At 46.4% G+C, this 72,089-nt stretch overlaps 1 protein-coding gene and 2 long non-coding RNA genes across 5 annotated transcripts; 2 read left to right on the top strand and 1 right to left on the bottom strand.

Moving 5' to 3' along the window:
• The first annotated feature begins 21,389 nt into the window (after positions 1 to 21,389).
• Positions 21,390 to 25,621, top strand: LOC136626072 (uncharacterized). Of its 3 annotated transcripts, none has more exons than XR_010792622.1 (3): positions 21,390 to 21,839; positions 22,977 to 23,084; positions 24,969 to 25,621. It is a non-coding gene; the product is annotated as an uncharacterized lncRNA (long non-coding RNA). The 3 variants fall into 3 exon arrangements; XR_010792623.1 differs by lacking the exon at positions 21,390 to 21,839 and adding an exon at positions 22,754 to 22,915; XR_010792621.1 differs by lacking the exon at positions 21,390 to 21,839 and having other exon boundaries at positions 22,751 to 23,084.
• A 175-nt stretch (positions 25,622 to 25,796) lies between these two features.
• LOC136626073 (uncharacterized) lies at positions 25,797 to 30,095 on the bottom strand. The gene is made up of 3 exons (XR_010792624.1): positions 29,606 to 30,095; positions 28,645 to 28,752; positions 25,797 to 26,200 (listed from the first exon to the last, which is right to left on the bottom strand). It is a non-coding gene; the product is annotated as an uncharacterized lncRNA (long non-coding RNA).
• Positions 30,096 to 30,224: 129 nt separating this feature from the next.
• On the top strand, positions 30,225 to 70,018 carry CCDC6 (coiled-coil domain containing 6). The gene is made up of 9 exons (XM_066600794.1): positions 30,225 to 30,585; positions 53,961 to 54,110; positions 55,424 to 55,552; positions 58,115 to 58,218; positions 59,051 to 59,211; positions 62,732 to 62,888; positions 63,961 to 64,061; positions 65,674 to 65,798; positions 68,408 to 70,018. The coding sequence occupies exons 1-9, from the start codon at positions 30,328 to 30,330 to the stop codon at positions 68,594 to 68,596; spliced, it is 1,374 nt and encodes a 457-aa protein (XP_066456891.1). The 5' UTR covers positions 30,225 to 30,327; the 3' UTR covers positions 68,597 to 70,018.
• Positions 70,019 to 72,089: the final 2,071 nt, after the last annotated feature.

Genomic DNA, 72,089 nt, shown 5'->3' with positions numbered 1-72,089 from the left:
TCTACGTCGCTGCATGAGGGCTTGTTTTTTGCGGGACGAGTTGTAGTTTTTAATGGTGCTATTTAATGTACCATAAAATGTACTGAAAAACTAAGTGGAGTAAAATGAAAAAAACAAAACGACATTTCGCCATCTTTTAGTGCGTCTTGTTTCTGCGGCGCACAAACGGCAACAAAAGCGACATAATAACTTTATTCTATGGGTCGGTACGATTACGATACCAAACTTGTATAGGTTTTTTCTTACTATACTCCTTTTTTTTTTTCAAAGACATTTAATTTTTTTCAATTATTTTCTGCCGTCATTTTCTGCGCGCAATAACTTTTTTATTTTTCCGTCGACATAGTTTAGCAAGGGCTCATTTTTTGCGGAATGTCCTGTAGTTTCCGGTAGTATCAATTTAGAATGCATACGACTTTTTGATCGCTTTTTATTGCGTTTTTTCTGGGAGACAGGGTAACTAAAAAAGTGCGTTTCTGGCGTTCTTAATTTTTTTTTCCGGACGACGTTCACCGTGCAGGAAAAATAATGCACTACTTTGATAGATTGGACTTTTACGGACGCAGGGATACCAAATACATATTTTTATTTTGTGATTTAGATTTTTAAATAATAGATATGGCAAAAGGGGGGTGATTTAAATGTTTATAACTTTTTTTTTTTTTTACAATTAAAAAAACTTTATTGACATTTTTTTAACTTTACTTTGAAGTCCCCCTGTCATGGAGCGGGAAGAAGTTAAGCCACACAATTGGTGAACGAGCCAACGATGTTTTTTATGCCTGTATAAATTGTCCAAAAAGCGAATGATTTATGGTTCGCCGTTTGATTGTGGGCTGCGTTTACACTGAACGTTTAGCGTTTATTTTCGCTCATTTGAACGATTATCATTCCGTGTAAAACGAGTTTAAGAGCTACTGGCCAAAGGGCCTTATAAGCAGCTACTGTGCAGGACTGTGCTACTACCTTCAGGCCGGATTTACACAAGCGTACGTGTATTTGCGCGTGCAGCTGCGCTTTGTACTGTACTTATTGCGTGTGCAAAAAAAAGTGTGCAACCACGGTCCTGTACATTGAAATGGCTAATAAGCCTAACTAGTTTCATATGTGCTATTTTTCCTGCGCAACAGTTTTTTTTGCTTTGTTTTATATGCTTATACTGGGAAAGGTTTTTTTATTTTTGTTTTAATCCTTATAAAATAGTGTTAATGTTAATTAAACTTATTTTTATTTTCTTCAGTCCCCATTGGGAACTTGAATTTGAAATCTTCTGATTGCCAGTACAATATACTGCAATAATTCTGTACTGCGGTACATTGTACTTTTACCAGCAGTCTATTGGGCAGGAATACATGGCAAGAATGTGGTCCTTCAAAAGGCTCCGTAGATGCAGCTCATCCTTGCTGGTTGCTAACAAACAGTTCATGCTGACACTACACCTACTTTAAGTAGGCCCTGGCTGCCACATGCTACCCCACTTCCCACAAGGTGGCGCTGCCTCAGATGAGTGGTCCAACTTTTCTCAAGCCAGATACCACCTGGATGGAAAAGGGGAGCGTTTTGCTCTAGTCTGCCTCAGACAGCAGAGAAGCTATGTTCATCTCTGCATAGATCTCAATGAGTCTGTGAATTTCGTGGCATACCTATAGCAAAATCTGTTACAATTCAACATGTAACGCATGCAGATCTTGTCATGGGTCCATTGCAGAAATTCTACCCTGTGTGACTGTAGCTTTAGGGTCAATTAACTCAAGTGATTTTTTTTACTTCTTCTGGATCAACAAGGGTAAACCTTTCCCCCACCAACCCCTGCTTAAACGTGATGGCCATGTGTCTTTTTACAACCATGCTAACTATGTAACCTAGGTTTTAAACAGTTTTAGTAGGTTCTCCAAGTTCATTTTTCCTTTATTGTGTCCTGTAGTAATCTCTTAAGTGGTAGAAGCCGTGAAATACCTGTTTTATTTCTTCGCTCTGCTTGTTGCTGGCCTACTAGTCTACAATTATATTGTCAAACTTTTGTCTCATAGTATAATTATGGTTAAAAACCAATAAATCTGAGCAAAACAAAATGAAGACCTGACCCCGTTATTGTTCTAGCAGTATTTTTCATGTGCGTTGACTATGACTATGGCGCATATATAAGTTTGCTGGGTGTCATTTAACGCTCAAGTGATAAATCCAAAGATTACAAAGAACACCCACTGTAAGTGGATAATAAAATGTATAATTTGCCTCTATAAAGCTGTAGATTAGGGCAATGCTTAATACCCATGTATTATGGTGATCATTACAATTAGGCAAACGGATGGTGCTGTCCACAAGGCTGAGCTGTTCTTGTACCGGAGTGTACTATTACAGAGCAGCTGGTGGTCAGGGTCTATTGGATCACCCATTACTGTAAAGAATAGGCTGAAAATGTTCTATTTACAGCCCTGTTTTAATAGAAAATATAGTACAAAGTGCATTTTTGCAATGGATCCAAAATGGCTAGAAAACTAATAGCGAAAACTTGAAAGGGGGAGTTGTTGTTTTGTGTCTTCTATATTCACCCTTTACAATGAGTAAAAAGTATTATGACTGAATGGATACATATTCATACACTTTGACATAAGTCTAAAGGGAATAATCTAAAATAACATAACACTCCTAGGTCCATATATGGTGATTTAGCTTGTTATGGCGCCCCCTAGTGTTCTTTTAATGACCTTTTAGGAATGTCCACCTTACGTGCAGAGGCGTAACTTGAAGATTCAGGGCCCAATTGCAAAATCTGTAACAGGGCCCCCCAACTATAATGCTTTATTCATACTACTAGGCTCCCTTTATGGAGAAGATGGGTCTTATGGGCCCCCTAAGGGTCCTGGGCCCAGGTGCAACCGCATCCCCTGCACCCCCTATAGTTACGCCCCTGCTTACGTGACTGGTACGTATGTGAAAAAGCTGCTTCTAGTGCACTGATTCTCTTTGGCTGGTCAGCATATTAACAGAAATCACTCCACCGCCTGCGTACAAGAGCATCTGAGCGATGGCACTGATGCACTGATTGTTTGTGACCACTAGATACATCAGTTAGATGCTCTTAAAAAGAATCAAAAATTACACTAGAGGGCGCTTTAATAAGGATGCAATAGCAATACCTAGACATATTTTAAAGGGGGTTTCCAGGGAAATACTGCTGATGACCTATATTCAGGACAGGTCATCAAGAGTTGATCGGCTGGGGTTCGTTGTTCTGGACTCCAGTCGAACAACTGAGCAGGCATCCGCTGTCAGCGCCGCAACACACAGGGGTATGGAGTGGAAGCTGATGCTCTGAACCCATGTAGTGGCTGGCGCTTGTATTTTCAGGCGCAGATCTCATTAAAGGGGTTTTACCAGAGTAAAAAGTTATCCCCTATCCATAGGATAGAGAATAACCTGATGATCGGTAGGGGTCTCTCCACTTATGTAGAGGCCCAGAGTTAGTTGGGCCCCTCCATAATGTTATATGTCTGTCTCGTGCCATTGTCTTATCAGTGTCTTATGAGTAGTGTGCATTTGGTATGCGTATTGCACCTCTGCTGCACTGAATGAGCTAATGTCATAATGGATTATGTCTGGAAAATGTATCATGTTGTGTGTCATGTGACTATGTTTTATACATGTGGTTGCAAGGATGCTAAGCGAGAGTAGTCAAAGAGAGGTAGTCTAAGGGTGCAAGTGCAAAAAGTTCTGCTTTCAAGTCAGTGGGGACCCCCCACAGACATTTATTGGTCTGTGTGTGGAGAATGAAGGAAGCTGAGTGATTCCCTTCTGCTTGGCCTGGACCTACTCTACGCAGGATGTGCTGGTACTACCACTGAGCACTGAAAAAGAGAGAAAGAAGAACCACTGCTTGAGAGAGAAAAGGCACCAGAAGTGTACGTGTTGACGGGTAGAGTGTTGGAGAGAGAGAGAGAGTTGCCGAGAGCGGGATCACACAGATAACTAGGACTGTTGATTGCCTGGATTACCCCGAGAAGTCCGCCCTGTCACACCAACGTTTATGTGTGCAATTGTGCCAAACTACTGTTGTTAATTGGGATTGAAGTTACAGTAAACGGATACTACTGACTGTTCCCGGTTTGTCCAGAAAGTTTCCCTGTGTGTGCACTAAGTTATTTGCTTCACTGAGATTCACCGCAGAGGATGGAACGGTAGAGTCACGAGTGACAAGGAACTATAAGGTAACTCCTGGTTACTTTTCCCTGTGACCTCCCCCAGCAGTAACTTGGTCGGGTCCCAAGCTGCCCTCAGGGGATGAGATGGTAGAGCCACTGTGACATAAATATCCATATCTACCTTGTGATCTCATCGGCTGTGGGCCCGCTCCTCGGATGCTGCACTTAGACTTCCGCCAATTTTGAGAATGGGACTACCGTGACCCGTTCTTATGTCACAGTGGGGGTTGCTTCTTTCCCTGCTCTGAATGAAGCGCTCCATTCATTTCAATGGGAGTGACAAAAATAGCTGAGCAATTCTGTCAATGTTTTTCTTTAGTTTTTTACGACATTCACCTTGCAGGAACAGTAACATATTTTATTAGTCCGGATGGTTATGGATACAGCAATACTAATTATCTTTTTACTTTTTAGATAGTTTATGCAATAGATAGGAAAATGTTTTTGTTTCTCATACTTTTTCTCATATTTGTCAACATTTTATTCCATTTTCTTTAAACATGTCTGTTAGGCCCATTAGGGAATAACAAACTAGGGATTGCTGCATAACACACTGCAGTATACTATGCTGTCAATATTATTCTAATAAGCTTCTGGCAGGACCTAATAAGAGTATGAAGATGGAAGGCCAGCGGACCTACACTACATTGCTAATGACTTTCCTGAACCTAGACCTGGAATGGACTCAGCAAACTATATTTACATCGTGTTTTAGGTTAGCAAATCCTAGCAATATAGGGGGCATCTATAGCGGGCGCATCATCACAGGGCCATTGCTAGCTATTGACACAAAACATGAGGCATTAGCGGATGGCAAGGGGTCTTAGAGCAACGCCCCACAATATAGGAATGGTAATAGCCAATTGTTAGTTTTTTCATACATTTCTAGGTGGAGGTAAAAATCACATGCTGAGTTAAGTCATTCTTCAAACCACACCCCCTTTTTAGCTTGACCAGAATTTTGGGTGAAAAAGTGGCAATCCTAATTAGACCCCCAGCTGCCATGACCATGCATCAGCCTATAAGATCATGTTGCAGAGGGACTGATCGAATAACAGGTGAAGCCCCCACCGAGTGTCTAACCACTTAGATGCCATGGTTGTTATTGTAATAAAGAGGTGAAACACTCTGCGAATGGAGTGGGCACAGCTCCTGAGTCTGCTCCATACAGTCCCTGTGCCATACGCTGCATACATATGGATGGCACCAAGGCATTAAAAATTTATTGCAATGTTTAAAAATTGTCAGTTTTACATAGTAACATAGTATGGAAGGCTAAAAAAGGACATAAGTCCATCCAGTTCAGCCTATTCTCCCAGGGCGCCAATGTTTATCCAGAAGAAGGTAAAAAAACCCTAATGAGGTAGAAGCCAATTTTCAGTTCTAGTTGAGAAATTGAATATTTAATTGCAAATTAACCATTCAAAGGGAACCTATCACTGGCTATGAGCACCATAAACTAGGTAATAGTGTTCACAGGGCAGATTCCCAGGAGTGCACTACCATAAAGATCAATGGATGAGCGCACATACAGCCTTCAGCTTTCAGGCTGAAGACATGGTCCATGCTCTGAAAGCACGATCCGTGAGCAGTCCTTCGGGGGTTACAGCATGGGCTGTATAAAAAATATCTCCCTGCCCTATGAGCACCATAACTTAGTTTATGGTGCTCATAAGTGACAGGTTCTTTTTGAATCTCTCTGAAATTAATGGGATTATCAGTAGTTCAGTTCATTTTTATTATGAACCATAATGGGCGAAATCTATAAATAATGATGCAGCATACAAGTGGTGCAACGGCCTTCTTCCCCATGTCCGATGCGACAGATTCATCAATAGGCACATGTCAGGTTGATGAATCTCTCAGTGTATCAAAAACACATTGATTGGACCTTTATAGATGAGTCGTGCTGAAAAAATGGTGTAGGGACTTGCAAAATAGGGCTTTTGGTCAGAAAACTGGAGGAATTACACAAATACATCTACCCAAATAATTGGCAAAGAATCAAGTAAAAGAATGCTGTGGCGCTAAATCACAGGCATGTCGGCCTTTGCTATGTAATTAATCACAGATTTCACAACAGCAATTAATGGAATGACAACATTGTATTATGCTGGTAATAACCAACTTCCACTGCCAAGACACAAAACATTTGTACCTACCTCACCCTCGAATAAAAGTCATTTATAGGGCACTTCATCATCACAGTTTACTTCCTCAACTCAAAAGAGGCTGTCAAGCTGGGAGCGCAGTATGAAAGCGGATATTGCTATGGAAATGCTGTCTAGCAATTGATTGCTACAGAAACATCCATTCTATATTGATGAAGATCATTTATTTTACAACCCTCGTCAAACACATTACAGAGATCATCAGGAGCAGTCCACAAATATATCTCCATGGTGCAGATCAGGGGCGTAACTAAAGGCTCAGGGGCCCTGATGCAAAACGTGAGCTGGGGCCCCCCTCTATCTGTATCTGTACCCGTACCCATACCTAAACCATGCTGCACAGAGGCATAACTTGAAGCTCCTGGGCCCCAATGCAAAACCTGTAACGGTGCCCCCAACTATAATGCTTTATTCATAGTACTGGGCTCCCTATATGGAGAAGAGAGGGCTTATGGGCCCCCTAAGGCTCCTGGGCCCGGGTGCAACCGCATCCCCTGCACCCTCTATAGTTACGCCCCTGGTGCGGATCCTTCAGTGTGGAAGGATAAGGAGACTGAGGACGTATACCGATTGAGGAAGCAGAACCTAAGAAAGAACTACACTGCACCTCAACTACCGCATGCACTTTTCCCGCACCTTAAAAGGGGTTGTCTCATGAAATCAAGTGGGGTTATATACTTCTGTATGGCCATATTAATGCACTTTGTAATGTACATCGTGCATTAATTATGAGCCATACAGAAGTTATTCACTTACCTGCTCCGTTGCTAGCGTCCCCGTCGCCATGGATCCGTCTAAATTCGCCGTCTTCTGGCGATTTGAGACGCGCTTGTGCTGTGCGGTCTTCTCCGCGGTGAATGGGGCCGCTCGTGCCGGAGAGCTGGTCCTCGTAGCTCCGCCCCGTCACGTGTGCCGATTCCAGCCAATCAGGAGGCTGGAATCGGCAATGGACCGCACAGAGCCCACGATGCACCATGGGAGAAGACCCGCGGTGCATCGTGGGTGAAGATCCCGGCGGCCATCTTGGTAAGGTAAGTAAGAAGTCACCGCAGAGCGGGGATTCGGGTAAGTACTAAACGTTTTTTTTTTTAACCCATCCCTTGTGTTTGTCTCGCGCCGAACGGGGGGCCTATTGAAAAAAAACAAAAAAAAAACGTTTCGGCGTGAGACAACCCCTTTAATTTAGGGTCTTGGTAGTCTTTTGGCCCCAGAATGTTAGTGCATGTCGGTTGTCCGGTAGTTAATTCATTGGATAATGAAGTTAAGAGGAATCAGGTTAAGTGGTTGCTAGTAGCAAAGAGACGTCTTGTAGTTGACTTGTTTGGTCAAAAACAAAGAGACAACTACATGGCCAAATCAATAATTCAAAAAGGTCGTCACAAGACTAGCTGAGTTCAGGTTTGTTCTTTGTGTAGCAACCTGTAGCTGGTAGCATTTTTTGGGTACATATGACTTTGTACAATACACCGCAATGCTTTAGTATTGCAGTATACAAGGTTATTACAAATGAATGATCTTCCTGATTGGAAACAACCATGACTCGTACATAAATTTGATATAAATGAAAACAGAAATTAAAAAAACGTTTGTTGCACAATATCAAAAATGTTTTTCACATCAGTGATGTTCATTGTGAGCCCCCTTTGTCAATCCACACACATCAAGCCTGTAGTCAACTTCCTGCCATATATGTTGTAGCGTATCACTACTGACTGATACAATAGCTTCTGTAATGCATCCTCATAGATCATGCTTGGTGGGTGGTAGGGGGGGGATGTGGACTCTAACACTCACCCAGAGAAATAAATCACTAGGCGTAAGGTACGGGGAATGTGGAGGTCAAGGAAGAAGTTCACTATTGTCACTGATCTGCACAGCCAATCCATCTGTCTGGTAGACACCTATTGAGCTCACTTCTGACTCCACTGTGATAATGGGGGGCCCCTATCCTGTCGGAAGTTGAAACCTGGGATTTCCTGTTCCAGCTGTGGCAGAAGCCATATCTGTAGCCTCCAGGTATGGATTGTTTCCTCAAGCAATAAGAAGGGGCCGTAAACTTTCCTACAGGTTATAGCGCAAAACATATTCACCTTGTGGGAGTCGGAGATCAGTACCACGTAGACATGTGGGTTTTCCCTCTCCCAAATTCTAACATTTCACTTGTTAAAGGGGTTTTCCAGGGAGAATAGTATTGATGACCATCCTCAGGATAAGTCATCAATAGTTGATCGGCTTGGGTCCGTCGCTCGGAACCCCTAACGATCAGCTGAGCGGGCGCCCGGTTCCAGCGCTGCAAATACACAAAGGTCGGAGAGGAAGTCTCTACTCTGACCTCTGTGTTGTGGCCGGCGCTTGTAACAGGCAGGCACAGCTCACATTAATTTCAACTATTAATGATCTATCTTGAGGATAGGTCATCAGTAGTATTCTCCTTGGAAAATCCCTTGGAAGGCGGCTTTATCACCAAACCGTTGCTTTCCATTCCAGTTTGCAGACTCTCACAGAAAGAACATCAGCGCGCTTTGCCGTCTGGTTTCAGGGCCGGTAACAATTACAGTAGGTAGGGATAACACTGCAAACATTTGCGCAGAATCTTCCACACAATCGGCTGCGGGACGTCCAATTCTCTGCTTGCTCTGACGGTGAACTTCTGAGGAGTTTGTGTGAACCCTGCACGGACGTGCTCCGCTGTTTCCACGCTTACCGGTGGACGGACGGGTGATTTTGCTTACAGATGTAACCTTTTTCCTTAAAATGTAACTACTACTTATGAATTGTGCGCCTGCTGGGGAGATCTTTACCAAACTTATCAAACTTTGTTTGAAAATGAAGATGCACCCTAACAACAGACTGGAAGACATGAAAATCAAGGACACAAAATGCTCTTCTGTTTTCGCTGGCAGTCATTTTATCTCATATCCCCTAGTGACGACTATGGCAGAATAAACCTTTTGGGGCCTCATTTAATAAAACTGTCTATCCCTCTCCCTAAACTACAGGACGTCTGGACAGAAATGAGCCGTCACGCAAGTATGTTGACAGAGAAATAAAAATGTTATGGCTGCCAGAAGATGACGACAGAAAATTATTTAATGTTTTTCCAAAGGCAGTACAGCAAAAATTAAAAAAAAAGGATATAGATTTGGTATCGTCGTAATCGAACTGACCCATAGAATAAAGTTATCATGTCATTTTTGCTGTAGTGTGTACACCATAGAAGCTAGACCCCCATAAAGATAGTCGGAATTTCATTTTTTCTTCCATTTTACTCCGCTTAGAATTTAAAAAAAAAGTTTCTTAGGACATTATATGGTACATTAAATAGTAATGTTTTCACGACTTTCAATCCACGACTATCCTAAGGCCCAGGGGTAGATCTCTTAATAAAAACTGACCTTCTCCTGTATTTGGTTGGCCATGAACCTGGCAAAAAAAAAAGTTAACCATTTCCAATCCAGTGTTGCACCTCGTCTGACATTAAGATTTCCCTGCATAGCTCCCACTTCGGGGGAAGTCCGACACACGTCTCTGTAATATTAATATACATATATTTACAGGATTATTAAAAAATTCTCAAAAAATTGCTACTAAAATCATCATGACATCATTTTTATGTGTTTCTGTTGAGTAATTCGAAGTAATCCACAAAGCTCTTTCCCACCCAAAATATATAAGAGCTTGGGAGCGTGCGGGTGACAGGGAAACTGGATTGGAAAGGGTTAAATCACATAGTAAAACCGTACAGAATGGGGAGGGCTAATAATCACTAGTATAAGTAATGTTATGTAATCCTGGTATCTCCTTTATAGTTCACTCGGACATTTGTTTTACGCTACTTATATTAACCCTTTTCAATCCACTGTCTGACGTCTTCCTACATTCTGATTGAAGCTTGTACAGCTCCAATGTCAGAAGACGTCCGACAGGGTATTCTTACCGTCTATTGCCAGCCACTCCGAGGTCAGAGCCTCTCTGGCGCACACACACTGGCTTTAGCCAGCAGATGGCACTCTTGTATAACAGCAAAAAAGAGAAAATCTTTTAGGAAATTCTGAATTCAAAATTGGATTGGAAAGGGTTAATATTCGTTTTTCTATTTCTTTCTCAGCATGTATATAGATATCTGCTACCATAAAGAAACTCACAGAGCCAGGGAGAAGTTCTTCCTATATTCCCTGGTATGTAGCCTGGCTCTTCTGTAGTACCATCTCTGGGAGGCTCTATTGCAGAGGTCCCCAACTCCAGTCCTCAGGGACCACCAATAGGTCATGTTTTCAGGATATCCTATGGTAAGAACACCTGAGGCAATGTCTAAGGCACTGACAATAATTACATCACCTGTGCAACACTGAGGAAATCCTGAAAACATGACCTGTTGGCGGTCCCTGAGGACTGGAGTTGGGGAACACTGCTCTAGTGGGATGAGAAGGATAGTTAGAGGCCGCTAGTAGAGTTACTTTCTCGATAACTTCTTATGTATGTAGTCAGTATACTCCTATGACTACTAATAAGTAACGGATGTAACTACATTGTGTGCTTACGTCTCATTGTTACATCTAATAATGACGATTATGTCACCAGGTTACAGCGGGTCGCAGACCGATTCCATCAGTAAAATCCTTTATGAAAATATGGTGGATATTCTGTAATCTGGCAGATTTCCGATTTCTTCCCTCGATTTTATATTACCTTGTCAGGAATCCTCATGCAGATGTCCCCGGCCAGAAACGTCCTGATTTGTTTATTCTCTAGAAAAAGAATAAATGTATTGGTTTTATCCATTTATTTAATGACTGTAATGAAGTAACAAAATGTAACACAGCAATGAAAGAAGCAGCAGAGCAAGAAGACGATCAGTTCTGTATATCTACAGTAGCTTTCCTGAAAGAGAGAAATCACAGTTGGTGACCTATGAAAGAGATAGCGATACAATATGTCACTTTTCCGTGTCCATGAGAGGATGTACATAAGTACGTTGTACGTTAGAATGAAAGAAAGGGGAGTAAAATGTTAAGAGATAGCAGAGCTAATCTATATATATAAAGACGAAAGCCCTCACTGACTGACTCACTGACTGACTGACTCACCAAAAATTCTCCAACTTCCCGATGTTGCAGAAACATGAAATTTGGCACGAGCACAGATTATCTCCAAAATAGGAAAAGTAAATGGGTCCCAACTCAAGTATTCAATTCTAGCACAAAAGAACTAGCATCCAAATTTTATGTACAGAATCTAATTCTCTCACTTCCAAATGTCATATAAACATGAAATTTGGCACGGGCATTGATTATGTCATAAATAGGAAAAGTTAATGGGTCCCAACTCGATTATTCAATTTTAAGCACAAAAGAATTAGCTTCCAAATTTTACGTACGGAATCTAATTCTCTCACTTGAAATTTGGCACGAGCATTGATTATGTCATAAATATGAAAAGCTAATGGGTCCCAACTTGATTTTTCAATTCTAGCACAAAAGAATTAGCGTCCAAATTTTACGTACGGAATCTAATTCTCTCACTTCCCGGTGGCATAGAAACTTGAAATTTGGCACAGGCATTGATTATGTCATAAATAGTAAAAGCTAATGGGTCCCAACTTGATTACTCAATTCTAAGCGCAAAAGAATTAGCGTCCAAATTTTACATACGTAATCTAATTCTCTCACTTCCCGATGTCATAGAAACTTGAAATTTGGCACGAGCATTGATTATGTCATAAATAGGAAAAGTAAATGGGTCCCAACTCGATTATTCAATTCTAAGCGCAAAAGAATTAGCGTCCAAATTTTACGTACGTAATCTAATTCTCTCACTTTCCGATGTCACACAAACTTGAAATTTGGCACAAGCATTGATTATGTCATAAATAGGAAAAGTAAAGCGGTCCCAACTCGATTATTCAATTTTAAGTGCAAAAGAATTAGCATCTACATTTTACATGCGTAATCTAATGCTCTCACTTCCCGGTGTCATAGAAACTTGAAATTTGGCACGAGCATTGATTATGTCAGAAGTAAGAAAAGTTAATGGGTCCCAACTCGATTATTCAATTCTAAGTGTAAAATAATTAGCGTCCAAATTTTACGTACGTAAGCTAATTCTCTTACTTCCGTGTGTCATTTTATATAAAGGAAACAGAGCATGGTTGCCTCCACGTGGTGCTTTCTGGGTAACGCAAAGAACCATGCAAAATGGTGAACATATTTTTTTCCTCGGTATCTCTAAATTAACCACAACTTCATAAGATTTTCCGTGTGAACACTAGATAAACACCAGTACCAAATTAACTCGGGCGAAGCCAGGTATATCAGCTAGTTGTAAGATAAAAGGCTATCTGTGTATGACTGTACATATAGGGGTAGTTGTCAATCACTGATAGGACCGCCCATTGGACATTCAGCTCAGAATGTGCAGAGATATAAATGTATAGAATACAAGTTATACTGAACCTTTCCCCATAAAACTATACATCAGTCTGCTCAGCTCCTCCGGCTATATAATATCATGCCTGCAGTTTGGACAACGTGTTCCAGCTGACAGATTCCCTTTAGGGGTTTGCCAAGATATAAAGTTATCCTCCATGCCCAGGATACAAGATGACTTTATGATTCCCCACCGATCCCAAGAACGGGGGCTCCCGAGGGTCCCCACATGAACGTGCGTGCCAGAGATTGCAAGCACCTGTCGGCATTTTCCACAGTTTCCATTGCAATGAATGGCGCAGCAGTGCACATGCATGACCTATGGATAGGGTATACCTTTATATCTTGGCACAACTGTTTAAATTAAATCTAGTATTCATTTCACTAAATTGAAATCATGTTATAACTAGAAATTACATTAAGATGAATTTATTTCTGTTTTAGCATTTTTAAATCCAAATAACTCTTTTATGATGTGCATAATCCTTATTAGGGGATACAAAAAGGGATTTTTCTGTTAGGAGAAATACTTTATAGTTTCTTTGTCCGGTATAACCAAATTGAAAGTGTGTATTAGTCCAGTCCCTATAGGACTGTTATAGCAATGTATGTGCAGCATATGTCCTGTCCCTCCTTGCATAGTAACTGAGCCACTATGATCAACTTCATAGCTTATAAGGAGCTCATGTCTTAGAAAAGAATAAATAATAAGGAAAATGTTATATAGTTCATTTAAATTCAAATAGGGGGAGGGGACTTATTATTTGTATAGTGCCAACTTACTCTACAGTGCTTTCAGGTAATTTACTTATTTATTTATTACCCCCCACCAAGCTGGGTACTCATTTTATAACCTTGGAAGGATGAGGCGACCTTGAGCCAGCTACCTGAATCAAGCAGGGATTGAACTCGCAACCTTCAGGTCGTGAGCAAGAGCTTAAGACTGCATATGGCTGTCTTAACACTTTACGGCACACAAGTGCTATATTTATTCATAGTATCCCCAAGTATCTACATATTTATTCATTGTCATCCAAGTTCCCCCATAATATATTAATAAAACCCGTTGATCAGTTATCTTTTCTTACTAATTTGGACTGGCCGACTCTCACTAACTGGGAAGACATAAACCAGTAATCCCATCTATCAGATTTTGGTATTTACCTCCCTAGACTGACAGTCGTTGGAAAATCTTCCAACACGCTGGTGAACCGGGTCTCACTTGTAAACAGAAGGGTGCTAAATCGCTGTGCGAAAATAGAGAGCCGATCCTCTCTCTAGAATCATATCGACTGTCTATGTATGAAGAGAGATCGCGCAGTGATCTCTCTTCATACATTGTGGGTGTTGGCTGTTTCTTACAGCTGACACCCGGCGGCAACAGCCTCGATAAGCCGTGCAGCTCATCAGGGCTGGTAACCCTTTAAATGGCCCTGTCAATTCTGAGAGTGGAATTTAAATCCCCCGATGAGACAGCAGGGAGCCATGCTGGTATCATGGCAGCCCATGGCCTTCTGAAAGGCCCCAGGGCCATTGTGGCAGAATGCCTAGCCATCTCCATGGGGTGGCTTGTTAGACTGCCTGTCAGATAGCAGTGTGATGTAATATAGCAGTATATTTAAATTTCAACAAAAAGTTTAGCTATCAACATACATGCAGTCATTTCTAAAACAGAAATAAATAAACATAGTATATGACATGGACAGGATCAAAGGCACCTTCCATATTACTAGGTTGCACATCCATTGGCAACAATTTCAGCATCCAAGCATTTTTGGAGCCATCTGAGAGCAATTCATACCCACGGGTGGGAAAGAAAATTCAAAAACTACATGCCTTTCAATGCCTGCGTTTTACCACAGATCATCCGTGGGACGGCGATTGCGGAATCTGCAATTCAAATCTGGTCATGTGAGACCAGCCTTATTCTAATGGGCTCTTCCTCCAGTAAATGTGTTGCTTTTTTTTTAAATGCTTTATACTACTTCCAAAATATGTAGTATAATCCAGCCAAGCCAAGAGAGCAGCATCCAGTTTTGAAGACTCTCAGAATAGCTCTCACCACTACAGCACAAGAGAAGGTCGCCTGAGCGGTAGAAGGGTGTTTCCAAGGGATTGGGCTACTTTCTGATGTCATTCCTTGCTTGCGATCTTTCTTCCGTGCAGATGATACACTGTCCATACATATACATCCAGTTTTAGTTAGCTGCTGTGGGGCCCCTCTAGTGGGGTAGCAACCATAAAAGCATGTGGTTTAATTCATTGAAGCATTGGGCACTGTTGTATTCAGGGAAGACCCTGACTCCTCCCATTACACTAAGAGTCCTCCCCTCAGTGGCCCCAATAGAAATAGGGGCCACTGAGGGGGACACTATTGCTAGTTGGGAGCACTAGGAGGGGCACTATTACAAGTTGGGGGTCACTGAGGAGGACACTATTACTAGTTGGAATACAGAGGAACAACTGTTGGGGCTACAGAAGAGGCATTATTACTAGTTGGGGGCACTACTGCTAATTAGGGCCATAGAGGGGACACTATAACTTTGTCAGGCCACAGAGCGGCAATTGTACTATGGGGCATATACTGTAAGGTTCATTGGAAGCAGGGGCATAACTATAGACGATGCAGGGGATGCAGTTGCCTTGGGGGGCCCATAAGGCCTCTCTTCTCCATATAGGAAGCCCAGTACTATAAGTAAAGCATTATAGTTGGGGGCCCTGTTACAAGTTTTGCATTGGGGCCCAGGAGCTTCAAGTTACGCCTCTGATTGGAAGTATAAGCAAAGAAGAAGTTCAAGCACCACATAAATGTTAAAATAACAGGGTTTAGAGATGGACTCCGAGAAGGTATTTGTGGGTTTGAATTGGCCTCGTCCTTCTCGACTCCGAGCTATGCAGCGATTCTTGGGATTTGCTCATTTTTATTGCCAATTTATACCACATTTCACCACCTTGATGGTGCCCATATCTGCTCTTATGAGAAAGGAAGCAGATGCCCAGCACTGGTCTGCATTCCAGGCTCTTAAGGAGGCATGTCATCAGCCTTGGTTTTAGATCGACCAGAGGAGGGGAGACACTTTTTTCTTGAGGTCGATGCGTTCTCATCTGAGGCTGGGGCAGCCTTACTACAAAAAGCTGCCTGGTGAAAAAAAAAAACTTTCAGGTTTTTCTCAAAATCCTTTTCCCCTGCAGAGCGGAATTACTCCATCCGGGATCAGGAGTTGTTGGTCATTAAAATGGCTCTGGAATTCTGGCAACATTTATTGGAGGGAGCCACTCATCCTTTCATAATTTTTACAGCCCATAAAAACCTGACTTACTTGCAGACCGCTCAGCGGCTTAACCCTTGACAGGCTCGATGGTCCTAGTTTTTTGCACACTTTGACTTCATTTTGTATTTCGACCCGTGGCTCATAATGTCAAAGCAAACGCACCATCTAGAGCCTTCGATGTTGAGGATGTAGAGGAGGCTCCACAGTACAACATCAATCCTGCTAGGTTGATATCCATGTCCTCTGCTCAGTTAGGGAGTGTGCCACCTGGGAAAACTTACGTACCCAAGACTAAAGAGAAGGTTTTGGTCTGTGGCCACGGGTCCAAGTTAGCTAGACACTCCGGATTACAAAAGACCAATGAACTCATCCATCAACAGTACGGGTGGCCATTCGTTGTGACGGCCTGTACCTCTTATGCCCAAAACAAGACGATGAGGTCAAGACCCGCGGGCCTGCTATGCCCATTATCCATTCCGGAGACCCCAACGTATTGCCATGGATTTCATCATGGATCTACCACCCTTCAACAACTGCATCATCATATGGGTAGTGCTGGACATTTCTCCAAAATGTCGCATTTCGTGCCTCTACCTAGGCTGCCTTCCACAGGGTAGCTGTGTGAAAGGTTTATTGAGTACATTTTTCATTTTCATAGATTCCCTAAGCATATTGTATCGGACCGAGGAGTGCAGTTTATGTCCAAGTTCTGAAGATCCCTCTGCAAATTGCTGGGCATATCCTTGGACTTCTTCTCGTAGTATCACACACAATCCAACGGTCAGGTGGAGCGTGTGAATCAAATTCTATCAGGGTACCTTTGTCACTTCATTAATGCCTATCAAAATGATTGGTTCAGCCTTCTACTGTGGGCAAAATTCTCATACAATTATAGTGTCGGCGACTACACTAAGGCCTCTCCATTTTTCTTTGTCTATGGCCACCAACCCGGGATTCCTTTGCCTGTCCCTATCACCTCTGAGGTTCCTGCGGCTGCATGCTCAGTGGAGAATTTTTCCAGGATATGGCAAGAAACCAAGGCGAATCTTGGAAGATCGGTGGCGGCCATGAAGAACTTAGTCGACCGCAATGAAAGCTGCCTCCCAACTTTACACCAGGAGATGAAGTTTGGCTATCCTTGAGGAATATTAGGTTTAAGGTATCCTCTTACAAATTTGCTCCAAGTTTCTTAGGTCCGTTTGAGGTAATTGAAAGAATCAATCCTGCTTGCTACAGGTTGAATCCCCCTCCCTCCCTACGGATCCCTAACTCATTCCACATTTCCCTGCTCAAGCCCCTGGTACTTAATAGGTTCTCCAAAAGACCCAGAACGGTGTCATCCCAGATCCAGGCAAAGAACACCTTCAAGGTCAAAGCTATTCTTGATGCCAAAAAGGTTAGGAGAAAAACCTACTTTTTAGTAGAGTGGAGGAGCTATGGGCCTGAGGAGCGGTCGTGTGAGCTCTTTATAAATATCAATGCCCCACGGCTTATTCAGGAATTTTTGTCAGAGGACGGGCAGGAAGGGAGAAGGTCTTAGGAAGGTGGGGGTAAAAGAACTGTTAGGTCCAGCAAACCAAGGCATCGTCCTGCCTCTTGAGTCTGTTTCTTCCAGTGCTCACAGGGTTACTTCTCCTCCCAGCCTGTGGGGATTTGCAATCAGCTTCCAATTTAACCCCCCCCCCCCCCAGACCTTACTCAGAATGCTTGGTGTTGTTGTTCTTTCCTGTATGACTGCATGCAAGCTGCTCGTACAGCTATCCTGTCTGTACTCAGTTCTCCGTGTATCCTTTACTAGTTTATTCTTTGTTCTGGTGTGTTCCCAGCTCCTGTGAGTTTCACTGCTGTGTTCTTATTTATCCTTCTACTCCCTGTGTCTGTGGTCCCTACACTGGACTCTCTTCACTTTCCACCTTACATTCACTCCAGCACATCTGTGCGCCCCAGTGCATCTGACTCTGGTTGCTTTCCCTCACCAGGTAGTTAGGGAGGTTTAGGAGTCAGGGTTAGGTAAGGTGGCCTGGACCTCTCCAATTTCAGTAGTATCTCCAGGAGAGGGATATCTAGCCCATCTCAGTTCAGGGTAAGTCCCATTCTCGTCCTTTGCACCGGCTCTCTGCATTTGCTCAGCCCTCATCTCCGTATCAGCTGTCTATCCTGCCAGGTGATTTCACTTGGTAGGTAGACACAGTGGAACCACAACATTACGTAACAATAACTATTCCACGTGCATAATCATAGAGTAAAAACTGTCCATAGGATATAACAATCCCTACGTGTTTCGAGCCTCAAAATCCATAGGCTTGTTATATGCTATGTACAGTTTTTACTCTAACAAGCCTATGAATTTTGAGGCTTGAAACACGTAGGGATTGTTATATCCTATGTACAGCTTTTACTCTATGATTATGCATGTGGAATAAAGTTATTTTCACACTTCTGAGGTGCTGGAAATTCTTCCTTGTTTATGGTCCTCAAACAGAGGCTTTTCTATGCCCATTCACTGAGTGGTAGAAAACTAGTGAGGCTTGGCAAGCTAGAGTTCTTTCCTGGTTCAGTGGAGGTAGTTTCAGGATGTGGAGAGTGGGCAGAAATGAGTTGTGACTGCAAGAAACCTTTGTGGCAGTCTAGAACAAGATAAGAAAAGTAAAATGTAATCAGAGAAGACACCTGGGGGTATCGGCAGTGTAATTACTAATATTGGTGACATACCAGTGGATTCTGGTCACATTTATGCTTCCATAATAAGGAAGTGTCCCAGCCTGACCTCCTGACCTGAACTCCAAGCATCATATAAATTTATTGGAGTTTGGGTCAGAAGACCTGTGTTCAGGTTGGGACATACATCGATATTCCAGATTCATAAATGTGTCCAGGATACACTGTATAGAGCTGCATCACTTAAAGGAATCCTAGAGCTGAGCTGCTGTATTGAGGCCGGTTAAGGTTGTCTTGCAGAATATAAATCTTCTTGGGGGCACCCAATTCTGTGTATGCCCCTAACTATAGTAAGTCTTGAGTAGCCCTTTAACCACCTATGCTTTTTTTTTAGTAAAGGCATCAGTGGCCAGTGCCCCAAATATGGGAGGAGTCTGTGGCTGCACCTTTTACACGGCCATCGCTAGCTGGCGACACATTACAGCAGGCATTGCTGTCTGGGACCTTAGTAGTCCTAATGCATAGTGCCAGAATATGTGGTAATAGCCAGTTGTCAGTTGAGTCATATATTTCAAGGTGGAGTAACACAGGTAAAATGGAACGTTGTGGTAAGCCACACCCCCAGAACACGCCTCTTAAAAAAAAAATACCTCGGCCGGTATTTTTTGGTGGCAACTAGAGATGAGCGAGCGTACTCGGTTCGGGTGTTTTTGCACTCGAGCACCGGTTTTTCCGAGTAACTGACTACTCGAATGAAAAGATTTGGGGGGCGCCGGGGTTGAGCGGGGGGTTGCAGAGGGGAGTGGGGGGGGGGAGAGAGAGAGCTCCTCCCTGTTCCCCACTGCTACCCCCCCCTCCACCATGCTGCTCCCCGCCCCCCCCGAATCTTTTCGTCCGAGTAGTCAGTTACTCGGAAAAAGCGGTGCTCGAGTGCAGAAACACCCGAACCGAGTATGTTCGCTCATCTCTAGTGGCAACCCTACCGAGAAGTGACTTATTGTCAATGAAGAGGCTAATAAGTTACTTCTCAAGTAAGCATGCAGATGGAAACTGACCTCGGGCTCACCAACTTGTGAAAACACCCTTTAACACTTTGAGTGCTGCGTCACCTGAAAGCGGGAGATGGGCATGTTTCCGCAGGGGCGCAGTTACCCAAAAGTGGGTGACAGTTTCCTTAACTCTAATGGGAAATATATTTTAAGTACGAGGGATGAGAATATGAGTAGAATTACAATTATCGTGTGCAAAGGCGACATTAGGGATCATTCACACGGGCGAGAATCTCACCCGGGTTTTGTGCGATGCACAATATGAAACGCATTCCTTTGAATGGGTTTACCCATATGAGCGACTTTTCTGTCGCAGCGCTGCTGGGGGGTAAAAATATTGCATGTTCTATTTTTGGGCGTTCCAGAGGAAAGAATCGCCCATTGTTTCCTATTGTATTCTGAAAACAATTGCGCGGCAACCACATGCCACGCGACGTGAATGCAAGCGCCATGTGATTTTTCCCATTGAAGTCTATAGAAAGCACTTGCGATCTTTTCACGCACATGCATAAAAGTCGCGCTTTCACAGGACCTAAGTGGTTCTTAAGCAACGGCGCATAGCCTTGCGGTGAAAATGGCAAGTGCGATACCGCGCTCGCCCGTGTGCCTATAGCCTGATTCAGATGTTCCTGTAAGACCAGGTGCTCAGCCAGGCTAGGCACGCACTTGCGTAAAAAAAAATCGTCTGTGTTATGTCCACAAAAAAAAACAAAACGTTTTTTACATCCGCAAAAAAATGAAAAAGACACGATTTTTTTTCTGCATTTCTTAAGAAAAGCGGACAGCATGGGGTCTGCACATGGACGGGATCAGACTGCTGCCCGCTTTTTCTTCTATCTCCATTGACTTTAATGGACAAGTCTCGCCTGTAAAAAGAATCAGAATAGCGCACGCGATGGGGTTTTTTTTCACGCAGTTTGAGTTGGCGTGACAATACCGTGTAGTGTGTGTTGCCACATAGAATAAGGCCGCACTCACACCCCCGCATCGTACTACGCTGTGTAAAGTGTGCAGCATTTTACGCGATTATTGAATTGCTTACCCCTGCGCGTGTTGTTATGCAGGTATGCTGTACGCATTTCCCGCGCACAAAAGCGAACGCAAGCAGGCGAATACTCCCATAGATCTTTTTTCTAGTTACTGCGTTCGTTGCGCACCCATAGACAACAATATGGCTGTTCAACGCGAGATACGTGCTTTTTTACACGCAATAAATGAATGCAGGTGTGAATGGAACGCACCGTCCATATGAATTACATTCCGTATAGGTGGCGTGTATTCGCGCCTTGCGGGAAAACAAAAAAAGAAACACGTGCGTGGGATACGCTGTAAGGCGCAGTACAAAATCGCTGCCATACGCAGCGATCGGCTGACTGACCGCTGTCACACTGCGGTAAAACCCTGCGTGACTCACGTCGCGTTTTCCACGTACGGTCGTGGCCTTATTACATTGGAATGCCCCCTGGAGCCCCCCACAATGTCACGTGCTCCCCAGCCTCACAAGACCCTTTATGGGATCACTTCTACTACATTCAGTCAGGTGAGCGCGGGACGCATATTACCAAAGGAGGCCTGAGTTCTCCTATGGGGCCGATTCAGCCAATCAGCTGGCTGGAATCGGCACCACGTGACACAGCGGCGTGCCCGCGCATTGCCGTGCACAGGATTGTGCTGCCTGAGTTCTCCTGTGCGGCCGATTCAGCCAACAGCGGCGTGCCCGCGCATTGCCGTGCACAGGATTGTGCTTTGCCCGCGCTTTCACATGTTCAGTGCCTTGCCATGCACTCGTGTGGACACAGGATTGTGCCTTGCCCGCGGTTTACATGCCACTCGTGTGTGGCACAGAGAGTTATTGATTTGGCAGGTATTTTTTGTGCTTTTTGGCAGGTATTTTTTGTGCTTTTTGGCAGGTTTTTTTTGTGCTTTTTGGCAGGTTTTTTTTGTGCTTTTGCCAAAGGTGATTATTTCTTTTGCGCACGTGGATTTGCCAGCGGAAGTTTTACATCTTTTGCGCAAGTGGATTTGCCAGCGGACGTTTTACACAGGACTACTAAAAGCCAAGGTAAGCTGCTGCATCTGCTCATTTAATTGCGCTCTTACTTCCCCTGCGCGCATTGGCGGAGAGGCGGCCAATTCTGCATGCCGCTGCATTGTCGCCGCGATCCCCAGCATGCCGCTGCATTGTCGCCGCGATCCCCAGCATGCCGCTGCATTGTCCACGAGCGCGATCCCCAGCATGCCGCTGCATTGTCCACGAGCGCGATCCCCAGCATGCCGCTGCATTGTCCACGAGCGCGATCCCCAGCATGCCGCTGCATTGTCGCTGCGATCCCCAGCATGCCGCTGCATTATCGCCATGCCGCTGCATTGTCCACGAGCGCGATCCCCAGCATGCCGCTGCATTGTCGCCGCGATCCCCAGCATGCCGCTGCATTGTCGCCGCGATCCCCAGCATGCCGCTGCATTGTCGCCGCAATCCCCAGCATGCCGCTGCATTGTCGCCGCAATCCCCAGCATGCCGCTGCATACATGGTCGCCGCTGCATTGTCCACGAGCGCGATCCCCCAGCATGCCACTGCATTGTCGCCATGCAGCTGCATTGTCCACGAGCGCGATCCCCAGCATGCCGCTGCATTGTCGCCGCGATCCCCAGCATGCCGCTGCATTGTCGCCGCGATCCCCAGCATGACGCTGCATGCATGGTCGCCGCTGCATTGTCCACGAGCGCGATCCCCAGCATGCCGCTGCATTGTCGCCGCGATCCCCAGCATGCCGCTGCATGCATGGTCGCCGCTGCATTGTCCACGAGCGCGATCCCCAGCATGCCGCTGCATTGTCGCCGCGATCCCCAGCATGCCGCTGCATGCATGGTCGCCGCTGCATTGTCCACGAGCGCGATCCCCAGCATGCCGCTGCATTGTCGCCGCGATCCCCAGCATGCCGCTGCATGCATGGTCGCCGCTGCCTTGTCCACGAGCACGATCCCCAGCATGCCGCTGCATTGCTATGTGTGGAGACGCGGTTACCAGAGATTTGTGCGCTGTGCGCTGCTACGTGTGGAGACGCGATTACCTGAGATTTGTGCGCTGTGCGCTGCTACGTGTGGAGACAACACCCAAGATTTGTGCGCTACGTGTGGTGAGTACGTCACCTGAGATTTGCGTGACGCCACCTGACGCAACCTGTCTTTTTTTTGCAGATTTGTGCGCCTTATTGCAAAATAACGTGTGGAGAGGATCCTGACGTTTGGACGCGTTTCGAGAAGAATTTCGCTTCGCTCGGACACCATCTGACATCACTCAGCGAGGTAAGCTGCTGCATCTGCCAAATTTTTCATTGCTTGCATATGCTCATGTGTACATGCATGCGTGCCTGTATGCGTACATGCCTGTATGCGTACATGCATGCATGCCTTATGCGTACATGCGTGCCTGCGTGTATGCGTACGTGCGTGCCTGTATGCCTATGTGCGGGCATGCGTGCCGTATGCGTGCGGGCATGCGTGCCGTATGCGTGCGGGCATGCGTGCCGTATGCGTGCGGGCATGCGTGCCGTATGCGTGCGGGCATGCGTGCATGCCTTATGCGTGCGGGCATGCGTGCATGCCTTATGCGTGCGGGCATGCCTTATGCGTGCGGGCATGCGTGCCTTATGCGTGCGGGCATGCGTGCCGTATGCGTGCGGGCATGCGTGCATGCCTTATGCGTGCGGGCATGCGTGCATGCCTTATGCGTGCGGGCATGCATGCCTTATGCGTGCGGGCATGCATGCCTTATGCGTGCGGGCATGCCTTATGCGTGCGGGCATGCGTGCAGGCATGCGTGCATGCCTTATGCGTGCGGGCATGCGTGCATGCCTTATGCGTGCGGGCATGCGTGCATGCCTTATGCGTGCGGGCATGCCTTATGCGTGCGGGCATGCCTTATGCGTGCGGGCATGCCTTATGCGTGCGGGCATGCCTTATGCGTGCGGGCATGCGTGCCTTATGCGTGCGGGCATGCGTGCCTTATGCGTGCCGTATGCGTGCGGGCATGCGTGCGTGCCTTGTGCGTGCGGGCATGCGTGCGTGCCTTGTGCGTGCGGGCATGCGTGCCTGCGTGCATGCCTGTGTGCGTGCGGGCATGCGTGCGTGCCTGCGTGCATGCCTGTGTGCGTGCGGGCATGCGTGCATGCCTTGTGCGTGCGGGCATGCGTGCCTGCATGCATGCCTGTGTGCGTGCGTGCATGCCTTGTGCGTGCGGGCATGCGTGCATGCGTGCATGCCCTTGTGCGTGCGGGCATGCGTGCATGCCCTTGTGCGTGCGGGCATGCGTGCATGCCCTTGTGCGTGCGGGCATGCGTGCATGCCCTTGTGCGTGCGGGCATGCGTGCATGCCCTTGTGCGTGCGGGCATGCGTGCATGCCCTTGTGCGTGCGGGCATGCGTGCATGCCCTTGTGCGTGCGGGCATGCGTGCATGCCCTTGTGCGTGCGGGCATGCGTGCCTGTGTGCGTGCGTGCATGCCTTGTGCGTGCATGCATGCCTGTGTGCGTGCGTGCCTTATGCGTGAGTGCGTGCCTTATGCGTGAGTGCATGCCTTATGCGTACATGCATGCCTGTATGCATGCGTGCATGCATTATGCGTACATGCGCGCATTATGCGTACACGCATGCCTGTATGTGTACACGCATGCCTTATGTGTACACGCATGCCTCTGTGTACACGCATTCCTGTATGCGTACACACATGCGTGGCTGTATGCCTATGTGCGTGCATGCGTGCCTTGTGCGTACAGGCATGCGTGCGTGCCTGTATGCGTACAGGCATGCGTGCGTGCCTGTATGCGGACATGCACGCGTGCCTGTATGCGGACATGCACGCGTGCCTGTATGCGGACATGCACGCGTGCCTGTATGCGGACATGCACGCGTGCCTGTATGCGGACATGCACGCGTGCCTGTATGCGGACATGCACGCGTGCCTGTATGCATGCATTTATGTATAGATGCACGCATGCGTGTACATGCATGCAGATGCACACATGCATGCATAGATGCACGCATGCATGTATGTATGTATAGATGCATGCATAATTCTTCTGACCTGGTTGGGGGAGTAGTGGTCATTGTAAGTGGGTTGAGCGGATCTAGGAATCAGTAATACTGGTGGGATGTGACTGTTAACCTGCTGATTTCTCGTCATTTCCTGCAGATCTGACGTCCTTGAGAACGGGAAGGCTGGCAGACAGTGAAGAGACCCTCGTCGTTCAGCAATCTTTAAACCCTTCTTTTAATGCACTGTTTTTTCCCAGTGACTCCCTTGTTTTTAATACGCTTTTTAAAAAAAATAATTATGACGGAGGATCCTGAAAAACTGCGCAATATTTTACTGCAATGCATTAAACAGAAAAGACCCATAAACACAGCCGCCTTTTGTCTATGTCACAAAGGCTGCTAGGTGTCATAATTAAGGATGAGCGAGTATACTTGCTAAGGTACTACTCGTTCGAGTAATGTGCCTTAAACGAGTGTCTCCCTGCTCATCCTTAAAGATTCGGGGGCCGCCGTGAGGGAGAGCGGGGAGGAACGGAGGGGAGATCTCTCTCTATCTCCCCTGCGACTCACCTGTCAGCCGCAGCGGTCCCCGAATCTTTATGGACGAGCAGGGAGATACTCGTCTAAGGCACATTACTTGAACGAGTAGTGCCTTAGCGAGTATACTCGCTCATCCTTAATTATGACACCTAGCAGCCTTTGCAAACTTGGATTGGTGGAGGAAAACTAAGTGTTCCTCAAAATTCTGAAAAGTAATGTTAAATTTGTACGTCTCCTAGATGGAAAAAATAAATGTACAAAAGTTTTAAACCGTGCATCCAGAATAAAGTGAACAGATGGAAATCTATATGTTCGCAGAGATTTGTACAGAATGTTGGCACTTATTTTATATATGACATTTGACAATGTGAAAAAATGAAAATTCAAAATTGTGCAAAGTAGCAATTTTAATAAATATACACAACTTTTAACAGTCCTTTTTTACTACCTAACAGAAGTACAACAAGGGGAAGAAAACAATGTCACAGTCACTTGGATATGCAAAACCTTTACGGACTTATGATATGTCAAGTGACACATGTAAAGTTCCAAGTTTTCAGTCTGTCACTAAGGCGCAAACAGGCTTGTTCTCTAAGGGGATAAATAGCTTAGTGTATAAACTGTGAACCGACTAACGAGGGACAGTGAGCAGCATCACATGCATCGTACTGCTCCATCAGATCCTGATGATGGATTTCCATAGCAGGTGATGGGCCATTTCCAGCTTTTAAGCGTCCTCCGGAGCCAACATCTGGGAACTTTTGGCTCTCTGGTGATTCAACTCTGTGGTTGTGAGCACCGGAAACGGTTACCACAGTGCAGTATTCTGACCAAAACGTATCAGCTGACCTAGAAGGAGGAAGAAAAAAAAAATTAACCCTGCCTGCAATTGGCTTAATTCCGTGGGTTTTCCTAGTTCTTGCACTGTCCCTGCTTTTCTTCACTCCTACTTTAATAGATAAAGACATCGTATTTGGACAATTGGTATGTTTCTCCGAAGGTTGGTGCAGTATTGGGATGGAAGCTGTACGTTTGCTTAAAAAAAGGAATTAAATGCTCAAATCTAATGTTATGTCTTTTTCGCCCAATAAGACGAATTTAACACAGCAAGTGTGTGAGAGAGAGAGAGGGGGTGGCTGAGTAAGTGGGTGAGCATACATGCATGTATACATACATGCACGCATACAGGCATGCATGCACACAGGAACGCGTGCGTGTACGCATACAGGCACGCGTGCGTGTACGCATAAGGCATGCACGCATACAGGCACGCGTGCGTGTACGCATAAGGCATGCACGCATAAGGCATGCATGCACGCACATAGGCATACAGGCATGCATGTACGCATACAGGCATGCATGTACGCATACAGGCATGCATGTGTGTACGCATACAGGCATGCGTGTACGCATACAGGCATGCGTGTACACACAGGCATGCGTGTACGCACAGGCATGCGTGTACGCACAGGCATGCGTGTACGCATAAGGCATGCACGCATACAGGCACGCGTGCGTGTACGCATAAGGCATGCACGCATAAGGCATGCATGCACGCACATAGGCATGCATGCGTGTACGCATACAGGCATGCGTGTACGCATACAGGCATGCGTGTACGCATACAGGCATGCGTGTACGCATACAGGCATGCGTGTACGCATACAGGCATGCGTGTACACACAAGGCATGCACGCATACAGGCACGCGTGCGTGTACGCATAAGGCATGCACGCATAAGGCATGCATGCACGCACATAGGCATACAGGCATGCATGCGTGTACGCATACAGGCATGCGTGTACGCATACAGGCATGCGTGTACGCATACAGGCATGCGTGTACGCATACAGGCATGCGTGTACGCATACAGGCATGCGTGTACGCATACAGGCATGCGTGTACGCATACAGGCATGCGTGTACGCATACAGGCATGCGTGTACGCATACAGGCATGCGTGTACGCATACAGGCATGCGTGTACACACAGGCATGCGTGTACGCATAATGCGTGTACGCATAATGCGTGTACGCATAATGCGTGTACGCATAATGCGTGTACGCATAATGCGTGTACGCATAATGCGTGTACGCATAATGCGTGTACGCATAATGCGTGTACGCATAATGCGTGTACGCATAATGCGTGTACGCATAATGCGTGTACGCATAATGCGCGCATAAGGCATGCACGCACGCATACAGGCATGCATGTACGCATAAGGCACGCACGCATAAGGCATGCACTCACGCATAAGGCACGCACGCACACAGGCATGCACGCACGCATACAGGCATGCATGTACGCATGCACGCACGCATAAGGCATGCCCGCACGCATAAGGCATGCACGCATGCCCGCACGCATAAGGCATGCACGCATGCCCGCACAAGGCACGCATGCCCGCACGCATAAGGCACGCATGCCCGCACGCATAAGGCATGCCCGCACGCATAAGGCATGCACGCATAAGGCATGCATGCCCGCACGCATAAGGCATGCAGGCACGCATGCCCGTACGCACAAGGGCATGCACAAGGCATGCACGCACGCATAAGGCACGCATGCCCGCACGCATAAGGCACGCATGCCCGCACGCATAAGGCACGCATGCCCGCACGCATAAGGCATGCCCGCATGCCCGCACGCATAAGGCATGCCCGCATGCCCGCACGCATAAGGCATGCCCGCACGCATAAGGCATGCCCGCATGCCCGCACGCATAAGGCATGCCCGCATGCATAAGGCATGCCCGCACGCATAAGGCATGCATGCCCGCACGCATAAGGCATGCACGCATAAGGCATGCACGCATGCCCGCACGCATAAGGCACGCACGCACACAGGCATGCATGCACGCACGCATACAGGCATGCATGCAGGCACGCATGCCCGCACGCACAAGGCATGCACGCATGCCCGCACGCATAAGGCATGCATGCCCGCACGCATAAGGCATGCATGCCCGCACGCATAAGGCATGCACGCATGCCCGCACGCATAAGGCATGCACGCATGCCCGCACGCATAAGGCATGCACGCATGCCCGCACGCATAAGGCATGCACGCACGCATAAGGCATGCATGCCCGCACGCATAAGGCATGCACGCATAAGGCATGCACGCATGCCCGCACGCATACGGCACGCATGCCCGCACATAGGCATACAGGCAGGCACGCATAAGGCATGCATGCATGTACGCATACAGGCATGTACGCATACAGGCACGCATGCATGTACACATGAGCATATGCAAGCAATGAAAAATTTGGCAGATGCAGCAGCTTACCTCGCTGAGTGATGTCAGATGGTGTCCGAGCGAAGCGAAATTCTTCTCGAAACGCGTCCAAACGTCAGGATCCTCTCCACACGTTATTTTGCAATAAGGCGCACAAATCTGCAAAAAAAGACAGGTTGCGTCAGGTGGCGTCACGCAAATCTCAGGTGACGTACTCACCACACGTAGCGCACAAATCTTGGGTGTTGTCTCCACACGTAGCAGCGCACAGCGCACAAATCTCAGGTAATCGCGTCTCCACACGTAGCAGCGCACAGCGCACAAATCTCTGGTAACCGCGTCTCCACACATAGCAATGCAGCGGCATGCTGGGGATCGTGCTCGTGGACAATGCAGCGGCGACCATGCATGCAGCGGCATGCTGGGGATCGCGGCGACAATGCAGCGGCAAGCTGGGGATCGCGCTCGTGGACAATGCAGCTGCATGGCGACAATGCAGTGGCATGCTGGGGGATCGCGCTCGTGGACAATGCAGCGGCGACCATGTATGCAGCGGCATGCTGGGGATCGCGGCGACAATGCAGCGGCATGCTGGGGATTGCGGCGACAATGCAGCGGCATGCTGGGGATCGCGGCGACAATGCAGCGGCATGCTGGGGATCGCGGCGACAATGCAGCGGCATGCTGGGGATCGCGCTCGTGGACAATGCAGCGGCATGGCGATAATGCAGCGGCATGCTGGGGATCGCAGCGACAATGCAGCGGCATGCTGGGGATCGCGCTCGTGGACAATGCAGCGGCATGCTGGGGATCGCGCTCGTGGACAATGCAGCGGCATGCTGGGGATCGCGCTCGTGGACAATGCAGCGGCATGCTGGGGATCGCGGCGACAATGCAGCGGCATGCTGGGGATCGCGGCGACAATGCAGCGGCATGCAGAATTGGCCGCCTCTCCGCCAATGCGCGCAGGGGAAGTAAGAGCGCAATTAAATGAGCAGATGCAGCAGCTTACCTTGGCTTTTAGTAGTCCTGTGTAAAACGTCCGCTGGCAAATCCACTTGCGCAAAAGATGTAAAACTTCCGCTGGCAAATCCACGTGCGCAAAAGAAATAATCACCTTTGGCAAAAGCACAAAAAAAACCTGCCAAAAAGCACAAAAAAAACCTGCCAAAAAGCACAAAAAATACCTGCCAAAAAGCACAAAAAATACCTGCCAAATCAATAACTCTCTGTGCCACACACGAGTGGCATGTAAACCGCGGGCAAGGCACAATCCTGTGTCCACACGAGTGCATGGCAAGGCACTGAACATGTGAAAGCGCGGGCAAAGCACAATCCTGTGCACGGCAATGCGCGGGCACGCCGCTGTTGGCTGAATCGGCCGCACAGGAGAACTCAGGCAGCACAATCCTGTGCACGGCAATGCGCGGGCACGCCGCTGTGTCACGTGGTGCCGATTCCAGCCAGCTGATTGGCTGAATCGGCCCCATAGGAGAACTCAGGCCTCCTTTGGTAATATGCGCGCGGGACTGGCGCGCCTTGTAGTTCACATCGTGGCCTGACGGTGTCGCTGTGGTGAAACGACTCAGCCCGTGACTGAGCGGTAGCTCCCTCCGCGCTCGTCTCTCTGGTCAGGCAGAGTGTGCGCAGTGCAGTGAGCGCTCACACAGTGGGCGAGTGTGTCTCGCCTGTGCCGCCGCCTGTCCTGTGTCATTCCCCTCCCAAGCCGCGGTGATGGCGGACAGCGCCAGCGAGAGTGACACGGACGGAGCGGGGAACAGCTCGGCCGCTATGCAGACGTCCTCGTCCTCCTCCTCAGTCTCCAAGTCCGGTATCGTCATCTCCTCATTCCGCCTGGAGGAGCTGACTAACCGCCTGGCCTCCCTGCAGCAGGAGAACAAAGTGCTGAAGATCGAGCTGGAGACCTACAAGCTCAAGTGCAAAGCGCTGCAGGAGGAGAACCGGGACCTGCGGAAAGCCAGCGTCACCATAGTGAGTAACCCCGGCGGGGCGTCACCTCGGCACCTGCCAGAACTACAAATCCCAGCATGCTCTGCTCTTCCCGGCATGCAGCGCTCAGAACCTGAGCGTGCTCCTGGATGGAATGCTGGTGATACTTCTGGTTCTGTCCTTGCTGAGTCACGTGTCCTCCCTTTACCCATCTATGTAGATATTGTCCATGCTCTCATGTCACCGCAGAGCTCACAATCTACTCCCACCCCAGAGGGGGTCATTCTCCATCACCCACGCAGTACAGTATGACAGAGCCGGATGGACCCCCTAGACTATATTAGGGTGCGTTTTTTTAAAATTTTGATCATTTTATCGGAAGAGTAAGACGTGCACACAGCGCTTTTTCTTGCGATATTCTGCGATGCAGTCTCCGAATGGATGTGAAACCGCCCGTACTTCTGTCACGTTTCTATAACTGCATAGATAATCTTCAACATAAGGGAGATCTGTGCCGCTGCTGTCCCGGTTGCATTTAGGCCCGTGGACCAGTAATGCGTATGATAGGCGCGGCACGGTCTCGCTAGTACTACACGTAGAATCGTACTTGCGTTTGGCTACTTTTCACGTGATTTTCTGTGACTCCTTCTATGGTCCGTCTTTGAACAGAAACCTAATTCGTGAGCTGGAGATCTCTTTGGTTTGTGTTCCACAAGGTTTCTGGGCCCCTCAGTCGTCGGGATATAAAAAGGCGCAGAGGGCGGGACTATTCTGTCCAGCTAAATAGGACTTGAGCGGACGCTCATGAACCCTCTTGCACCAGTTTGTGGTGTAAAGATGGCATTAAATTTGTGCAAGATCTGCTTGCTCAAAACTTTTGGCAGCCACCACTTTTCTGAAAAGGGGGTGTGGCTATCCCGGACCGATACATTTATGCATAATGTATCTCAGGCCTACATTTCTGTGGTGCCAATATATGAAGAGGCGGCTGCTTTTTTATATATTGGATGCAAGGTGCATCAGGGGAAAATGCTGGTCTTAAAGGGGCGCTGACTTTTAGGCAACATCTACTAGTTTGTAATATGTTTTCATTAAAAAGTTTGTCTATTGACCATGATTGAAGTGACTGCTGGTAGGGGTCTCCCTTCCAGCTCCTCGATAATCCACTGTCTGTCATTAGGTACAGAGCTTCTGTGGTAACAAGGGAACAGGTTAATTCCCCCTGCAATGGGGAAGGAGTTATCTTCACAATCCGATCCCGTACACTGAGGCTGCAGGCTGACAGATCTGCAGACACTGTGCTAGCAATCTCTGCCTCCACTGAGGGGGGAGTGGTATGTTTATGTACAGTATATTGGGTTTACTCAACATTTGGCCAGAATACTTGAATTGTCCTATAATAGCAGAGAGGCAAGCTTTTGGATACTACCAAATGGTGTGAGTCTGGAGGCAGGCTTTCCGTGACTGATCTGATGTAACTGGAAATCCGCCCCGTGTGAGCGCAGCCTTAGGCCGGGTCTGATACCTCATTAAACTGCACTGCGGATGACGGCAGCGTCTCGCCAGCGCTCCTGCGCAGTACAGCTGTTCTTTGCTTGTATTTCCTGCGCCGTTGCTTAGCGGTAATTTGGGTACCCGCAGCTCATATGCCATGTTAATTGCGTATGGACTGCACATCGGACAACCTCTACTGACATCAATGGAGACCATCCGCACAGATCACGGAATCTGCAATGCAAATCCGGTGTGAGAGCGGCCCTACGCTTCCTGCACTTCTGCCTCCAACACCACAGAAGAACTGCTGCAGCTCCCTTTGACTTCAATGGAAGTGAAGCAACTTCTGTCCCGCCTCCTATGACGCACGTCCAGCGCTCTCGGCTGTGTGAACACGGCCTACCGCTGTGGTTCTGTCCCTATGCAGATGGAAGCCAGAGATTGAGAGCGCACTCAACGCTAATCCCAGAGTTAGGCCAGATTTGCGGGAGGGTATGCGTATTTACGGAACGAACAATGCTTTTTTTTACGCGCATTGGCTTGTTTTACTGTACTTTTTTTCACACGCAAGACATCTGCATTTGCGCGTGGCAAACAAATATGGAGCGATTGAGAAGGCTAATTAGTCTGCGCTCCAGATGGGCTCTTTCCTGTACGGTTTTGCAGTTTTTCACGCGGCTCCTCGCACGCATTTACACGATCTTATTGACTTCTATGTTGACTTTTGATGCGTAAATGTGCAGGAGAGTAGAGAAAGCTGCGTATTTTGGGGGGCGATGAAAATGCGCAGTTATATACGATCATTTGTGCAAACCCACTGAAATCAATGGGTTCTATTCACTGCGTCTTGCGCATGCAGATACATTTGTGTGAATCCGGCCTTCTGGAGGGCAGGGACGTGTTTGTGTGGTCAGTGGTTTCCGTCAATCCATGAGCTGTGCGCTTACATTACCATGGGCATGAGACAGGACCACACTGACCATGGGTATGTATAAGTTGGGTGGTTAGGGTAACTGGTGCCCCCTCGGTGTGGCATTACTGACTGGCAGACAGTGCTCTCCACCTCATTCACTGACTGCAGGTTCTGTGCACCGCGACTCTCGGGCGTTGCGCTCGCTGTCCAACTGTGTGTAATATATATATAATTTCTATATTTGTAGCCCTCGTCTGGCAGCAGCGGCGCACCTGATGACGGAGCTGCACACTTGCTGCTTTTGCTTTGTGCCTCTCACGCCCGTTCTAGTTCCAGCTTTGCTTAGTGACTGGTGAACTGATAAGATTACCCTGAAATATTTATCTCTAGGTCATAAGGGAGGAGCCTTTAATTACTCGTTATTACCTGCTCTTGCATCTCATTATGAGGCTGATCTTCCCGGAGATATTGGCCATGTGATGGAGGGAGTGTTCGGGTCAGCAATCCTCGTATAGTCTTATGACGGGATATCCTACAGTAAGAACACCTGAGGCCCCGGAAATAATATCACCTGTGCAATACTGAGGCAATCCAGAAATAAATGGCCTGTTGGGGGTCCCTGAGGACTGGCGTTGTGCCCCTCTGGAATACAGACATTTGCGCACATTGTGGAATTTCCACAGCGGAAAATCCGGTGTGGATCCCCATCAGATTCCATATGTGACTGGGATCTCACCGCCTTATTTGAAGAGGTGAGATCCCCTGATAATCCACAACACAGGTTGACAATTTCTCATTGGCATATAGATGGGATTTTCTGAGCTCTCCTCCACATCGCCTGGACTTTGGAACTGCTGCAGATTCTCCACTTACATAGCTTCTGCGGAAAATCCGCCATATTTTTGCAATCTGCGACCGTGCCCTTACACCGCGGGCGGCCCATGTGCCCCGTTATGTAGCTCCCTTGCAGCTGTACCACTGATGGTGCCAGTTGTCTGGATCTTATTAGAAGCGGAGGCCTGGCACTGGATCAGGATCCTATAACTGGCACTTGGCTCTCCGCTGAGCCTTGCCCACGTCTGTACTGCCAATCTGCACTGAAATCTTCAATTTGGCAATATATTGGGTAGAACTAATGTGACTGTCAGTAAGAGACGTCTGCTGCAGAATATAATGGGAAGGTTATGCATAATGTCTCGGGGGTTAAGGCCTTTAATCATCGTGTGTCATTATAAGACCTTATTATAGCGGATATTACATGTACACCACCCCACACATTTGCATCACTAGAAGGCATATTTTTGGCATTGCTGGGTGACAACCATCTTCCAGACGTGGTGTTGGTACATTTCACTATGGAAGCACGCTATTCGACACTAGGCACGGTTCCTATGCCATCAGTCATCGGGGCATCCCGCTGCTTTGTGTTGTCATCTCTGCCGCAGTTGCTGACCACTGATGCACCGTGTCGTTCATCATGTCATCACAGCGGCCGGTGATTGGCTACTGGCCAATTGGCTTAACACAATGCTGGTTGGCATGTCTGTTGCACTGGGATAACAAGAAGCAGTGATGGGATCCCAGTGCCCACTTTTAAATATTGGTATATTGACCCCTTACCACCCCAGGACATGATGTGTGGGGGTTAATATGGCGCAGATTGCAACTGTTTATCCTTTAAATGCCGCTGTCAATTCTGACAGGGGCTTTTAAATGCCTCGATTGGCGTTTGCAGGTCCCAAGTGGCTCCTTCGTGATGAGATCGACCCGGTCTGTTATGACACCTTCTGAAGTCACCCAGGGCTGCCATGTATTTTTGCATATTAAGATGGGCTTATGGCTTGTTTTAATAGAATGCCGGATGAAATACCATATACTGCAGTACTTCAGTACTGCAGTATAAAGTATAATCGTTCAAATGAGCATTAGGCAAGTCCTCTATGGGGAGCGTATGCTCGTCTGACCCCGGCCTCAGTACATGGTTGCAGAAATCTTTTTTTTTTTTTTTTTTTCTTGCGTCGTTCAAGCCCTAGTGTGCAAGGCCCCATAAAATCAATGATGGTGTTGCACCGTGGTTAGCGCGGTGCTAATAGCGGTATATAGTGGCGAGTGCGAGAGCGGCCTTAGACCGCCATGCTGATGGAAAAGTCAATGGTGTGTTTTTGTTTTTTTCTTAAAGTGAGCAGAGAAACCAAAAATAAAGAAAAAAATGTCCGTGTCCTTAAGGGGTTAAAGGATATTGTCTTCACATTGTGGATGTGCAGGAGGGAGGGATCGGGTCTGGAAACCACTTTGGTTTATCCTTAATGGTATAAGCCACAAGCACTACTACAGGGGTTTTCCATGGAGGCAGGCTGTAAATATTTAACCAGCCCTCTGTATTAGTGACCTGTGCCCTCTGTTCCCGGCTGTTGGGGGGTTTAGTCCATATGGGCCGGGAGCCGCCTAGTAGTACACAGGAGCCCAGACTGGGTGAGTCAGCGGCAGGACGCCTCGCCCAGAAGTTACTGGAGTACAAGGTGTGTAGCAGAGAGAAGTATGCAGTCTGGCAGGCATCGCCCCCTTCAGCAGCATGGCGGATTACTAGTCTTATGCTTGTTCCTAGATGTCTTACATGAGCCTCGTAGAGAACATCTAGCTGCAGATACACAGGAGCAGAGGCAATTATATATATGTCTGATAACTTCCTAAGACTACATCCACACGGGCGAGCGCATGATCGGGCCGAGAAACTCTGTCCAATATCTCGCTTGCCATTGAAAACCATGCGTGATGCGTTCCCAAGGAGCGTGAAAAGAATGGGGAATGCAGCTATTTCTTACCTTGCAACATTGCTGCTTATGCGAATGACTCCGTTCAAAAGAATGGCGTTCATATTTGCACAGATTTTTGTGCCTCACAACGCTCAAAACTGGCGTGAGAATTGGCGCTCGTGTGCATGTAGCCGGAGGCTGGTTTCAAATCTGCTTCTAAAACTTCGGCCGGAGGTTCCATCGCAGATCGGCTGCAAATACCAGAAGAAGTAGCGCTGCATGCCGCACGTTTTCTTCCGTCTTAAACCTGGAAAGCAGGAGGACCCCATTCTAGTCCATGGGGTCTGAAAGGCGCTATTCGGCTCTGTACATAGACGTATGGTAAGTGTGTATTATGTGAGCCGGTTTTGCGCCTGTAATACGCTGTACTAATATCGCATAGGCAGCCATGTTGCCGCTCACATAAATATTACGCATGCCTGAATAATCGCAGCATGTTCTATCTTGGCTCACATGACCACAAAGATAGTACATGGCGATGCGTGTCCCAAAGCCCGTACGCAATGTGATTTGGTACTTGTTCTGTGCCGCGTTTACCTGTCTTGCAGTCTGCACCCCGTGAGATTCGCTCGTGGGCGCCCGGACTTCAGGACAGTCAACTAACTTTAGCAAGTGTTCCAAAAGGAAAAAACTCAATAATTTTGTCAGATGTTAAGTCTTCCTCTGCCCTGGTGCCGGCACTTGGGTGGTCCCGGGACATTCACTCTCCTGGAGCAATGATAGATGTATGGCACATCATCGCTACAGGGAAGCCCTGCAGGCACCACCAGGGTGGGGGGTGGGGGGGAGGAGGAGTTAACATGTAATGTGTGTTTGTTTTCCTGCAGATCATTAATTTCTTGGGTGTCTCGGACAACCACTTTAATTTGGCTACTGTATACACTTATACTCACACTTAAATGTTTTCTTTGTGTTTAATCCTTGCACCCCTCCTGGCAAACCTGGATGCCTCTGATGTATATTGCAGTCACTTCCATGCAGTGCAGCCTCCTATCTGATTCTTATCGGGCACCATCTTGATAAGATATCTCCTTGCTTTTTCTTCCTCTGTGCCTTGATATCCCATGATGCATCAGCACAGCATCACATGATGTGCTAAAGCCTGTACCATCTCTGCCTGCTGGGAGGACGCTATAAGTATTATTACCCTCTGCACTCTCCTAAATAAATAAGCGAACAATCATAAGTATACAGTCAGGAAAATGAACTGTCATCATTATAGCTTTGTGACAGGGGCCATAATTATCAGCAGTAGCTGTCATATAGGGGTTTCTGTCCCCCTCCCTCCTCGGAAGAGCTTGTGTGGTATAGTCCATGTCATATCAAACGGCAATATCTTAAAAACTGATATATCCTTTTTATATAGCAGCTGGCACAGTCATCCTCTGAATCCCCCTTCTTTTGGGTCTGGCTATACTTGGGTGGACCTGGTCTGTTGTCCAGCTCATATTGAACATGTCACGGAGGACCTTAGTCATGGCATTGATGCCAATATTAGGTAATGGTCGTCTTGCAGGATTTGCCCGTGTTACATAGTAATTGCCTGCCTGCAGACAAGTCCTCGGTCTCTCCTGCCACCAGGGTGGACTATAGTTGCTGCTGGCCTCTGTGGGGTCGGCTGCACTACTATGGCATCGGATTAGCTATTACTTGTGACTGCAGAGGACACGTGTGCCCGCGTCTCTTCTAGTTGGCACAGCTTATCATCTTTGCGCAAGATCTTATTTATCCAGCCAGACGTGCTCCAGGGAGAGGCAGAACCTGTAGACGTCACTATGCCTGTGTCTGCTGTTCCCTATACTACAGGCAGGCAGCTAATACAGATAACTGGTGCTTGAGAAGTTGGGTATGGTGGGTAATAATTTGCTGCTGTTTTTGTATTCTAACTCAAGGGGGCTTGAGAACAGTCTCCTATAATTATCGCCCCCCTCTCCCTGCTAGGTTCTTAATTGTTTGGCTGCACTTACTGCTCCCGCAGGGAGTTCTTTCCTGGCTTACCAAGTCTCATAGTGCAGCTAATTGTGTCAGTCTCTAGCATATGGGAAGATGGAGCAATGCCTCTATATAGCCACCTATTAGAAAGCATTGGCTTGCAGGAATGCTGCCTTCCAATAGGTGGCGCTGCAGAGGTATTGTTCCTTTTTCCAACTTGCATATTTCCCATAGGAGCATGCATAGCCTTATACGTCTCTTCACACCTTCTAGCTGCTCTCCTTAAAGGGGTTCTGTCATTAGAAAAAACTAAAAGTTCTATACTTACCTATTCCTCCCTAGGCAGACTCCATACCACATCTTCTCCTATCTTCTACGGTTCCCCGGGTCACCTCACCTCCAGCCGGCCGGTTCTTCTTCCTGTGACGAGGCAGCCATTTGCAGCATTCTCCATCCTGCAGGGCAATGTACCCAGTCACTAGTGACGTAGCGTTCACAGCCTAGAGGGAGTGTTGAGCTATTGCTGAGGCTGCTCATGCGCACTGTGTCTCTGCAATAGTATATGAACACTTGCAGTGCGCATGTGCAGTCTCAACAACAGCTCTGCATTCCTTGCTAAGCAGTGAACGTTGCGTCACTAGTGATGTAACCTCCACTGACCTGCAGGAAGGAGAATGCAGAGAATAGACACATCATAACAAGAAGAGGAGGATCCGGCCAACTGGAGGTGAGATGAGCCAGGGAACTGGAGAAATTCATCGAGAAGACTGCCTGGGGAGAAATGGGTATGTGGTCAGTGGTTTTTTTTTTTTCTTTCTTTTTTTAAATGACAAGACCTCTTTAAGGAGAAACAATACACTTTCTGATGCAAGTTTTGGGCATGTAATTTTTTTTAACACTGTGGATCTGGAGTGGATGACTGTAAACAGCTGAAAGATTGAAACATTTAGCGATGTATTTGCATGAAGTGTTAATATCCATTAACACTTTATCATCTTCATTTGCATGTAAAATGACCTCCAAGAACTGTTTGCAGAGCCCAGTGTGTGTTTAAATACACTCCCAGCTGTGCGAACAGCTGCCGGCAGATTGCATTGTTCTCCTCAAGGCTAATGTAAACATGCTGTGGGGAGAACATCCTGCAGTTTATTAAAGTTTGAGCGATAATCGTTGCATGTAAAAGGGCCTTTAGGCCTCCCCTACACAGATGTTTTTGTACAGCGTTTAGCACTGCCCTTTCAGAGCAGTGCTAAATGCTGTACAATGCTCCCAATCATTTCAATGGGGCTCTATTATAGCTGTGTGACAGGAGCTGCGTGATCTCCTTCAGTAACTGATAGGAGTCCTATAGCCTGTTTCTATGGTAGGGATCATGTAAGAGCATCACACAGACTCAGAAGCTGACTAGAAACTGAACACATAACCCCAAGTACATCTCAGCTAGTCAGAATTGATATAATAATAAACTTTATTTGTATAGCGCCAACATATTCCGCAGCGCTTACATAGACGGGATACAGAAAGACAAAAGTACAAACATTACAGAACCACAGTTACATAGTAATCAATTGATGGAAACAATAGGGGTGAGGGTCCTGCTCGAACGAGCTTATATACTACAAGTAATGGGGTGATACAGAAGGTAAAGGGGCTGGAGATGTGCACTGTATGGCGAGGTGGAGAGTGAGGGGTGATATACACATAGACAATGGTCAGACATTTAGCCGTGTGACGGCAGAAACAGTATGACTGCAGGAGCGGTTTATGATGGCTAGCAGGGATTGCAGTCAGTAGGTCAGGGAGCATGTTATCAGGCGGAGTACAGAGGGGTTTGTTTAGGGAATGCGGTATGCCTCCCTGAAGAGGTGCGTTTTTAGAGCACGCCTGAAGTTCTGCGAGTCCTGGATTGCTCGGGTAGCCTTTGGTAGTGCGTTCCAGAGGACAGGTGCTGCTCTGGAGAAGTCTTGGAGGCGGGAATGAGAAGTTCGAATTAAAGGGGCGCTCAATCTGGTTTCGTTGATATCACGTGACCCTCTGAGGAGGCCAGGAGTTTTAGATAGAAAGGAAATAAGGGCGATAGAATAATACCTCCACAGTGCCACCTATTGGAAGGCAGCATTCCTTCAAGCCAAAGTTAGACTCTTTAAGTAACCAAGGTAACACTAGTCGTACTGGTTGGATAGCTGCAGAATGAAAAATCAGTGGAGTGGTCCTTGACGTGACATCTCCCCCATTCTCGCTTTGCTAAATCTCTCTCAGGGTCTAGTACCATTAAAGCAACCCTCCGGTTCTGGACAAACAAAGATGGCCGCACCGCTCCTCTGACTATCTGCTGCCTTCTGTGTATTAGTATGCATCAGTAGTCGTAAGATGTAACCCGCTGCTTTGATTGGCCAGTACTGCCCATGTGATCAGCACCACTCAGCAGCATGTACTGTCCTAGACTACTGATGCATACAGAATGTCAGAGCGCAGTGCGGCCATCTTTGTTTGTCCAGGACCGGAGGGTTGCTTTATTATAAATGTGTTCTTATTTGTAATTGGTTTCCAGGAGCAGATTTGGATACATTTAGACGGAACGATGAAAATCGTCACCTTCCCCGATCCGTTGGCACGCACTGCCGGGTCTCATCGCCAGCCAGAAATACCGCAAAGTTAGTCTTGCGTTAAATGACTTCCCGATGTAGGACGTTCCTGCATTGGGAAATAAAACAAATCCGTACATTCTGTACTTAAATCCTAAAGCTCAAACGCAAACACTGTCTAATCAGAGAGCGGATGTGCGCGCTGTGCCAAGTCGTCTTGTAGCCGCTCTTCCTCGCGCCATAGAGATGTTCAGCTGCGTGGTGCGAATGCCCAGGAAGGAGGTGCGGTTAATGATGGTACAGATTAGCAGGTCTAGACTGTCCGGATGTCTCTGTACAAGACGTCTGCCGCCAGAGGAGAAAATGTCTTAACTCACGCAAAATCTAGAATTGGCCGTTCATCCTCCAGTACTGATGTTGGCTGTCTTCACATATACCAGTTCTGGTGTACTTTGTACATCTATGTGGCATCTGTAGCCAGACACAGAAGGGTGACAGGCGAGGGCTTATGAGCGATAGCGGTTGTGTGTAAACGCGCACCCATCGTGCACTATTCGTTCATCGCTGACTTCAAGTCAGCATAAAATCTTCGTTCTGGATATCAGGGACGGCATGCTGTGTTCTTTGCCGGCAGCGCTAATAGCATTGTATGCAGCCAGCAGCCCACAGAGAACAATAGTGATTATATTTAGAGAACAGACCGGCCGCTGTTCTCTTAATACATGCAAATGAAGCTAGTTAGCTTCTAATGAGCTGATTAGCCCATTAGTGTCTAATGCTAAATAATCGTTCATAACTCATTTTCTGACTCATTTTCAGCGCTCATCTTTACTTGTAAATGGGGATTAATAAGTCAGCGATGGTTTTCCAACTACATCGAGGTCCCAAAGGATAATGCAGCGATCCAAATGATGCTGATCGTAGACCGTCCCTACAAGGTTGGGATGGATATGAGGGGGAGCCAGAAGGGATGGGGGTCCAGTGATCTAGGTTCTGCCATGGTCTTATGGAAGATTGGGACTTTTCACACAGGACGGAATATTCAGCACCAAAATTCACCCGCCCAACATGCAGATTTTGGTGTGAAATTAAAAATGGGAAAATTCCTAGTAGGAATCTCCTATCAAAATCCGCAGTTCACATTGCGACCTTTGGTGCGGAGTTCAGGGACGGCATGTTCACAATGCTGTTGCAGAATATTCTGTCCCTGTGGGGGAGTTCCCACGGTGCTGCAGTAATGCATTCATAACAGTCTTGCACTGGCTTATTCACAGGGGTGTGGGCGCATTTGTACGCGAAAATAGGCTGTGGATTTACACAGCCAAAAATCGCTTAGGCTGTATAAATCCACAGCCTATTTACGCGTCCAAATGCGCACAGGGCGGATTCTCGGCGGAAAACTCGCGGTTTGGCCACAGCGAAAAACCGCGAGATTTCTGCCGGGAGAACCGCTGCTGCAAAACCCGTGGCGGCTTTGAAGCGGCCCAGCCTCTCGCTCTTCAGCTGCGTCCGGCGCTCCCATAGAGGAGAGCGCGGCCGCAGCGGGAAAAGAAAAAAAAGGACACGCTGCGGTCGGCAAATCCATGCCGCAGCGGCGGCTTCTGCCGGCTTAGCCGCAGCGGATTTGCCGTCCCGTGTGGACGAGCTTTATGAGAAATCTCGTCCACATGGCTGGCTAATCCCGGGTTTAGCGGCCGCATGCAGATTTGCCGCGGCGAAATTCCGCGCAGAATTTCCGCAGCAAATTCGCCCTGTGTGAACCCAGCCTTACGCTGCATATTTTGTCCGCTCCAGCATGTTCTTGAGTTCACAAATATATGCTGCGTAATGGCGCTTGCAAAAAATGAATGAGCAAGATTGCATTGATTTTGTGTGTAAATGTGCAGCGACTATGCAGGCCCGTTGATTTCAGTGGGCTTGTACGGTGCACAATACACGCCGATGTAGGAGATAGGCCGCCTGCAGACGGCCAGGTCGGATCCCGCTGCGTGTAAACGGCCCCCAAAACTCGCGTCCTACTGATAAATTCCATTCATTGTACTTTATAATCTGCGGCGGATTTTAATGGAATTTCTGCTGCTTCTGATCCTTGTGCAGATTTTAGACTTCTAGCTCTTCTATCTCGTGCCCCCGACCACATCAAGGCGCCCCCGCCTCCCCCCGCTCCCTGCACGTGACGGTTATTTGACATCTACACCATATAGATTTCCGTGTGGATTCCTATTCCCGTGGATGGGATACTTTTGGATGCTGATTTTTGCCTTTGATTTGATGCAAAGGGTTCTATTTTATGCCATCTTTCATCTTTTTGTCCCATGTACTGTAACGAATACTACATTGTTTCTGCGCTGTTCGCATCATGTCTCCCAGAACGTTTACTGTATCTGCTAACATCTCCAGTAAACCTGTGGAGGCCTCCATATGGCCGCCTGATCCTGTATAATTATATAGGATTATAATGAGTAATAATTGGATAAACACGTTCCGCCAAGACATCTGTGTAATAAAAGCATATATACCAGGGCAGACTGCCGGGACATGGGCGTGGAGGAGACGGGTAGTCTGCCCACTCAGAACTGGGAATCTCTATTCCCTGCAGCTCTCCAGTCTCAGAATACAGTAGCAGCGGAAAGCTGGAAACAGGAGCGTCTGCTGGATGCCCATCTGTGCCCGCTGCTCCCCAGCTGGAGGTGGATGATCCTCCTTCAGGAGAAGCCTGCTAGAAAAGATGGAAGAGCAGTAGGGGTCCGACCAGCAAATTGGTAGACCCCAGTCCACCCTGTCTATCCCCACCAGGGTGACTGCAGTGAGGAAGAGGTGTATTTGACGTTGGTCACATTTGCATGCTGCTGTTCTGTACATTTCTATGGGAAGATCGGACGTGGCAGTATCATACGTCACATAAGACTGTGGGCAGCAACTACTCTTCACCATGGTTGTGCTGGTGATGCACTAGGGTCTTATACCTGTTTTTAATATTTTGGAGTCCCAACACTCAGACCACCCCCAGTCTAACAGATAGGGAAATGCTTTAAATTTAACCCCTTCGTGTGGCACCTATTGTTCTGGTTGTAAACTAATAATGGCCTATCCTCAGGATAAGCCATCTATAGTAAATTGGTGGGGTCTATTGCCTGGGAATCCCTGCTGTTTGCTGGAAGTAGCTGTTTGTCAGGCTGGCATGTGTTTGCACTATGCTAATTTCTGCAGGAAGCAGACATCTCCATTCTTACTGTAGTGGTCAGGCTTGCTATTGCAGGCAAAGTTTCCCTTCATTTCAATGAGAACTTGGCATGCAATACCAAGTGTGGCCACTACAGTAAGAACGGAGCTGTCTGCTTCTGTCAGGATTCAGTTTAGCACACAAATGCATCGCCCAGGTGAACAGCTGATTGGTGGGGGTTCGTTGCCTGGCCCCCCCTGCCTATCTACTATTGATGACATCCTGAGGAAAGGCCATCCATCAGTTGGTTACTGCCAGCCAAACCCTTTGAATGGTACCATTTTTGAAAAAGACAACTTGTCTCGCAAAAAACAAATCCTCATGTAGTTATATCACCTGAAAAATCAAAGTGCTATGATTTTTTTTGAAAGGGGAGGTACCAGAGCTGCAGAATGTGCCCTGGACACAGGCGCATCAATGGACCTTGGACATGAAAGGGTTAAGCAGCTATATAATCTTTCAACCAAGGGTGAAGTTTTGATCGTCTTGAGGGTAAATGAAAGAGTCAGAAGTGTTAGCCAAGTGCTGGGCCGCTTTACCTGTGAGCAGTGTACTGATTCATAGACCTTCTTGTGAGCTCCTGGGTATTAGTGTATCTTGGCGCCACCGGAAGTACTGGTGGAGCCAAGATACAAGATGTTTGACGGGGTTGACGCCCCCTGTTCCTGATTGGCTGCAGGCCATTGTCTCCTTTCTCGGGCTTACAGGTCCTTTTTTTCCAGCGCTGACTGTAGCAGGTGTCCCAGCAGCCACGCTTTCACTGTCGCGGCCATCCCTTTTTCGGCGTTACAGATTTTGCTAGTGGGCCGCTTGTCCCCACCGCTGCCCTCACGCTTTTGCTGATGGGGCAGCCGTGAGCTCCGCTGCCTTGGAGCCAGCCGCTGTCACTGTCCCTGCTGACGCTTCCTCCACCGTTGCACGCTGTGAGTGCTGTAGGGGAGCCGCGGGAGGACAGCAGCTGAAAAAGTAATTATACATGCCCCCTCGCTGCTACTGCTGCCGCCGCCCCTGATGCCGGGGTGCACTCACCATTCTATGCGACTGAAGTCATGATCGCTCAGCGCAGCTGGCCACAGCACAGATTTCTGAAGTTCCGCAGGCCGCCGGTGAGCAGTCCGTCGCACAGCAGCGCTTCAGAGTGCAGGCCGAGCGCTCTCCCCTTCCTCCACGGCCTCGTCCGATGACCACCACCGCTCATAAGTCCCGAGTGCCGCCTTTCACCTTCCTCCACGGCCGACGGCGCTGGCTACAAGACCTGTGAGGGTGAGGATTGGCTGTCCTGCATTCTGCCCATCAGTGAGAGGGGGCGTCAACTCCCTATCAAACTCCTTGTATGTTGGCTTCACCTGTACTTGTGGTGGCGTCAAGATACACTAATACCGAGCTCCTGCCCCTTCATCTTGGTGATCGGTGGGGTCCGCAGCTCCTGCCCCTTCATCTTGGTGATCGGTGGGGTCCGCAGCTCCTGCCCCTTCATCTTGGTGATCGGTGGGGTCCGCAGCTCCTGCCCCTTCATCTTGGTGATCGGTGGGGTCCGCAGCTCCTGCCCCTTCATCTTGGTGATCGGTGGGGTCCGCAGCTCCTGCCCCTTCATCTTGGTGATCGGTGGGGTCCGCAGCTCCTGCCCCTTCATCTTGGTGATCGGTGGGGTCCGCAGCTCCTGTACCTCTTGATCTGCACTTTGTCATGTGCCTAAAGCTTTGAAACTTTAGCTTATTCCTGACTTGTGCACAATGGAGCACATACACGGATTCTGTTGCACAGCTGGGAGAATCGTTCGAGTTTGTTACGGGATGCAAAAAACTTGCCGAAAATATAACCCATCATTTGTAATGGGTGTATTTACAGTGGTAATTTTTTTTTTCACTGCGAGACCGAAAAGTCGCACCATTTTCTATTTTTTTGCGAGTCTCGCACAAGAAGAGGGCATGCAGCTGTGAGTGTTCGTAGGCTGTGCATTGTGAGTCGCGCTGGAGAATGTTGGGTATGTCTGCCTTGCCCGTGTGACTGCACCCTAGAACAGTGCAAAATTGGGGTGCTTTTTATACTGGACCTTCAGGCCTTTAAACTTCCACACAGGAGTGATAGTCGTTGAGTGAATGGAGGTGGAGCGCGCCAGAGAACTCTTCCAGCCTCCGTTCTTTCTTCCAGCCGACCACTAGTAATTGCTCGTTTGAGTGATTTTTGATCTGATAGTCCGCGTATGTTAAAGTACCCTTAGACAGTGTTAAAATGTGCCAGATTTACTGCGGTGGATGGTAAATCGGGCACAGGATGGCTGTCTGCTAAATAATCACCTGAAAGAGCAAGTTCAAATGCTAGTTCCTGTGCCACCGAGGGGGGGATGAGCCATAAGTTGCCAGTTGGTTTAGCTTACTAAAACAAAAAATAGTCTGTAATGTCAGTCTTTCACGTTTGAGCGGCTTGTGAGCACATTTGTGTGCAGACCCCCTGTAGAAGCTATATCTCGGCAAACTACTAATGAACAATCGGCGCTCTGCGTAGAAGCAAACTTGTAACTGTCGTTCATGCACTTTAACAACTATTCTGAGGATAGTTGCTCTGTGTAAAGGTACCTGAGGTTATACCCACTGTTAGTTGGCTTAGGGGAACAAACCAAAATTGGTTGTTCTTCTCGGATTCATTAATTCCCTGAATCCCAATATGTGGGCTAGGTTTATGTTCAGACGTTCTATAAATGATAATGATGAATGGCTCCACACCAGCCGTGTGCTTCACCCCCTCCTCCCAAACACAAGGCAGTTCTCTTGGCAGAGGATGATGTTGGACACATCTAGTCCATTAGTGCTACTCATCAAATTATACAGAATTGGAATGGATGAAGAGCAGGCCTCCGCAGGAAATGTTCTCTTAAGTGAGGGCACACGGCTCTAGAAGGTACATGTGGTCTAGTCAGAGACGAACTAGAGGCTTGTTGTTGGTGAGCTGAACAGCCTGGTCTTCAGGCTGATACATTGTAGCAGAGTATCAGTGACTAGACTGGATACAATTGTAGCTACTTGTTAGCTGAGAGCAGCAGGGCTAGTGTTCTCATTCAATATGTTGAAAATGTTAGTAAGGGCTCCTTCCCACGGACGGATTTCCGCCGCGTAATACGCGGTGAAAATCCGCTGCGTTGCCCGCAGCTATTAGGTTCTATTGAACCTAATAGCTCAGGGCTCACGGTGCGTAATTCCATCGCGGAATTCCGCACCATGAAATCACCCATCCTCACCCGCGGCATGCTCTATTTGCGGGTGTACGCGTCATGGGACGCTGTGGGCGTGTCATGGGACGCTGTGGGCGTGTCATGGGACGCTGTGGGCGTGTCATGGGACGCTGTGGGCGTGTCATGGGACGCGGAAAACGACGGATCCGGAGGTAAGTATTGGGGTTTCTGGGGGGGGGGGGGGGGGGGGGCGCCGTGACGGGCTCTGCCGCGGAATTCCGCGGCGGAGCCCGTCACGGCTGTGGGAAGCCGGCCTAAATCTGCCCCATTAGATTTAAATTCTTTAATCTAAATACTCCAGTCAATCTGTCTTAATTTAAGGTAGAAATTGGCATACATTCCATTCACCAGATTTGTTGTTAGACACTTTTTGCACCTCACTACACAGTTTTGATGAGTGTTTGGAAAAGGCATCATTTACACGGAACGATAATCGCTCAAAATTAACTTAAACGGCAGTTTGAGTGATAGTTTTGAGCGATCACTTTGTATAGCCTCTTAAGAAGCTAATTGGCTACTTAAGCGGTTATTACCCTGTAAAGAAAGGTGGTGCTGATAGCTCCGAGAACAGCAGGAGCACTAATAGCTGCTTTGTTCTTGGAGTTATCAGCTGGTGTCCCGCTGAGAGCTCCGAGTGGGACACCAACTGAAAGAATACTGTAAGCGATATCCTGCTGAGAACCCGCGTGCGGCTCTGATAAGGCTTATTGCTGACTTTTAGCTTGCTGAAAGTTAGCGATGAACGAAGCAGTGAACGAACAGTGCACAATGCCCGTGCGTTGACAAAGCGATTATCTCTCAAAAGATGGCTTTTGAGTGATAATCGTTGTCTAAATGGGTCTTTAGTCAACTGAGAAGTGGCAAAGGGAAAAGTTTCACAAGTCTATCAAGTTGTGCAAAGTCTCTTAATCCATGTGCCCGCCTCGGTCAGGCCACCCTTACACAGGTGGTTTTTACAGCATTTTAACGGGCGTTTGAGCCTCCTGCTAAAAGGCTGTACTGAGCCTCCATTGAGTTCAATGGGGCTTCTCAGACGAGCGTTTTAGAGCTGTTCTATTTTAGTGCGTCGCTTTTTAACCCACCACACCAGTCCCATTGCAATTATGGGGTGCATTAAAAATGCCTGTGTGAGACTGGCCGTATAAATCTCTCACCTTCGGCCTTGTCTAATCTTAGACTTGGGTAGGTCATCAATATTTCATCAGAGTCCGGCCGGATCGCAAATGCTGTGGAAAACCTACCGCACTTACATTACAAGCGATAGTAAAACTCCCATCCACATGGTGCAGCGCGAACGGACGCGTGATGCAGACTTCACTCCTTCAAATGAGATGGTCAAACCGGCAGCAACTCCTCAACATATGAAGTCATCCTAGATCTTGTTTAATGTAGGTTTCTGTGGCTGTTTTTGATGATTCAGCCAAAGCCAGAAAGTGGCTCCAGTGTAGAGCAGAGGTAGAAGACGTCCTTTATTTCCCATTCCTTTTGAACCCGCTTCTGGTTGAGGACACTGCAATAAAAACGATAAAACGACCCATAAATTAATGCTCCTGGAGTGGTCTACCTGTCCCCTAAAGTCTACTGAGTTTTGTCTGCCCTTACTCCATTAAACATGATGATCGGTTAATTTCTTTGCCTTAAAGGGGTTGGCAGGCTTAATTTTTTTTTTTTGTAAACAGTTGACTGTAACCTAATATAACAGAAGTAATACCTGTCTCTTCTCTCACCTGGTAAGCAGTACAATGGCGCTCACGGCCTGTGTCTACAGCAGAAGTCAGGTGACTGCTGAAGCCAATCAGAAGCCACAGCTTCACCATCATGGTGCCCAGTATGTGAGGAGAATGGTCTGACGGCTGCAGTAGTCCCCTGTCTTCCTCTGCAGAGTCATGAGCTGTTAGCCTGGGTTCATACAGGGCGGATTTGCTGCAGTTTTGCCGCGGTTTGCTGTTGCATATCCGCATTGCGGCAAAACCGCTGCGTTTGCAGTGCAATGGAGCGCAAATGAGTTTTGGCAAAAAGCTGTTCTCACAGGGCAGATTTTTTCCGCACAGCCGCAGTGCGGAAATGCAACTGCGGCGCGGTTTTTCACGATGCTGCATGTCCATTCTTCTGTCTTTTCCGCAGCGCTTTTTTGTCCATAGACCTCTATGGACGCAGCAAAATACGCACCAAAATACGTTGCAAAATGAAAAAAACGCTTGCAGATTTTTCCGCAAGAAAATCCGCAAGCCAAGATTAACCTTTGAAGCGGTTTTGCCGCAGAAGCAGTTCTTCTGCGGCAAAACCGCAGCAAATCCGCCCTGTGTGAACCCAGCTTTATGCTGCTTAGTAGCAGGAGCAGAGAAGCAAGTATTGCTGTTTTTGTTTCAGGTCATGGCCAGTTGTTTTAAAACTTTTTTTTTTTTTTTTTTAAGTGGGACAACCCCTTTATTGACTGCAGTAAATGTCTGCGCAGAACATACAACACCCGTCACTATTCAGCGGTAGACGGCTAATAACGCTGCTTCTCCCATTAGTAGTTTAGTGTTTATGGGGCTATACTTCCCTGTATGTCCGTTGCTGACATATTTAGACAGCAGAGAATTTAGCTGGGGATCTACAGCCACGTCTGTTCTGCTCGGTTCCGGCTGACACTGGGATCCATAACTGATTCTCTTGCATACTCCTTCCTAGTACAGTGACACCTTGGGTTAAGAGTGCCTCAGCTTACAAGCTTTTTGACTTGAGAGCAGGCCCTCTCCCGAATTTTTGCTTTGATTTAAGAGCAAAAACTTGGGTTACTACTAGCCTTGCTCTCAATGGGGCCGCCGCTGCTGCCGGTTGCCCCATTGAAAGCAATGGCCTGCCGGCAACCCCTACAATGGTTTTGGGAAGAGGGCTTTAAATATAAGCCCTTCCCTAAAAATCATCCCTAGCTGTAGTAAAAAATATATACTCATCTGTCCGCTGCTGCCGGGGCTCAGGCGTGTCTAGCCACCGCTTGTTCTCCATGCATTTTTAATACCCACCTGCTGAAAAGTTTCAGAGCAGTACAAGAACAACAAGTGGGGGATAGACGCACCTGAGCCCCGGCAGACAGGTGAGTATATATTTTTTTTACTACAGCTAGGGATGATTTCAGGGAAGGCTTATATTTAAAGTCCTTCCCTGAAAATCACTGCGCCGGCGTCCTATTGCTTTTAATGGGGCAACGCCATCCCCATTGAAATCAGTGGGAGAGCTTCGTGATCCGGAACGGATTAATGGCTTTTCCATTCATTTCAGTAGGGAATATTGATTTGACTTACAAGTGTTTTGGGTGAGGAGCTCCGTCACGGAACAAATTAAACTCTTAACCCAAGGCACCACTGTAATTGAAAAATTTGCTGTTGGCCTCTGACCTGTGACGCCCCAAAGTGCTTAAAAACAGATAAGGGTGTTTGTGTAGTTCTATTAAAATGTTTCATCCTTTATTCTGTGGCCTGTAAGGGACACTCTACTTGATACTAGTAAACAGTAACCTATAAAGACATTACGGCCGCAATGTTTTAGTTTGCAGCACTTTCTGCGTGACCCTTAAAGTCTAGTAGAAAATTAGAAAATATAATTTTGTAGTGGTACATTTTTGACTGCTGAAGTCATCCAATGAGTGTGACTTGGCCTAATCTTTGAGTTGTACTGCAGAGGGGGGAGGCTCCTGCTGCAGGTACTTGTCTGTTACTGCCAGACACAGGACAGTGGGTCGGAGGAGTGCAGCTGATCTCCTGGAAAACCCGGAGCAGATTAATGGCCTCTTTAAACTTAGTGCTGATCGTTCAGATTCTCGCTGGATCGTAGGAATTGTTCAGTGTAAATGCTGGCCGTGACCAACCAACTATTCAATCAATGAATGAGAATTCTTTCAGTTATGCGTAAAGACTGCATTGCGATCAGCCCGTGTTAAACAGGCAGTCGTTCATCTATGAAGGACTGCCTGTTTACTGTGAATGTAGGCGGGTGGCCAGAACCCTCTCCGTCCGCTCTGCCTCCATTCACTGAGCAATGATCCTTTCTGTTTAAAAGTACGCAACCAATATAATTGCGCATGCACTGCATTCCAAACGTACCCATAGAAAACAGTAGGGCTGTGCGCCTGTAATACGCAGTAAAATAGAACATGCTGCGCTCTTCTGTTTTTTTTTGTTTTTTTTTTATACACGCAGTATATGAAAGTGTGAGTGGAACTGTGAAAATCAATGTACTTCATCGACCCCATTCACCGTGTAGTATGCAATACTAATACATTTGTGTGAGCCGGCATTACACGAGAGAGCGGGAAGTAGATGATCCGGTCATCAGACTATTCTTTTAGGCTTTAAACCCAATCTTCATGAGATCCATAAAGAATATTGCTCCTGTGCAACAATAGTTTGCTTTCAGCCTCCAGGGCCATATACACGGTTCTACTGCAGAGTGCATGATGAAACGCCCCGCCGTCTCCGCCTTCTGCTCCTGTTGATAAGCATACTTTCGCCGGCGCTTGTCTGGGGAGACTCGGCCCGGGGGGATTTGCTGGAGTGTTTGCCGTTTGTTTTTGCACACTAACCTGTTCCAGATAATCTAAACGTGTTTGGGGAAGCGGGGTGTGTGACAGCGGGCTCTGGCACCCTTAACTGTCATATAAACAATGGCGCAACTAGCAAACACAACTTGAAGCAGTTCTGCATCTGCAGAGGGTGAACACGCTTACTAAAAGATAATGGCCGGTGCCGCCTCTTTAGCGTGACCTTATCGTGTTTTATGATGTAATCGGTTGGATCCTCTACACGCTGCATGTGATGTACTGAGGCGCTGTTCACATCTCCATTATAAACAGAAACCATGGCGTAAGGCCTTATCTTTTACCCCGCGGACCCCAATTACCTGTCATGAAGTCTGTTGGGTTGCGCCAAGGATTGATTTTTAGTTTTTACTAGAAGAGTAGCGCTGCATGAAGTGCGGTTTTTCTCACCAGAGTAGGACTGTGGAGTCTGTAGAAATGCATAAAAATATTAAATAGTAGATATCACTATATAATTGCCTTTTATTGCAGTAAATGTATTACTAATTACACATGAGCCACTTATGGAGCCAGAGTGGGGGAAAAATAGTCTCAGGTTTGGCCTAGGTTGGGGTCTCGCTCTTTGTTTGTTTTTTTGTATGAACCACTTTTTCCCATCTGGGGATCCAGTGTCCTAAATGGCATTCAGATGGAAGCTTAAACCGTTTGTCAGACAGAGACCAAAGTTGCAAGCTATGCTATTCTATCTGGCTTTTGAAACGCCACGGTAAAAAGCGGGCTGTGAGAGCGGCCTTTCTGTAGTATTAGCAGGACTGATGACCTTCGAGGACAATGCAGCCTGGTTTCTGTCTTCCCGGTGGCCTACCTTCTCCCTCCGCCTGCCCGTGGTGAGCTCAGGAGTTGGATATGACGGCAGCTCCACACCCTTCTGCTCAGCAGGCTTTGTGGTAAACACGTTTCCTAGAAGCTCTCATGGTCACTTGCTATGTTTAGGCTGGATCCTCACATGCCAAATACAAAAGAGAGGAGGATCAGCAGGCTTTCCTCTACTTCTCCATTATTTTTGGATCCGTGCCTGACTTTAGCTACAGAAAAGACCTGCATTAATCTGCTTGTACCAGTCTCCATATGTTCTGTGCTGATTACATTCCCAACTGCTATAAATGTATATTAAGAAATTTAAGGTGTTTTCTGAGATAATTGGAAATATCACCAGGGCCGTATCTGGGAGGGGGGGGGGAGGGGGAGGATCTCCTCCCAGATCTGGATTGGGGATCTCCTCCCAGATCTGGATTGGGGATCTCCTCCCAGATCTGGATTGGGGATCTCCTCCCAGATCTGGATTGGGGATCTCCTCCCAGATCTGGATTGGGGATCTCCTCCCAGATCTGGATTGGGGATCTCCTCCCAGATCTGGATTGGGGATCTCCTCCCAGATCTGGATTGGGGATCTCCTCCCAGATCTGGATTGGGGATCTCCTCCCAGATCTGGATTGGGGATCTCCTCCCAGATCTGGATTGGGGATCTCCTCCCAGATCTGGATTGGGGATCTCCTCCCAGATCTGGATTGGGGATCTCCTCCCAGATCTGGATTGGGGATCTCCTCCCAGATCTGGATTGGGGATCTCCTCCCAGATCTGGATTGGGGATCTCCTCCCAGATCTGGATTGGGGATCTCCTCCCAGATCTGGATTGGGGATCTCCTCCCAGATCTGGATTGGGGATCTCCTCCCAGATCTGGATTGGGGATCTCCTCCCAGATCTGGATTGGGGATCTCCTCCCAGATCTGGATTGGGGAGTTCCTGGATAGTTTGTGGTGGCATTGGATGCACTCATACAAAATGTCCCAGAGGTTCTCAGTTGGATTCAGATCTGGGGACCGTGAGGGACGGTCAATAGCATCAATGCTTCGTCATCCAGGAACTACCTACACACTCTGGTCGCGTAAGGTTGGGCATTGTCCTACACCTGGAGGAACTTTGGGTCCACTGCACCAGTGTAAGGTCTGATACAGGTCCTCATGCTGGGTGGTTGTCCAATTCTCATGTAACAGTGTGGGTTCTGGTCTCCTGAAACTAGGCAAGCCTTCTCGCAACAGCATGTATGGATGTGCCATCCTGGAGGACAGGACTACCTGTACAACCTGATTGGGCTGCAGGTAGCGCCTGATGTACCAGTAGTGGTAAGGACACCAGCGAGTGCAGAACTAGAGGGGAATTGTCTCCATTCCCTTTTTGGGGTTGCTGTGCTGATCCCCCTCCAGTGTATCTGTTACATTAATTTGCACCAAATCAGGAGAAGTTGATTGACAATTGCTTCTACCTCCTACCTGGACAGGTTGACATCGCTGACGTATAAGTGACTGGAGGTCATACTGGGATGCTGAAGCGTTCCCATAATGCTTTGCGTAGCTTTCATACTCGAGGAGCGGTTTACGTTTTCTTCTCGCCGGTCTCCTTTAAAGTGCGTCTCTTGATGGAGATGCTTTAAATATATCTTTTTGAGAATATTGATGTTTATGAATACTCCTTCCGCTTTCTCACTTCAAAGCTTCCCAAGAAATGAATGTTCAGTAGGTTTAGTGATGAAAGAACTTCCAAGGAACAATTTAGAATTGCGCCTGGCGGCTGTATGTTGCTGCAAGCCCCGCTATGTCCTGATAGCTTTTCCTTTCCTTATTTCTCACACTAACGCGATCTCTTTACAGCAAGCGAGGGCTGAGCAAGAAGAAGAATTCATCAGCAACACCTTGTTTAAGAAGATCCAAGCCTTGCAGAAGGAGAAGGAAACCCTAGCGGTGAACTATGAGAAAGAAGAGGAATTCCTCACTAATGAACTGTCACGGAAGCTCATGCAGGTGATGAGATCCTCTCGCGGTGGCAGCCTTCCAGGGCGTCCTGTCACATGTCTTGAAGAGTACCTAGACTTTTCTTGGGAGAAGATTTGACTTGAAAATATAGGATTTGAAGATGCTTTGTAATATGTGAACAGGATTTTGCTTCCTTTGCGATTTAGACGCCTGTGAACTCTTCTGCACATGGCTTCTGCCAGCTGCTGAAGATCACTGTTTCTATGTGAAAGTCGTACATCATTTCTTAGCAAGTGGCCTACGGACTGCAGAGTCATCTCATCAGCTGTTCTCTTGCCAGAGACAGGTTTTTGCAAAGCCAGCCTCCGTCAGCAGAGCATGAGACAGCAGAGATGCATCCATCTTACAGATGCTGCAGTCTGCACACCACTTGTAAAGAAGTGACATACAGATTAAAGGGTAGTCGGAGTATAAAGAAAAATTTTAATGGGCGGGCATTTGATAAACTAACAAAAGAAGCGGTACTTGCTTCTCTCCTCGTGGGAAACAAAGGAGTGACTCCGGTGAAGATCCTGCTGTCAACACAGAGCGGGTCAGGGGACCACTGCAGCCAATTAGAAGCCACAGAAACACCATTCCAAACTCTTTGCATTATGATGCCCGGTTGTGAGCACTGATGCCAGAACACGGCCGGTGACACTGTGGCCTCTGATTAGCTGCAAAAGTCACCGCTCTTTGCTGACAGCAGAATCTTCACTGAAACTGCTCTGTGTCCCAGGAGAAGAAGAGGTAAGTATTACTTCTATTATTTTATCAAGTGCCTGGCCATTTAAAAAAATTGATGTACAGATTAAAGGGGTTGTTTAAGTATAATCCCCCCCCCCCCTCCCCCTTTTTGAATGATCGGGCATTTGATAAAATAAATACACTTTGAAGTTTGTCTCAGAGTCACGGGGCGGGCCAACCTCCCTCTCCCTGCCCTCTGCATGATGACTGACAGTTCTCTCCCTGCCTGTATATACAGAGAGTTGTCACTCTGCATGAACGCCATTTTTTTTTTACCTTTGTACAGTAACATTGTAGTATGCCACATCAGCATTGTAGCAGATTACTAAATTTTGCGGACTACTACTATTTGCTCTCTCAGGCTATATGACTGTCATAGAGGCGTAGGACCTCATTCTGAGCTTTTGTGGACACTGCTAGTCCATGCATTAAGTGTTCAACTGTTTATTTCATACAATGTTCTGAGAACATATACAGTCAGCAAAAACAGAGAAGAAACAGCTTTTTTTCTGAAAGGTAGATATTATTACCTTCTACTTAACATTCCCCCTTTTTCCCCTTTTATGCATATTTAGTTACAGCATGAGAAAGCAGAACTTGAACAACATCTGGAACAAGAGCAAGAGTTTCAGGTTAACAAACTAATGAAGAAAATAAAGAAACTGGAAAATGATACCATCTCCAAACAGCTAACACTAGAACAGGTAATGCATCCACCACGCCAGCCACGGAGTAGGATGCCGCAAAGAGTGCCTGTTCTTAGAAGAGAGCAGATGTTTGTTTGATCTCATATAGACTCCTCATATAGTAAGATGGATTTTAGGAAATCCCTGTGCTGATGCTACCCGTCCCAGCAGGACTGACTCTGTGTTTAGCCACCATTTACATTACCCAATGATTGTCTTCTAGACTGAATGAACAGCTAGACATAGCTGAAGGTATTCGGGGGATCTATTTGTTCTACTGCATGCACTGGGTTTCTTCACGATTTTTTTTTCTATTTCTCAGACAACCCATTTAAGTTCCCTACACCTGTTCCAGTGCCATACTAATTGGACAGTGCTGGGGAAAGGGGTGGGTTGTTGCAGTGTTTAAAAGGGTTGCCCAGGAAGCGCCCACTAGGATACCCCTGGGTTGGAGTGGAAGCGATGCTCCGACCCAAGTGTAGTGGCCAGTGCACGCAACTGCAAGCGCAGCTCTCATTGAAATCAATCAGACCGTAACCTGCAATTACACGCACAGCCCCTCTTTGATTTCAGTGAGAGCTATGCTTGCAGTTCCAAGCACTGGCCACTAAACAGGGGTCGGCGCAGCGCTTCCACTCTGCCCCAGTGTACCCTGGCAGGTGCTGCCTGGATAACCCCTTTAAGTGCAAGGATATGATAGAAAGCCTGCGAAGGATGGATGCAGATTTTAGTTCTTTCAGTTTTATAGGGTAAAAGTAAAGTCTGGTTATAAATATGCTGCAGTGTAAGGATTAATGCGTCTTAAGGCTATTTATTCTTAATCGCTCCATTCTCCAGATATTTCCGGTTTTATCCACCTTTTATTGCTGCTGTGCATTGATAATATTCTTTCACTAACTACAGTTTGCCTTTTACGGGATGATTTCAGTGACCGTATGTGTTACACTTGCAGACATTCCTGTTAGATAAGCCTGAACGGCTGATGTACCTACTTTAGTAGCACTTTCTGTATGCCTGGTTCAAGGGCAGCTAGAACAAAGGTGGGAGGATGACAGAGGATACCTGTGAGAAGGGAGATTAGCAGCCAGCAGATGGTTTCTGGACTAGAAGATGCTGAGGTGATTGGAAAGGCTGTAAACACACAGAATAGAAGGAGAATGGATGTGGCCATATTATTATTAAACCAAAGAATCAAGATTTGTAGAGTTGTCCAACCAGCCCTAGGAGTTGTCTTTGGTCTTCTATCACCTGTCACTTGGCTACATAGGTTATTAACTGTGTGTATAGATGTTTTATGGTGAAAATGTATGCATCCACACATTGTAAATTGAGTACATAATCTATGAAAATGGGGCAGCAGTTGTCATGCTTGTGTATAACGTAACGTATTCTAAGCAGTGTCCACTAGATGGCGGTAGTTTACAGTAAACCATGTAGTTAGTAGAGTTGCGTTTGCAAGGAACTTATCTCTTACATGTAAGCAGCTTTCCTTTGCTGTATATGTGCAATTTGTAGTTTTGTATATAAAAAAAGTGCACTTTACAGATTCCAATTGTCATTTTTCCAGATTATCTGCCTAATTCAATGATCCTATTTGTAGGCAGGTTGGGGTACATAGCTGTAGGGCAAAGACGTCTTCTGCTGGCAGCCATCTTATATGGGTAGCTTATAGCGACTCAATGATTTTGGAACACAATTCTGTTCCGGAGGCCAGGATATACTACCTGCCATTGTTCTTCTCTTTCTGCCCTGTGATCTGCCAATTACGGGACCTGTTTTTAGCCATTCAAGGTGGCCGACACAATCTTCAGGCTACCTAATTTCCACATTGCATTGGCAATGTACTGAACCTGCTTTTTGATTGGCCAGCAGTGATCACATGAACAGCACTGGCCATTCAGGTAGTTAGAAAGTTGCAGAAGTCATCTTGGATGGCTGAAAACAGGATCTGGAATCAGAGGGACTGTAGAGAATAACCACCACAGGTAATATGCCTCCCACACCTTCTGTCCCAGGACAGAATTTTGACCCCAAACCAAATGATTGCTTTAAAGGGGTTATCCCATGCGCTGCACTTATCCCCTATGCACAGGTATCTGTTTGCTGAGGGTCTGACCACTGGAACTCTCACCAGCCACGAGAACAGGGGTCCAAAAAGATTAGAATAGAGCGGTGTGCAGGCAATTGGCTACTTCTGGCAGTCCCAGTGAAGTGGAGCGTGATATGTGACCACAGGTCCATTTGTTCTCAGGACAACCCCTTTAAAAGTTGACATGCTTGTTTATTGTATTGATGCAGGTACAAAGACGGCATTTCAATAATTAGCTGCTCAACCCAAAATGTAGATTCCGTATAAATAAACCTCCACTGCTTTAATGTAATCTGATGCGATCAGAAACATCCTTATTTACTTAATGAGGACTTCACTTGTTAGAGAACATGTGTAATGACATTTTGGATCTTGGCTTATTATATACAGATGGTTCTTTTAGCCGTTGTCTTAGATGAAGGTCGTCTTCCATCTCCTCCTCAGCAGCTCTGCACAACTTCATTTTCTAACAAATACTTTTATGTACTCAGCTAAGACGTGAAAAGATCGACCTCGAAAACACCCTGGAGCAAGAACAAGAAGCGCTAGTCAACCGTCTCTGGAAGAGGATGGACAAACTTGAAGCGGAGAAAAGGTGCGTGGTATTTTTATAAAGACTTTCTTATAGCTCCTTGTGGTGGCTTAAACTGTGTTACTAATATAGATTGAACAGTTCTTGGTGCTATGACATGTGTGATGTAATCTCAGAATGTCTCCCGGGCTACTTTTTCTTCTTAAAGGGGTATTCCAGGGAAATACTATTGGCGACCTATTTTCAGGAAAGTTCATCAATAGTTTAACTCGGGACCCCAACTGATCATTTCCATGGGGGTAACAAGCAGAAACTGCTTCTTTGACGCCAGTCTAGTGGAAGGCACTTGCAATTGCAAGTTCAGCTCTCATTAAAATCATTAGGAGCTGCACCTGCAATTACAAGCACCAGCCACTATATAGGTCAGAGTAGTCATTTCTGCTCCTTAGTCCAACATGTAGCAGTGCTGACAGTGGACGCCCAATCAGCTGATCGGCCGAGGTCCCGAGTGGCGTACTGATTGAAATAAGCGGGCATGTTTATGGTTGTGTCGAGAGAAATAGCAGTCAGTCGAACAAGCTGTTTAAACATGCAGATTCACAGAAACTCTGAGAAGCCGCAGCTGCATTTCTCTTTTCCTTTATCAACTTTTTAAATAGTTTGTAAACACGGAAAAGAGACTTCAGGCTGCTTGAAGATATCACATTCCCTGAATAGCACATATTACAAAGTTTCATGTATTCCTAAATACATGGAGCTTCGTAATCTGATGTGATGGGTAAATTGATATTACAGTAAGTATTATGCAGCCTTCTTGATATTTCTTTACCCGTCAACCAATAAGTCTTCCTCCTATTCGTATAGTAAGTCTTATCGTCGGGTTTTGTGTCTCTAGAATTTTGCAGGAAAAATTAGACCAACCTGTGTCGGCGCCACCGTCACCTCGCGATATATCAATGGAGATAGACTCCCCCGAAAACATGATGAGACACATACGCTTCCTTAAGAACGAGGTAGAAAGGCTAAAGAAGCAACTGCGAGCTGCACAGCTACAGCGTAAGTACACCCAGATTTGTTTCACCCTTCTTATCCCATGGGTCTCTTCTTCTGGTCTCTTCATCTGTTGAATGACATGGTAGTTTATTCACGGAGTCGTCGTTACTGAATTACTATTACGTTTTTGCAGAATTCATGTATTGATGGGCTGGAATATAAATATACATAGGCTCTATAAATAGGAATATGTTGGCCCAATAGTTTATACCGCATGTCTAACTTATTGAAAAGTTTTATTGTTTATATATACAATCTGCATAAAAAGTTGTGTAACTTCGCAAATTCACATTAAAGGGGTATTTTGGGCTGATAACCTATCCTCTGGATAAACCATCATCAGTAGTTGGACAGGGGTCCGCTGCTTGAGACCCCTGTCAATCAGCTAATCGTCTGGCTGTCAGTGCAGTGGGCTGGACGTAGTCGCTAGTGGTCACTGCAGGAAGCAGTCCGAACAGGATGTGACCTCCTATAAATGCAGGCTTTGACTTAACCCCTTCAAGTCTACAACCTGCCTATTTAAAGTTGGCAGTTTGATGGCTGATTACCTGTAACAGGACAGTGCAATTCTCCATACCAAGCTGTTGTGGCAATCCGCTGACTTTAGTAATGTGACAAAGAAGTAAAATAATTATGTGCCTGTTACTACAAAGGGGAGAAAAAGTGCTAAATGTAAGTGCAAAGTTCACAGCATTAAAAATAAAATTTTCTTCTTCCTCCTAAAACACACAAGAAAATTCATAAAATAAAAAAAACTGCAAAAATGACCCATCCCACAGAAAAGAAACAATAATGGATGACTATGAAATGATAAAAAAAGAATGTTCAACTTCAGAACATATTAGTCCAAAACGCTTTAACGACCCTTTGTTCTCACATAGCTGCAAAATTAAAACTCCGTCTAGTTGCTAATGGCAACGGACTGTTTTACTATTACACCGCCGTTTGTGTTTGTTCTGACCTGGAACTGCTGCCTGCATCGCACCTCAGTGCTGCGCTGACAGTTCTGCAGGCTTTACTAGTATTTCTTGCTGACTGTACGGGATTGTCCTAGCAATTTAGTTTCTGTGAAGCAGAACATTACAGAGGGGTCCGATAACAAACTAGTTCAGTTCTTCTTTGTCACTGAAAACGTCTAAGTTGTAGAACTAAGTCAGGATCAGAAATAACGCAAGGCTATAAGGCCGCTTGGTGACTTTGGCTGTGACATAGGTTGCAGACACAAAGACTGCAGGATAGCCCCTGTGACACGGCGCACTGGTGGACGTGAATGCGGTTGGATTGGGTCTTGAAGTAACCATGATCTGCCGATTATGGCAAATTGCACACTAATGGAAGTGACTGCAATGTCGCAGGGCTATGCTGCGATTTCCTTCCGCCCATCCTGTGTTGTAGCCAAAGTCCCCGTAGGTATGTTGGATCAGTATCTACACCTATTTCACACAATACTGCACAACACTGGCATACGCTTTAATTGTGAATTGGAATTTCCTATTATCTGCCCACTTGTAGCCCCAGCCGGACTAAGTATTACTGAGGTCCTGCCTGTAGGGGCTGAGCACAGCCTCTTCTATATCTAGTACTGCTGTAACCCTGCGGTGCTGTGATAAGTGGGGCATACATGATGAATGAACCGGATGTGACATTTGTTCTTCGTTCCGTCCTTGAATCCTTTGTTTTCTTGGTATTTCCAGGCGATAACAAAGGTTACTTCTTTTGGTTCTTATCAGATTGTGCAATCCGCTTTATCTGATGTCCTATTTTCCTAACCCGGTGGAAGTGAGTCAGCCAGTTTATATATGGCCGAGGGCTAGAACAACTATTTGTCTTACTGAAGTTCAAAAGTAGCGAAGAGTTGGACAGTGCTTGCCTAACAGTTATCTCTTCTTACACAATAAAACTACATCCATACCCGTTGGCCACTGGGATTGTCGCTGTCACTCATGGGCTCCTTCCTGCGCTAATGCAGTTTAACTCCATAGGTGCTGAGCTTTATAATGAGCCAAGTGTTACCAAAGGGACCCCCCTCTATCACCAACGCACCTCCTGGGATTTCCCTATGTGGAAAGGCCTGTGCAATACATTAACGTATTAAAGACGATGCCTCGCGAAAGACATTTAGGGATAGGGAATAAATGTCCGATCGCTAAGGTCCGATCTCTGGAACAGCTGGCTATCATGAGAATGGCACGCTCTGAATGCCCTATGTGAATGCAGTGATGATGTGCGTGCTCAATCACCATGCTATTTGCTTCTATGGGATGGTGCGTGATAGCCTAGTTTGTCCATCTTTCTTTGTACCATAGATGTGAATGCAGCAGCGGTCGAGCATGAATACTGTACGTTAACCCCTTAGTGACCAAACCTGTCCGCGCCCTAATGACCAGGCCAAATTTTGGAAATTTGACGTGTCAATTTGGCATAGAATTAACTCCGTAAAGGCTTTGTATATCCAAGTGATTCTGACCTTGTTTTTTCGCAGCATATTGTACTTCATTTAGGTGGTGAAAATAGACCGATTAGAATTTCTGTATATTTATTAAAAGCGCCAAAAATTGGGAAAGTTTTGAGAAAATTGTCTTTTTTTTCACATTTTCAATTATATCTCACATATGTGCAAACATTCTGTACAAAGTTTTGATGAGGTATATATTTCCATTTGTTTACATTATTCTGGACGCACATTGGAAAAACTAGTTGTTTTTTTTTAACAGTTTAGGAGACGTACAAATTTAACATTAATATTTTGAGGAACACTTTGTTTTCCTCACCAAGCCAAGATTGCAAAGGCTCATAGGTGTCAGAATGATACTCCCACAAATGATCCTAATTTAAAAACTACACCCCTTAATGTATTCACTAAGGGGGGTCATGAGTATTTTGAACCCACTGTTTTTTAATGAATCCCCCCGCACCCCACTTTACTGTACTGTAACAATTCCTGTCTTTTGCTTGCTGCTGATTGTGGCATGTAAGGGGTTAAACTGCCAGGATCTGAAGTTTCTCTCTTGCTGGCTGTTAGATCAGGAGCCTGGCTGTCAGTCAGCCAAGCCACCAACTTCAAAAGATGTATGTGCGGGTTTAAAGCCCATTGGTGAGGTCAGTAAAAAGGCGTATTGCAGTCATGAAGGGGTTAAAATCTACAGCCACATTACTTAAGACAATAAAACAAATGGATTCTTGCACTTCTCAGTCTTGCCGTTACTGCAGCCCTGAGGCGCGCCTGGTCTCTGACAGCAAACGTCAGGTCCGAGTCTGCAGTTTGTAACTCCTGGCATCATGGCACACAGGATGTGAGCAGTGCTGTTAGCAGTATGAGCAGTGAGACTACGGCCTCCGACTGGCAGGCAGTGGTCATCTCACTCTTGCTGTTAGAGACTGCTCTGGCAATCCAGCGCTGCAGCTCTGAGATTCAGCCAGAGGAGAGGAAGTAGCCATTTGTCTTATTTTAAGTCATGTGGCTCTAAATTTGAAGTTCTTTTCTCCGGACTCCCCCTGCTAATTCTGCATTTATCCCGTACAGATACTGAAAAGATGGCTCAGTACTTGGAGGAAGAGCGCCACATGAGAGAAGAAAATCTGAGGCTGCAAAGAAAACTGCAGAGGGAGATGGAAAGACGAGAAGCCTTGTGCAGGCAGCTGTCGGAGAGCGAGTCCAGCTTAGAAATGGACGATGAGAGGTAGGAGCTCCTTATTAACACTTAGTACAGGCGCTAGCTCTGTGCTCACTGCTGTAGGGTATACCGCTCATCAGAACGCATCCCCCTCATCACAACCATTGCCAATTAGTCATGTTTATGCCAGTGCAGTGAAAAAGCAAGCTGATCTACTGAAAGCTTCCTTTTTCAAGCATCATGGAAAACTCAATTCTGTTTAGTCACATTTTCAAAGCCTTTTTTGGGCAAAATAAGAGTAGTGGAAACGGTTTGTGTGGTTTTTTTCTTTTTTTTTTTTTTTTAAAGAAATGTTGTAGTGTTTTAATTTTTCCCTTTTGTCATCTATATGAATAAGAAAAAAAAACTGAAATCCTGCAGTTTTCACTCTGGCCAATGAGCTGACACAAGACATTAAATAGTTGCAATTCCTTTTATGGAGTTAGCAGTGGATTTTACCGAAAACACTGTAATATATGTCAAATTGTGTCTTGAAACCGGAGGGTCGCTTAAGAGACTCTGTCACTATCTTTTTGCAGCCCTCTTTCTCTCTGACAGCATTAGATGGTGACAGTCACGCTGATTACAGCAATGTCTGCTCTATGTATCTGTGCAGCAGTTTGGGAGAAATTTGCATTTTAGTAGTAGCAGCCACACCTAGAACTACAGGAAGTAGTCCTCCATATTCATGAACTGTAGCTACACATGCCCACCTGTTGCTCTCATAAAGTAAACTCTCTAACTTTTACCTCCTATTGCCCAAAAATGTTTCAAGCTTTAAGTATAGCTACCCAGTGGGGCAGATTACCATTGGTCAGAATCAGTCACAATTGCGATAGACCTAATGATTTCCACTAACCATCATAATGCAGCCAGACTGTTAGTCCGCCTGCCCTGCCTTACTCTACAGATGGCTAACTCAGCATAGCAGCAGAGTATTAAAGCAGTGATGGTTCGTATAGCACTATGTAGTTAATTGTAGCCAAGTAAATAGGATTACCAATAGCGTAGCGCTTAAGTGTCTTATGTAGACACATGATATGCAGCTCATTGCTATAGGATATACCGTTCATGCATCCCGCTTCTTGTCTCTTTTTAGGTATTTTAATGAAATGTCTGCACAAGGATTAAGGCCACGTACCGTGTCCAGCCCAATACCTTACACACCATCCCCAAGTTCCAGCAGACCCATTTCTCCCGGTAAGTGACTTTCCCTTATTAGCTGATCACTGAGCAGATGTGTACTGGGGCTCAGACTGGCCCACAGAGGAACAGGTGAATCCTCCGGAGGGCCCAAAGGCCCCCACATGAGCTGTGCAGAGGATCTGCACTTATAGGGTGGATGACTCTACCAATTCCTGCCCACGGCATTCTCCGTATACTTCAGTGGAAGCGGGGCCACATGCAATCACTGCCACCTTTCTGCTGAAGTATGTAGTCTGGGCACTCTAGTCTGGGCACTCTAGTCTGGGCACTCTAGTCTGGGCACTCTAGTCTGGGCACTCTAGTCTGGGCACTCTAGTCTGGGCACTCTAGTCTGGGCACTCTAGTCTGGGCACTCTAGTCTGGGCACTCTAGTCTGGGCACTCTAGTCTGGGCACTCTAGTCTGGGCACTCTAGTCTGGGCACTCTAGTCTGGGCACTCTAGTCTGGGCACTCTAGTCTGGGCACTCTAGTCTGGGCACTCTAGTCTGGGCACTCTAGTCTGGGCACTCTAGTCCGACACTGTATGTATTGTACGGCTGTGCTAGGTATATATTGAAGGAATAAAACCTATAGTAATTGGCTTCTCAGTAACTGGCATCAGGTGGCATTGTGAAAGCAGTTTGTTGCCCGTTGCAGGAAAGCGAATATAGAAATGGTACAGAAATAGTTTGGTGACAAATTCTGTTATCACTTTTTCCAAAGTAGAACTAAGTGAAGCAATTTTAGGCAGCGGGAAAACCCCTTTAATAACAATTTGTTGCAGTTTTACACCATGGACAACTCTGCTCTCACCAGTGCTATTACATTTCTGCCTGTCTGCTGACAAAATACTAGCTGGCTATTGGTCAGAGGAGTTGGAACACTAGGACTCAGACAATAAGGTGCCCTGGGAAGCTAGAATAAAATGGAACGGTTGATATCCCTCCTAGACATATGATCCGAGCTTACGCAATACAGTCTCCGCATAAATGGCGGGAGTTAAAACACGGATGCCTATTAAGCAGAAAACTGGCCAAAATGGCGTTAGAACAGTATGGAACTAGGGCAGCGACATTAGGGGAGAATGTGATAAGAGATTGGCTAGTCACTAAGATTCTACATACATGACTGATTTCAGTGCAGGGGTTCCGTGCGTTGCAAGACACACAAACCTCGCATGAAAATGGAGCCCATTACTTGCAATGGGTCTATTTACATGGGCAATGCTGCGAGATGGAAAAATCACAGCCTATCCTATTTATATGCGAGTCTCGCATGAGAATAGTACATTCAAATGTGTAGTGTCCCACTTGGCACACGGATAGGGTGGCTGTGTTCTGTGCGATGCGAGTCGTTCCCCAAAAAGTTGGGTGCAACTCCCTATTGGCTGTGTAAATACGGCCTTAGCTAAACATTTTTTTTTTTTTAACCGAACAAAAGGATTTGGGAAGTTGATGCTTGATCCTCGTTTTCCCATTGAGGCAGTAGTGAAGCTCCGGCGCGTCCGGTGTCGCCAGCGGTGTCCTCCAGCATTAATGGGCTCAGCCTTACTGGGAATACATTTAATAGGTTCTCTTTAATGTCTCTTGTCCTGTACAATTTGTGATGTTTGTGTTCTATGTTTTAGGCTTGTCCTATGCAAGTCACACTGTTGGCTTTACACCTCCAACCTCCCTCACTAGAGCTGGAATGTCTTATTTCAATTCTCCAGGTTTACACGTGCAGCACATGGGCTCGTCCCATGGCATTACCGTAAGTAAAAGCTCTTCTGCTTGTGATTGGTAACCGAAGTGCTCCTCCCAAAGAGGGGCGGAAGGAAGAACTCGCGGTCCACTTATTTTCCTGTTTAATAGCTTGTTCACCATTAAAAAACACCTTTTTAAAGGAGAATCCTCTGTTCTTCTGACATGTTTTTATTAACCCCTTAATGCAACAGGATAGAAGCTTACATCCTGGGTGCATGGTTCTTAGCGCAGCAGGACATAAACTTACAACCTGTGTTTAAAGTGTCACCGTGTTGGCTATGGTTGCAACACTAGTGAGGGCTGCTAACATAGGTATCAAGCCAATCCCTTTTTGTTGCTGGGGGACCAATCACACTGGTCCTACCTCAGCGATCGCTGTGATTGGTCAGTCAGTGCATCCTGTCAGTATATTAGTGCAGTGAGTAAAGTGTGATCAGAGTGTTGGTTAGTGTAATGTCTGATCCTGTCAGTGTAGTGTGTAGTTAATCGGCATATACATCAGTGTGTGTAAAAAAAAAAAAAAAAAAAAAAAAAAATCCTGCTGTTTTTTGTCCCGTAGTCATCCATCCCATGATCGGTGTAGTGTCAGCGTATCTGTCAGTAAAAACAAACAGTCGCTGCTCTGCTCCTGTCCCCATCCTGTGGTCATTACATCCCAGCGATCACACAGCTTCCTGTGGTCACCCACCTAATAATAAACTTTTTTTTTTTTGGCCCTACAATGAAGTTCTATATCTATAGTATGGCCCGCAGGAGGTGTTCTGTATACACAATAATTATCAGTCAGGCTCGGCACTTTTTTTACGTTATTCTCTTCATCAAATGAGTCTGAACACCCTGTACGCCCCAAAAAGGCATCCAAGGACTGCCACTTCAAAAGACTCTGATTCATCTACTGCTCAGTGGATTACCCCAGACAATGTCAGATCCCTGACTTTACTGGGAACTATCGGATGCAATTTAATACAGCAGAGCCCAAAGGTGTGGACTTTTAAGTTGTTTTTTTGTGTTTTATTTTGTTTTTTTGTCCCTCAGATTTTATTGCTCACGTTATTACCCAAACTAATTTATACGCCCAAAATTTTATTGGAGAAAATCAACTATTTCAGTTTTGCAAAACCCCACAGGTGACCCCAGGATGCATCAGGAATTGCAAAATTTTGGTGTGTTGTGCTCTGGGGATAGTAAAGAAGCTGACCATTAGGGCCTCACTACACACCTCGATACATTTCCTGAGGGGTCTGTTTATCAAAATGGGGTCAGTTTGTGCGGATTTCAAATATTCTGGTACCTCAGGGGCTGCAAACACTACATGGGGTCTAAAAAGTCTTCTACTAAAATATGCATTCCAAAAGCCAAATGGCGCTCCTTCCCTTCTGAGCCCGGCCATGTGCCCAAACAGTGGTTTATATCCACATATGGGACGGGTTCTAAAAACTGCTGACCCCGGGTAATAAATTCTGAGTTTTGTTTCTCTAACTCCTGCTGTGCTGTAGAAAAAAAATGGTTTTAAATGGAACAGTGTTGTTTTTTTTTTGTTGTTTTTTTTTGCAGATTTTCAAACTTCTGAAGCAATTTTCTTTAATTCCTATGAAACATCTAAAGGGTTAATAAACTCTCTAAATGCCATTATGAATGCTTTAGGGGGTGCAAGTTTTAAAATATGGTGATTCATGGAGGTTTTCTGATATATAGGCTCTTAAATCCATGTCAGAACTAAATTGATCCTTAGAAAATCAGCTTTTGAAATTTTCCTTGTAAATGTGAAAAAGTACTACCGAACTTAATATAGTTTGTGGAGTCCTAAAATAAAAGATCACTTAACATTTACCCCAGGCCTACTTTATATTGCAGTCCTATTTTCATTACTTTGTGGTGCATCACTGTCTGTCTTACAAAGAGGAAAAACTCAGGTTTTTCTCTTTGTAAGAGGTGCCCATCAATGTTTGGTCATTGAAAGCCTGACCACTGCTCATTCGTAGACTAAGGGGCCGCTTAAGCTCAAGGGGTGCCCATCAGTGTTTGGTCATTGGGGGCCCAAACCCTGCTCATCGGTAGACTGAAGGGGCTTGGGCTCCAGGGATGCCCATCAATGTTTGGCCATTGAAAGTCTGACCACTGCTCATTTGTAGACCCAAGGGGTACCCATCAGTGTTTGGTCATTGAGAACCAACCCCTGCTCATCAGTAGACTGAAGGGGCTTAGGCTCCAGGGATGCCCATCAATGTTTGGTTATTGAGAATTGACCCCTACTCATCGGTAGACTGAAAGGGCTTGGGCACCAGGGATGCCCATCAATGTTTGGCCATTGAAAGCCTGACCACTGCTCATTTGTAGACCCAAGGGGTACCCATCAGTGTTTGGTCATTGAGAACCAACCCCTGCTCATCGGTAGACTGAAAGGGCTTAGGCACCAGTGATGCCCATCAATGTTTGGCCATTGAAAGCCTGACCACTGCTCATTCGTAGACTGAAGGGGCTTAGATTCTTGGGGTTCTAATCAGTGTTTGAAAAAGGGGAAAACTCCAAATTTAGTTTGTTTAATGTTATGAGGACATTGCACCTGTCTGTTCACTAACCATATATTTATATGTATTTCTTTTTATATCTTTCCAGAGACCCTCCCCTCGAAGGAGCAACAGCCCCGACAAGTTTAAGCGTCCCACTCCACCTCCGTCTCCAAACACCCAGACTCCAGTGCAACCTCCACCCCCTCCACCACCTCCGGCACAACCCGCAGTCCAGTCAACTGCATCTCAGTCCGCCACTTCCCACAACTCAGTGCATCCTCCCTCCCAGCCCTAGTGCATGTCCTCTGCAGTCTCTGCATCTTGAGTTGGACTCATAACATGGAACAGTTTACTCAGAGCCAAAGGCTTAAACTCGTCATATTCGGATTTGACTTTATTTGCACTGAGGTTACATAGGCTTCACTGTCTCTCTCTCTCGAATTGTGTTGTAAACGTCTGTCTCAGAAATCAGCCAGTGTCGTGGGGTCTTTACAGCGTTAACGTTCCCACACAGTTCCCGTTCCATGTTTACCGAAAACTACATGTACGTTAGTAGCCTGACTTGGGGGGACATTGCTCCTCTTGTAACGAGCAGGGCAAACCTTACTCAATGTTATATCGTGCTGCTCTAATGCTTTTCCCTTGAGGCTTTTTAGGTTTATAGAATTAAAGGGATACCTTTCTTTTTTTTTTTTTTTTTTATAAATCTCATTGATTTTTGCATAAGTCTTCTAAAGCATGATGGTTTGATTATTTTTTTTTTTTTATTATTTTTATTTTTTTTAACGAAGTATCCCATTATATACCATTAAATCACTACATTCAAGTAGTCTTAGACTGCAACTGCTGAGATATGCACTTCTTAAGCCCACGCGCTGTGGAAACCAGTAACTCAAAAGCCAGTTTTGCTGTCTTATAGCAGAGCAGTAATCTGATATAACAGCATGTTTTCTTACGTTGCAAAAAAAATAAATAAAAAAAACCTATAAAGGCCTATAAAAGCACAGTGTTAAATGTACAAATCATGTGCTAGTACGGACGTGTTTATGGCTTTACGGAGGTAGGTTCAAGTTATTCAGTGCCTGTAACTCACATACATCTTCTAGCTAGCTATATACATAAACCAGACATGGCGTCCATCACACACACAACCATAACGGATGCAACAATCACTAAAAAAAAACAAAAAACCAAATCCTCCTCTATTAATGACATGAGTAAAATGTGGGAATCCTTTTGTTTAACTATGTGGAATGTATTGTAAATGGATCTTAAGATTTAATTGTATCAGTTTTAGGTGACTCTTATCCTGTAAGCTGTCCGCAAATCCATTTCTATGACTCACAGTATTTAGTGACTTTTTTTTTTAAGGATGTATACAATTGGCTGTACAAGCTACACGAAATATATCTTGGCGTTTTTTTTTTGTTTTTTTTCCTGATTTTGCAAAGTATCTTTAAAAATTCACATAAAATTGACCTCAAAATACCCTCAAGATTTAAATTTTAGCGATGTACTTGGCGGCACAGCCGGCCTTTTTTTGTATTGCTTGATAGAAGCAGGACAGGTTACCTATTGAAGTAGCACAGCTTGGCACTAATGAATGCTTATTTAGCAGAATACTGTAAGCCGGTACAATGTATAAAGAATTATTTTGAGTACAATTTTTTTTTTTCATTTAGCACAAATAAATTGTTTTGGGTTTCACTTTGCAGTAGAGATGTGTGTGTTTTTTTATTATTGCTTCACGCTAGATTGCTGGCAGTATTACACATTGCCAGCCATTCTTGGACAATGGCAGCTAAAAAAGAATCTATAATGAGGTTGGACCACTTCTAGTTGTTTTGCTGCGGGAAACGGAGGGCTCCGTATGTTGTGCAGTGGCCCGGGTTGGTACTGCAGGCTGAGTACTATTGACGTAAATAGGACTTGGTCTGTAGTGCCAGCCTTGGCCACTGTGTAATGGTACAGCTGATTGGTGCCTAGTTGTGCTGAAATGTATAACCCATACCTAGCCATAATGAGGCGTGCCGACGGGTGGTGACTAATGGAATCATCATTACATTGTCACTCAGCTCTTCTAGGATCCTGAATGCCAATCCAGAGTTATGCAAGCATGTATACCACGTACATTGCTATAACTAGTCAAATATGGCATTCAGGGCTCCTGGAAAGCTGGGTGACAATAAGACCACCATTACATTTACACTCAGCTGTCCATGGATCCTGAATGGCAGGTTGACTAGTGGAGTATACTTCATTCCGAGGCGGTACTACTGCTCTTTATTCCTCCTGTTGTACTTCACTGCTTGGTCCTTGTGAATTCAATTATCCTACTCGAGGTGCGTCTTTTATAAAGTGAAAAATATGGTGTATATATAAATGTTAGCTGTGGAAAATCAGGAGCGACTGTGCAGCAAGTCCTCAGGGTGAACCCTTGGCATTTCAAAAGTTGGTATCCACTGTCAAAATTCCCAGCATAAACTGGCACGCTATGGGTCACAGAATTCCCACAGAATTTTTTTCCATTCCATCTGAATGGGATTTTTTAAATCTTGTCCGCATTGCAGGTTCTGTAAATGCTGTGGAATTTCTGCAGCGTTTACACCCTGAAGGCACCCTGAGGCCTCATGCACACGGGCACGCAAGGATTCTACTGTTGGATCCCGCAGCAGAATCCATCAGTGCCCGCAGACATGAGCATACAAATACAGGTTCTTACCTCTTCGGATTTAGCGCTGGTCTCCTTTGTCGTGTCCGGATCTTCTTTCTTCAGCACGGCGAATGCGTCCGGGAATGCCAACCGGCGCACACGCACAGTGCATTTAAAAAAAATTCTGAATCTCCTGCTTTCCCGCATATCCGCGGCTCGTCCGCAGTGAGAGTTGCGGGTGTGCTGTGGACCGGATGGCTTCAATTGACTTCCATGAAATCTGTCCCTGCATGATCTGCAGGAAAATAGAGCATGGTGCGATCACATACACATGCTTTTTGCTGCTCTGCGGTCGCCTATGCATTTCTATTGGCGTTTGGATTTGCGGATCTCCTGCACTGCGGGTTCCACAAATCAAGTCCGCCCGTGTGAATTGGGCCTTAGGCTGGATTTACACAACTGTGTATGGAGTCTTTCGTTTCTGTTATATAGTAGTGGATCCAACCAAAGAAAGTAGGAAACTTTTTTTTTTTTTTTTTTTTGAAAAGCCCTATAAACATACCCTCAGAAACTTTAGTGACTGTCCCTCTCTTATACCCCATTTACACTGACAGGTGATCGCTTCAAGGTTGCTCAAACGACAGTTTTGCGCGATCTTCTTTGCATACTTTATAGTAGCTAGTTAGCTACTGTACAGCTATGCAGGCGCAGTGGGACACGACGCTATCTCTTGCCTAACACTACAGCTGCTTTGCATGAGCAAACAGCTGTAGTGTTCTCTGTGCTTACAGCCTGTGACCCCCCCCCCCCTGTGAATTCACAGCAGGACACAGGCACATAGAATCTTATCAGTGCATCCGGCTGATAATGGCCTACTCCGCTGATAACAGCTGATTGCTCAATTCTACCAAGCTAGAATTCAGCGATCAACGACTCGTGCACCAAAACTGCACAATGTCAGTGCATTTAGACAGAACGAGAATCGCTCAAATGATTATTTTGAGCCAATTTTGAGCAATTCCCGTTGTGTCTAAATCAGCCTTTAGAGGTGGCATTTAGTGGTCTGTGGGGATCTGGCATCTGATGCTCAGAACGATGGTGCTACAATGCTAGTTTTCTGTTGCATCGGCTTCAT

Source organism: Eleutherodactylus coqui, chromosome 4, assembly GCF_035609145.1.
Source record: "Eleutherodactylus coqui strain aEleCoq1 chromosome 4, aEleCoq1.hap1, whole genome shotgun sequence".
Classification (NCBI taxonomy): Eukaryota; Metazoa; Chordata; class Amphibia; order Anura; family Eleutherodactylidae; genus Eleutherodactylus; species Eleutherodactylus coqui.
The sequence above is the reverse complement of the archived record's forward strand: the minus strand, read 5'-3'. Positions and strand labels throughout refer to the sequence as shown.

Bases quoted from the DNA above. Each gene is read 5' to 3' on its own strand.
- CCDC6 (XM_066600794.1), top strand. From the start codon at position 30,328: ATGGCGGACAGCGCCAGCGAGAGTGACACGGACGGAGCGGGGAACAGC. The intron at 55,553-58,114 runs GTAATGCATCCA...TTATGTACTCAG, and splicing joins AACAGCTAACACTAGAACAG to CTAAGACGTGAAAAGATCGA. The intron at 65,799-68,407 runs GTAAGTAAAAGC...ATATCTTTCCAG, and splicing joins GCTCGTCCCATGGCATTACC to AGACCCTCCCCTCGAAGGAG.